General features: G+C 35.8%; 10 protein-coding genes and 1 pseudogene across 14 annotated transcripts in view; 5 read left to right on the top strand and 6 right to left on the bottom strand.

Moving 5' to 3' along the window:
• LOC142554202 (phytochromobilin:ferredoxin oxidoreductase, chloroplastic) overlaps nt 1-1,197 on the bottom strand; it is a 4,558-nt gene extending 3,361 nt beyond the window's left edge. The window contains exons 1-2 of one of the 3 annotated variants that reach the window (XM_075664881.1): nt 1,137-1,197; nt 1-48 (exon numbers count right to left, since the gene is read on the bottom strand). The exon at nt 1-48 is cut by the window's left edge and continues 144 nt beyond it. In XM_075664881.1, the coding sequence (XP_075520996.1) occupies nt 1-18 (18 nt within the window). In that variant the 5' untranslated portion in view covers nt 19-48; nt 1,137-1,197. Of the gene's footprint in view, nt 158-381; nt 469-1,136 lie in introns of those variants that run through there. The other 2 variants (XM_075664879.1, XM_075664880.1) reach the window with 2 other exon arrangements.
• A 2,788-nt stretch (nt 1,198-3,985) lies between these two features.
• Nucleotides 3,986-6,148, bottom strand: LOC142554201 (serine/threonine-protein kinase-like protein At3g51990). Its single transcript, XM_075664878.1, has 6 exons — nt 5,838-6,148; nt 5,361-5,601; nt 5,142-5,282; nt 4,936-5,057; nt 4,729-4,840; nt 3,986-4,129 (listed from the first exon to the last, which is right to left on the bottom strand). The coding sequence occupies exons 4-6, from the start codon at nt 5,032-5,034 to the stop codon at nt 4,017-4,019; spliced, it is 324 nt and encodes a 107-aa protein (XP_075520993.1). The 5' UTR covers nt 5,035-5,057; nt 5,142-5,282; nt 5,361-5,601; nt 5,838-6,148; the 3' UTR covers nt 3,986-4,016.
• Nucleotides 6,149-12,993: 6,845 nt separating this feature from the next.
• Nucleotides 12,994-14,210, top strand: LOC142552562 (uncharacterized). Its single transcript, XM_075662244.1, has one exon. The coding sequence runs from the start codon at nt 13,245-13,247 to the stop codon at nt 14,199-14,201; it is 957 nt and encodes a 318-aa protein (XP_075518359.1). The 5' UTR covers nt 12,994-13,244; the 3' UTR covers nt 14,202-14,210.
• A 7,485-nt stretch (nt 14,211-21,695) lies between these two features.
• LOC142552561 (auxin transporter-like protein 5) lies at nt 21,696-25,212 on the bottom strand. The gene is made up of 8 exons (XM_075662243.1): nt 24,983-25,212; nt 24,714-24,892; nt 24,432-24,551; nt 24,171-24,354; nt 23,755-23,852; nt 22,897-23,104; nt 22,533-22,790; nt 21,696-22,182 (listed from the first exon to the last, which is right to left on the bottom strand). Exons 1-8 carry the CDS (start codon nt 25,139-25,141, stop codon nt 21,916-21,918), a joined length of 1,473 nt encoding a protein of 490 aa, XP_075518358.1. The 5' UTR covers nt 25,142-25,212; the 3' UTR covers nt 21,696-21,915.
• An 8,115-nt stretch (nt 25,213-33,327) lies between these two features.
• On the top strand, nt 33,328-35,530 carry LOC142554200 (thaumatin-like protein 1). Its single transcript, XM_075664877.1, has 3 exons — nt 33,328-33,836; nt 34,039-34,708; nt 34,991-35,530. The coding sequence occupies exons 1-3, from the start codon at nt 33,749-33,751 to the stop codon at nt 35,274-35,276; spliced, it is 1,044 nt and encodes a 347-aa protein (XP_075520992.1). The 5' UTR covers nt 33,328-33,748; the 3' UTR covers nt 35,277-35,530.
• LOC142554199 (endo-1,4-beta-xylanase 5-like) lies at nt 35,290-38,179 on the bottom strand (annotated as a pseudogene).
• Nucleotides 38,180-39,819: 1,640 nt separating this feature from the next.
• Nucleotides 39,820-43,017, bottom strand: LOC142554198 (serine/threonine-protein kinase-like protein ACR4). Its single transcript, XM_075664876.1, has one exon. The coding sequence runs from the start codon at nt 42,726-42,728 to the stop codon at nt 40,002-40,004; it is 2,727 nt and encodes a 908-aa protein (XP_075520991.1). The 5' UTR covers nt 42,729-43,017; the 3' UTR covers nt 39,820-40,001.
• A 1,449-nt stretch (nt 43,018-44,466) lies between these two features.
• LOC142554787 (uncharacterized) lies at nt 44,467-47,631 on the top strand. The gene is made up of 2 exons (XM_075665461.1): nt 44,467-45,835; nt 46,580-47,631. Exons 1-2 carry the CDS (start codon nt 44,467-44,469, stop codon nt 47,629-47,631), a joined length of 2,421 nt encoding a protein of 806 aa, XP_075521576.1.
• Nucleotides 47,632-51,153: 3,522 nt separating this feature from the next.
• On the top strand, nt 51,154-54,397 carry LOC142554197 (uncharacterized). The gene is made up of 3 exons (XM_075664875.1): nt 51,154-52,489; nt 53,182-53,527; nt 53,982-54,397. The coding sequence occupies exons 1-3, from the start codon at nt 51,273-51,275 to the stop codon at nt 54,246-54,248; spliced, it is 1,830 nt and encodes a 609-aa protein (XP_075520990.1). The 5' UTR covers nt 51,154-51,272; the 3' UTR covers nt 54,249-54,397.
• A 1,027-nt stretch (nt 54,398-55,424) lies between these two features.
• On the top strand, nt 55,425-58,894 carry LOC142554196 (rac-like GTP-binding protein ARAC3). Of its 3 annotated transcripts, none has more exons than XM_075664872.1 (8): nt 55,425-55,575; nt 55,722-55,969; nt 56,380-56,467; nt 56,546-56,655; nt 57,120-57,183; nt 58,123-58,187; nt 58,339-58,404; nt 58,509-58,894. In XM_075664872.1, exons 2-8 carry the CDS (start codon nt 55,871-55,873, stop codon nt 58,611-58,613), a joined length of 597 nt encoding a protein of 198 aa, XP_075520987.1. In that variant the 5' UTR covers nt 55,425-55,575; nt 55,722-55,870; the 3' UTR covers nt 58,614-58,894. The 3 variants fall into 3 exon arrangements, with proteins under 3 accessions (XP_075520987.1, XP_075520989.1, XP_075520986.1); XM_075664874.1 differs by having other exon boundaries at nt 55,460-55,575; nt 55,719-55,969; XM_075664871.1 differs by lacking the exon at nt 55,425-55,575 and having other exon boundaries at nt 55,675-55,969.
• Nucleotides 58,895-65,426: 6,532 nt separating this feature from the next.
• Nucleotides 65,427-66,999, bottom strand: LOC142554195 (heavy metal-associated isoprenylated plant protein 26-like). The gene is made up of 2 exons (XM_075664870.1): nt 66,777-66,999; nt 65,427-65,993 (listed from the first exon to the last, which is right to left on the bottom strand). The coding sequence occupies exons 1-2, from the start codon at nt 66,858-66,860 to the stop codon at nt 65,610-65,612; spliced, it is 468 nt and encodes a 155-aa protein (XP_075520985.1). The 5' UTR covers nt 66,861-66,999; the 3' UTR covers nt 65,427-65,609.
• Between the last annotated feature and the right edge of the window lie 2,897 nt (nt 67,000-69,896).

The following is a 69,896-nucleotide window of genomic DNA, read 5'->3' as shown; positions in this document are numbered from 1 at the left end:
ACAACTGAAACTTGCCATTTTTTTGCGGTTTTTAGGGTTGATACCGCCCTTAAAAAAGAAGAAAGAATCAGGCGCTCAAGTGTGTGCGGCTGGAAAACGGGGATCGCTTGCTTTTCTGAAAAACACAATTCTTGGTTCCGGTTTGGAATCACGGCCCCTCGTCAATATATACACCCAAGTTAACCGATCATTTTTTAAAAACATTCCAGCTCACACATTTTATTAAAATCAAAATTGTAATGTTGAAATATGTGTTTTATCTTCCAAAAAAAATGAGGACAAAAACAAAACACGAAGCCATGATTACCAAAATTGTTCTAGCTCCATATACTTCAAAGAACCGTTATTTTTAAATTAAAAAAAAAAAAAAAGTCAGAAAACCTTTCCTCGACGATTCTCATTCGAAAAACGTTGTCACCGAACTTGATCCTTTACAACTTCAAACTTTGTACGTAGCCACCCGTGACAAAAAAATGGCTGATGCATGGGGGAACAAAAATTTAGACATTTATCGCTAACCCGAAATAGAATATCATATCATATTTATTATATTTGTGGAGAAACAACTTTATCAATTAAGACAAAACAGCAGGAATTAATTTGATAAAAAAAAAATATACTAATTTTACCTAATTATTTGTTACTTAACAACAGAGATAAGTGTGGAAAGGGAGAGTTTAAATTGACTAACAGAATGCTCAGCCACCCTCCTACTGCTTCAAACCACCGCAATCTCTGTCAAACCCTTAATTTAATAAATACAACATTATGCACTACAAAAAAAATTAGGTTTTTTCCGATTGCAAAGACAACCATTCTATCCTACAAAAGAATAAACAACACGTATATTTTATTGAATATTTTATACAATTATTAAATTGGTTATCATTTAATCATTTGTTAAAAAAATTAATAAATGCAATAAAACAAATTAAACTATATATCATAATCTACAAATTTGAAATATTTTCCAATTAAAAAAATTAATACATGCAATAAAATAAATTAAACTATATATCATAATCTACAAATCTGAAATATTTTCAACACTTAATTAATTGATTTGCGATATAAAAAATAGTAATCTGAACAAGATATATGATAAGATTCAAAATATGAAATCTCAAGTTTGATACCTCAAAAACGGGAAGATGGGTCGTCGGAGAAGACACAAACACGGCAAGATAGAAGCGTGACAAGAAATCGTAGCGAAAAAATGAGCAAGAAGTCGTGGATTATAAAGGCATGTAGCGACGGTTTCTGACATAACCGTCGCTAATAGCGACAGATAATAAATACCGGCGCTATTTAGCGACAGTTATGTTGCGACCGTTTTTTAAACCGCCGCCGATCTAATTCGCGACGTTATTCAGTTATTAGTAATTTTAGCATGTTATTCAGTTATTAGTATTTTTATTAACCTAATTAACTCCCCTAATTATATCCCTAATCAATACACACACCTACACGTTTCTACCCCCACTCCACCTCACACCACACACTTTGCATTCTCTTTTCTTTTGAAAAGAAGTAGGGTTCTTAGAGTGCTCCAGCAGCCACCTTTTCCCCATCAAATCATTTCACCAACCACACGTTGATTTTAGCAGCAAAATCGTGTCTCAAGTCGCCCGGATCGCTTCCCGCACCGCGTAGCTTCGTTATTCGCCGTATCGTGAGTTTTAAAGATCAAAGACATGTATATTCTTTTGTTTTCGTATCGATCTTGTCATAGTAATTATTTTGATATATATTATATGAAAAACATGTGCATGTTATGCAAATGTTTGAGCAAAAATGTTTGAAACGATTTTGAATCAAAATTTTGGATCTCAAAAACCGAGTCTGCTGTCTTTTCGAATACTGTGAATTTTCGGTCAATTTATGGAAAAATTTTCAAAATATAAAACGTAGAACTTTTCAATATCTTCGATTTGACAGTAAATTCGTAATTTTCTGATAAGAAATGATGAAGATATGATTTTTATCTTAAAACCGCACAAGCTGTAAAATTTCTATGTCACAAAATACGCCACCATCTCTCAAGTGAGAGATCGAATTCTACAAGATTCGTTGATGTGTCGTAACGATATTGTGTTGTTTACACAAAGTAAAGTGAATGTAAACAACTATTCTTTATTTCTACATCATATTTGAATTATTCTTTATTTCCATATTTTCTACGCCAGGTTGAAGAAGAATTTGGATTTTACCCTCCGGTAGGTGACCCTTAACATATATAAAATACTGAAAGAGCAGTAATACGGTCATATATTAACCATATTAAATTTAAAAAGACATAAAACACCACCGATAAATCAACTAGACAGAGAAGAACCTCAACAACACCGTACCATTAAAAATAAAATCCAAGACACGCCAGAACTATAATATAGACTTCCAAAATGACCTAATAGACACGGATCCATCATCCACAAGATGCAAGAACATATAACACCCACACTCGGCTTCCCCCACACACAGCCTCTCCAGAATGCTGAGTACCTGTTAAAATCCACACATGAAAAGTAAAAGGCCTCACAGAGGGTCAGCATATATCCGGTATGAAGTAACCTTAACAAAATGGATAAATATTATAAATGACGTCATCTTCATTTTTTAAACATAAAACACAACCTTCATTAGCAAATCAACAAGGTTTGTGAAAAAATAGGAACCAATAAACTATAACAGAAGCAGCAAAGAAAGAAGACAGGATGCAAAGCCGTAGTGACCACTCCTCCATTAATCAACTATCGTGTACAAGATGCCTAGCCAAGTTAGGATTTTCGAACTGTGATTGTCAGCCAATATCTCCCTGAACACCACCTCGATCGAGAGAAGGAATAATGTAAAAGGCCATCAAGGACCAAGTCTCTACGTATTTCAACTCATGCTTCGATGCAACGATTATAAAAGAAAGTGCTAACAAAATGTTCTATTGAAGACGCAGCGAGATGCAGCAACCAATTTCACAAAGTCAGTCACATACAAGACACCAAACAACGCAATCACGGACTGTAACGAATGCCACGACAACTCACTATGAAAATGAAATAAACAAAAAAATGACTGGTCAAATCGTTTTAGGACTAAAAGTTTCATGCCTCGGAAGTCGGACCAATGAAAGAAATGTTGGAAACCTTGTCATCTTTCTTTATCTCTAATTTATTGTGTTGGACATGAGTATATTCACCTTTTGCAACCATACGAATCAAACAAAGCCTTATCAAAAATAATTAATAATAAAACTTCGCAGGAATACAAACGGGTCCATGCAAGGTCTTTGCATGGGTCCTTTCTTAATCTAAAATCCAAAAATAATAAAAACAAGTGTCCATGATCGAGCCCGTTTAGCTCAACGAAAGTTTCGGCAATTTCACAGTCCTATCCTGATTTAAAAATATTTGTCCTACTAACTTGACAACCTATGGGCTCTTAACAAATGTGAAGATATGGACATACAAGGGTCCTGGGTCACCATTCTTTAATTTTTTGATATTTTTTACTTTACAATCCATTTCAAAAGATATCCAAAAAGAGTTTAAACACGATATTTTAAACAAGGACTTCGGGGCTTTACATAAGTTAAGATTTAAGGCATGTAAAATTCTATATCAACTTAGAATAACCATTTTCGTATCCCCAGAATAAGATATAAACAGATTTAGACGATAAAATAATCATTTATAGAAGATTTTGAAAAGGCATCGAACAACCGCAGCTAAAAAGGAAGAACAGCATAAAAAGGGGATACTATGGGCACCTGCAATGCATGCTTACCTCAGGAAAACATACTGATATGATGAACCAGAGATCTTCTGCCATTATTTTGCTGGGCACCGCAGCTTCAAGTCTTTTAACACCCTAATGATGCACTGTGTAGTTGGTTGCTCATCCGAATTGACTCCCAAACAATCTACAGCCAACTTAGTGAATTCCATTGCAGTGTCCTCCTCAACACAAAAAGAGTCATCCATGGCTGATGTTTTGGGATCGCTAAGGTTGCAGTTAAAAAATTATTCTTCCATCAATGTGGACATCTTAAACACAGGGTACTTGTTTTTGTTGATGAGCTCCAGAAGTAGAATACCATAAGCAAAAATATCATGCTTCATCGACCAAGGAGGGCCTACAACAATGCCAAATATATTGCAATTGAAACTTTGGTGGATTAACATGGAAACAACATAAATGTTCATAAACTATCATTTCAATACTTTAAAAAGTTATGATAATTGTGGACAAATGGAACACGGGTCACAAAGATTAACATGATTTTCCTTGTCAAGAATTATTCCACTTCAGTGTGTGGAGGAAATGACGATTACTCTAGTAGTCATAAAAAATAAATCAGGAGGAAAAATGCTTCATGCTCAACCTCATCATATTCTCTTACATGCTTTAGTGTCGAGGTCAACTATAATTATGGATCAAAAGCCAGCCAAGAACTCAAGGTTAAAAAATAGAAGACGACGTTTGTGAGTTCAGAATTTGGAATATAACAAACAAAATGTTAGAGCTGACAACAAGGACGAGTGTTCAAAAACACATAACACAACAGGCCACGAGTTTCAACTACCTATGTTTCTTTATAAGGCTTGGCCATATGTTTCTAAGACTCGACCATTTACATTCTAAAATTTATTGGACATGCAAGGAATATCAACAGAAGATAATCAGCTAGATTCATATATACAGCAAGCAAAGAACACAAAAATAGATGCATACCATACAGATGTTTGCAATGAAAATAGTAAAGCTTCCCAACATGCTGTTCAAATTCCTCCCGGTCTTCGCAATATGAGAGTAACCTAAAGTCAAACACCACCGGACATATCTCCTACAAAAAGACAAAAACGACCAGGATCATAACAAGACTGACCGGTGTACAAGAGCATTCGTAGAGGAAAAAAGAAATGATAAAAGTAATACAACCTTATCCACCATGATATATTTAGAATTGACACCACCATGGACAAGTCCCTTGTCATGAAATGCTCCCAACATTCTTGCGATATCAGTTGCCACCTTCATTCTATCATCCCAACTAAAGGTATCTAGTAGAAAGCCATGAGGAAACGTGTTATCATAAAAAAAATGAACAGATACAGACAAATAGGAATTAGGATTAGCTGGCAGACCAATAGGAATAATATTTTCCAGAAGCTCATCGTGTCTATCCTCATATATGACAGCCAAACGTCTTGCACAATGAATCCGATCAACTTCACTACATTCCGATGCGATCTGATCTCATGATCCCTCGATAGGTTGAGTTCATCCTGTGAAGAGAAGCAATAGTCAGATATCAAAGACAAAGTTGAAAAAAGGTATCATATAGGAAGCCGACAATGTCATACATGGATTCGATGTGTATGATGCAAGACTTGATAATCGCAAAGGATGGGGTAAAAATATTCCCATGTTTTGACAAGCACGTCCAGAGATCCCGATTCTGTCTGGATGGTCCCTCGGTGCAAGGTTCCAAACATGGTATAGCATATACGAGTGTACCGGAAATGACCAGTCATCTGCATTAACTCATCGAAGCTGTAATGTTTGTCCCCACCATCCAGATCCCGAGGTTGAACGATTGGATAACTACATTTATGCTCAAAATCAGTTATAAATAGCGGAAGAAAATTAATATTAATTAGCAGTAAAAGTAGAGGTTATAGCAATGAGCAAACATTCTTTTTTAAGCAAAAAAAAGCAAGCAAAGTGATGGATCTCACTGGTTTCAGACCTGAAAACTCCATATCCATAAAAACAATTATGCGGTAGTTGTACACAGACACAGGCAAGAGAAAGGATCGATGGGCATCGACAAGTCTAACCTTTGGTTTTCGTATGAATCGTACTTCTAATGGAACACCCTGTAAACAATACTGGAGTCACAAAAAGGCGGTCGACATCGGATCATATCTTTCTGATAGCAATAGCGCTCCCAATCAGCGGAATACAAGTTCTTCATAAACGACAACTCATCTTCATCCTCCTCGCTTTCGGTCTTGACCATCAGTGAATCGCTACTATCAAACATCCCGCCGTAGCCTCCGGCCTTGAATGGGTCTGAGTCGGGATTTGAATGAGCGGGCGAAGATTGCATTTCCCCTTCTCGTTTCGAACCCTAAACTGAACAACGATGTGCATGTGAAATATCTTCAGTAAAAAATAGTTTTTTATACATTTTCAAATTATTTTTTAATAATTTATTTATTTTTAAACCACCATTTCTTAACTTCCTAGACACCTATTCCAACTGATTTTTTTATATGAAGATTTTATTTGCGCTTTCTAAAATATTATTATTAAATATATTTTACTAAATAGGAAAGATTATCTTTGTAGGGTAAATTAGAGATAAATCATCAAATCCAAACATAAATTTACCCCTAACTCTCTATATAAAAAAAAAAAACTGTTTAAACTCCTTAAAACAATAAAAATGACAAAAATACACTTTTTTAATAAATTGATGAATTGATTTACATGAGACCATAAATGGTATCAAGGTAAAATTATTTCAAACATGCAAAAATTATTATTATTATAGTGTAATTAAATGTTTGAGGATGAGAATTTTCTCAAATAATATGGATCTGAACCCAAGTTCGAGATTAATTATTTGCAGGACTTATTCCAATATTTTGGAATATTTGAAACAAGAAAATCTAACTAAGATTAGATATCAAGAGTAAGGTGGAACTTATCAAAATCCAAAGTTAAATTTATGATTCAGTCTAATAAGTTCCTGGAAATAGTACCGGATTCAGTTAAACTGTCTTTAAATCTTAGAGAAATCCAAACGATAGTAAAAATTGCGGTAATATGATGTATTATGTACCACGAAAAGTGGAAAAAAATCCTTAAAAAGAAATTCTTGTAACATTAAAGGATATTCAAACAAGAATCCAAACTCTAGAACAACAACCAAGTTCTAGTAAAACGACTTTGATAGGAAGGTTACCACCACTTTTGGTACTGAATCTTATTACATCACAAAGGGACAGGCCAAGGTGATGCCAAAACCTTTAACCGACGAAGAAAAAATTATCAATTTAACTAAAATATCTCATAAAAGAAATTAATCTCATGAAAACTTTAGAAAAAGATTGGTCTAGATGATCTCAAAGCGCCGCGATCGTCCCGGATCAACCCCGCATCTCTCCCCGCTTCGGTATAGTCGTTACGGTATTTCAAATTATCAAAGGCACGTATATTCTGTTATTTCTGCATCGATCTCGTCATATTATGTGTTGTGTTATTTTTATGCGTAAAAAAATTCATGTGTGACGTTCGTCGTTTGAGCGGAAAATGGTTTGGATTAGTTTTGAAATAATTTTTAGATCTGAAAACTCGTTTTTACTGTCTTTTTAAATATTGCGACTTTTCGGTCGTGATTCTGAGAAAAATTTCACCCCAAAAATTGTATAACTTTTTGATATCTTCGATTTGACAGTAAATTCGAAATATTTGGATAAAAATTGAGTGAGTTATGATGTTTTTCGTGGGACTGCTCAAACTGCGTTTTTCAGAAAATTATGTATTGATGTGTTCTTGAGATTTTATTGTTGCAGGCTTCGTTGGGGATCGACGGGTGATCGTTGCTGCGTCTAGGTATTCTTAGTATGATGTTGAGATGTTATTTGATATGTCGTTTAGTGTCGATAGGCACTCGAATGCATTAGAAGTCGTAGGAAACGAGTTGGTGTCAATTGCCACGTTTTTGAATTGTATGTGTCGTAGGGTGGACGTCGTTGCTTTGGGTGTTTGTGCGAATTTGGTTCGATGTTATGGCATGCTAAGATGGGTCTCGGGGTGCCGGTTCATGGTCCGTACAATCGAGTCTAGAATGATAAGCATCGTATGTATTAAATTTTCGTGAGTTTCCGATTTGCGCAGGTACACGAACCCTCTCATGGACCCTTACACGGGGTCCGTGCCTTTATATCCTTTGAAGTGTATTTTTACCGAGCCTACACGGACCTCTACACGGACCCATGCACGGGGTCCGTGCCTTTCCCCTTCTGCACGACAAACTTTATCGAGTCTACACGGACCCGGAGCCGGACCTGGGCACGGGGTCCGTGTCCCTTCCTTTTGTTGGTACTTTCTTTGCGCACACACACGGACCCATACACGGACCCAGACCCGGGGTCCGTGTACTTCATGTTTTGGGAAAACTTAATTGATTGCTTTGGGATTTCATGTGATGGTTTAGTACATTGATTTAAATGAGGTCAATTCCTGAGTGTTTTAGTACGTCTTAAGTTATCTATGGAGTTTGGTGGTGAGCATGTGTACCTACGTCTAAGCAATGCAAGTTAAGTATTTTAAATTCATGATAGTATGTGCAGCAACGTCCCCAATCGTAGTCCAACGAATCCCTCAACGCCAAGTAAGCATGTTTGACGTGCAAGAAAATATTTTAAGTTTTTGAGGTATGCTAAATGTCTTGTGACCAAATTATGTTTAGGATTGAAAAGCGTTAAATTATGAACGGGGACCAATCCGCCCGTTAAATTATGAACGGGTTTAGATCGAGATTGGAAAGCGTTAAATCATGAACGTGGACCAATCAGCCCGTTAAATTATGAACGGGGATCTCATGTATGTGGCAGTGGATACGCCCCTGTCATCCCAGTACTGTGGTTTAGTCTGATCAGGCGATTACGTTATGTGTCACTTGCTTTGAAACATATCTCTACGCAAAATGATGAAGTTATGTATGTTTAAGTATGTTCAAGTATGCAAGCATGTTTAAGAAAAGTTTATGTCGATGGCACGTCTTAGTATGTATGTACGTATGTTCAAGTTTCTATTATGCAAGTTCAAGTTTAAAGTATGTATGTCCTATTTTAAAGTTGCATGTGATCTTATTATGTAGTACTTGTTACTTCCATTTTATACGTGTTGAGTCTTTAGACTCACTAGACGTGATCGATGCAGGTGAGGAGGTTTATGAGGAGACAGGAGGTGGGGACCAAGGAGCAGGCTTGGATTGAGCGGGAGGCTAAACCCGAGGACCGTCATGTTTTTAAGTCTTTATGAAAATGTTCAAATACTTTCGTCAAACTCTATTTTTAGATCTTTGTTGAGACGTACAGTTTATTTTATCGAATTTTGAATGCTCACGTTTTAATTCTAGAAAATTTTTAATTCTTCCGCAAAATTATAGTAGTAAAAAGTACGGTACGTTATATTTGGCAACTCAAGTAACTAGTTGGGTGATCGATAGTGGAGCAAGAGTCCACGTCACATCTCGAAGAGAATGCTTTTCATCCTACACACAAGGGGACTTTGGTGTGGTGAGAATGGGGAATAACGACTTATCCAGAGTCGTGGGAAAGGGAGATGTGAGCTTGACTACCGTGGATGGCTCTACACTGATTCTGAAAAACTTCAGGCATGTGCCAGATATGCGCTTGAGCGTGATATCGGTCTAAAGACTCGATGAAGAAGGTTTATGCACAACCTTCCAAATGGAATATGTAATATTTGAAAAGGATCACTTGTGGTGCCAAAAGGATTAAAGATGTCAAAGCTGTATGTAGTTCAGGAAAACCATTTTGAAGGTGTGAACTACGCAGGGGAAGAAAACTCAACAGAGTTGTGGCATCGACGTATTGGTCACATAAGTGAAAAGAATCTTACACGCCTTGTGAGCAAGCAAGTTTTGCCCGGTATAAAGCAGGTTCATATGAAACAATGCACAAACTGCTTAGTCGAAAAACAAAACAGGGTATCATTCAAAAGTTCACCTCATAGCAGAGCAGATAAAATACTAGATATGGTGCACTCAGATCTATGTGGTCCGATGCCATTGTCACTCGGAGGAGCGAGGTACTGGTTAACTTTTATCGATGATCATTCTCGGAAAGTTTGGCTGTGGACACTCAAAACCAAGGACAAAGTTACGGAAACATTCAACAATTTTCTAAACTTGGTTGAACGGCAAACAAGCATAAAACTCAAATGTATTCGAATAGATAATGGAGGAGAATACATTGATAGTGGGAGTGTAGTGACATTCTTAGTACTTTATGTTGATGATATCTTGCTCATTGGGAATGATGTAAGATTACTGCAATCAACTAAAGTATGATTAGCAAGTAAATTCTCCATGAAAGGCATGAGTGAAGTATCCTATGTATTGTGAATACAAATATATAGAGATAGATCAAAGAGGATGCTGAGGCTCACCCAAGCAACTTATATTGATATCATTCTGAAGAGATTCTCTATGGAAGAGCCCAAGAGATGATACTTACCAATGTGTCACGGTGTTGCTCTATCTAAAGCATTGTGCCCCAAGATTGATGACGAGATAGAGATGATGACACGTATTACATATGTGTCATCCATTGGTAGTATCATGTATGGTATGATATCAATACTGCCCTGATGTTGCTTACGCTCTGAGTGTAACAAGCAGATATCAGGTGAACCCTGGTCCAATGCATTGGAAAGCTGTGAAAGATATTCTTAAGTACCTAAGGAGGACTAAGAACTTGTTCATGGTCTATGAGGATGGAGAATTAAAATTGGAAGGCTACACTGATTCTAGCTTCCAAAGCGACGTAGTGGATTCGAAATCGACCTCTGGTTTTGTATTCGTGCTCAATAGTGTGGTTGTCTCTTGGAAGAGTTCCAAACAAGACACTATTGCGGATTACACCACTGAAGTTGAATATATTGTTGCATCTGCTACAGCCAAAAAGGCAGTTTGAATGAAAAATTCCGTCTAAGAGTTGGGCGTTATTTCAAATGGAGTTGATCCAGTCCCAATGTGTTGCGACAACACTGGTGTCATTGCACAAGCAAATAAATCAAGGTCTCATCAGCTATCCAAACATATACTGAGGAAATTCCACGTCATCATGGAGATTTTGGGACTATGGGATATTTCAGTCGAGAGAGTCGCCTCTGCAAATAATGTTGCTGATCCACTTAATTACAAATCCCTTGCCAAGACCATTGTTTGAAAAGTATCGCGAGACAATGAGATTAAATTTTATGGGTAGTTGGCTCTAGGGCAAGTGGGAGATTGTTAGAGTAGATGTCCTGCAAGCCAACAGTTGGATAAAGAATTTATTGACTCAATTAATAAATCATATTTATTTCAATATAATTTAACTTTTTATGTTTTCATTTTACTTTATATGTATATTCATGCAATCAGAATAGATAAAGTCCTTGATTATGATGTAATACAAATGAATCGTAATTCGATCTTGAAACTCATGTGTAAACGATGTATTTTCTAAATTCGTTCATAGTCGATTCAGCCACCTAAAATAGAGATAAAGGCCGCTTGAACTTGAGACTAGAATCTGTGATGTTTTGTAACGTGTTTCATGGTAAGCGCATAGAGATTTCCAATCATACAGATTGGTAATCATACGATGATTATACTGAACAACCCTTCCTCGGACTTTCCGATTGGTTATCATTCATCGAGAGGAAAAGTCTGTGGTTGTGATTGTACATGATTAGTTCTTTCGACCCGGGACAACACTGAGGGTCTACATACTAGGATTGTGCTTTGACTCGTTTACCAACTCCGCGAGGGTCACAATGTGGCGAGATTGGGTGCAATTGCGACTGTGTGTAGGAGCCAGTGCATTGTAGTCGAAGATTCACTGCTCACCTACGGGCGTGGATATCCTATGTCATCTAATAAAATAGCAGTGCATGAAATCTATGGTCAGAGTGTGAGATGTACATTAAAAAAAGAGTTCTCTAGTTGTATATGCAATGACAGTATGAATATTTCATGATTGTATCACATAGATATCGAATTTAATATGCAACCCTCAATGAACCAATGGTTGCTGATTCGATCGGGATATAAGAGATGAAAGGACCGTACTGTACGTTAATCATAATCGACTGGTTCTTGCAGATATTATCAGTGATACCTAGGGAATCATGGGGCGATGCTACTAGATGCTCTTACCATGATTCGATGGGTTTAATCAGAAAATGATTTCTGACATTCTCATGATCAAATGTTGGTGCATGAAATGAGGCAAATTATGGTAAACCCGGATAAAGGAAAATATCCTGAATCACAATGAGTAGTTAACTCATGGCTAGCTGTGGATTATTTGTTCCCGTTGAGAGAACAAATTAAAGGAGTTGAATTTATATAAAATTATGATATAATAAATTCAATGAGTTAAATTTATGATGACTAAATTTTGCGAAAATAAATTCAAGGAGTTGAATTTATGATATAGTAAATTCAAGAAATTGAATTTATAAAATATGAGGATTTAAATTATTAAAATCAAAAGTTAGGTTTATTAAATATTAAATTAAATATAATGGGAAGTATATTTAATTAGCTTGTAGGAGTACATATCCAACATACTAAATAATTAAAGTTCTTCATGAATTTAGTATAATTAATTAAACTAGTTGGACTAGTCCAATTAATTAACAAAGTCCATTAAATTTAATTAAATAACCTAAATCCAAAATTATGGAAACTAGGTTAAGAGATTTGTATTAAGGTAATAAGATCATAACCCTAGCCTCCAAGCCACAAGAATTTTTGAAAAACTCTCCCTTTTTTTCTCTCAATTTTCGGCCACCTTGAATAATTGTTTCAGGTTTTGAGCCACCTCTCAATTTTGCTTTCCTACTCAAATATCTTCTATACTTTCTAGTGCAAGTAAAAGAAGAACAAATATTCTAGTCGTGCGCCGGATTAGGAGATCGAAAAAAGGAGATTTGAAGAACGTACGTAGGAAATTACAACAAGAGCTACATCCGCTAATACCGGAGTAGTTGGTGCCGAGTGAAAAATTTCACTAAATATATATTACTAAACATCCTATGTGTGTTTATTCAATTTAAACGATACGAGTGTCCAAATATTTTGATTGTCAAAATAAAATTTTAAAACTTCTGTTGCGATTTGGACACGAGAAAACGATAATTCAACATATAGATGTGGGAGGAAAAAAATTATTTTATTTAAAAAATTAAAGTTTAGCAGTTTTTCATATTCACACACTGGCGTACACGTCTGTCTAGTTGATATCAAAAATAAGCAAGTTGTTTAAAACATCCAACCCATGATAACGAAGCAAATATAGAAACACTTGATTTGATGAAAATAACAATCAACTTAATAAAAGAAACGTACAAGGCCTAATATTCTACTTGAATAAGCAAAATTCAGATAAACATTAATTTTTCAAACCAAAAGAATATTCCAAGAAGAAGAGAATATGGGAGCTGAGATTTCCAAGCAAATCAAGCGGAGAAAAGCTGTCGCCGGAGAGAAGAAAATCTTGTCTGACATGTTACATGGCCAAGGATCGGAATTTCCGGGTTCCGATTACGTTCCGTCGGACCGTGCAAACTGGATGTCTCTTTTCAACCCGGATGAAATCGAGATCAACCAGATTGTATGGCCCGGAACCCACAATTCAGCCACCAACGATATCGGGATTCCTCTTGTCACACGACCCTTGGCACAATGTCAGTCTCTCTCAGTCTACCAGCAGCTGAGAATCGGCACTCGGGTACTCGATATTCGGGTACAAGAAGAACGCCTGGTGTGCCATGGAATCCTTGTGTCTTACAGCGTTGATGTCGTTTTCAATGATGTTAAGAAGTTTCTAAACGAGACGTGTTCCGAGATCATCATCCTGGAAATCCGAACCGAATACGGACACAAAGACCCGCCGGATTTCGATATATATTTGGAAGAACACCTCGGAGAGTTCTTGATCCCTCAAGACGATCAGGTTTTTAGCAAAACGATATCCCAGTTGATGCCGGGACGGGTCATTTGCGTGTGGAAGCCGAGGGAACCATCGGAACCGAAGGCCGGCTCCCAGTTATGGGGTTCGGGTTACTTGACCGATAACTGGACCGATACCGATCTGCCGTGGACGAAATTTGAGAGCAACATCAAGTATTTGAAAATGCAGGAGCCGGTGGTGGAGAGGCGACACTTTTATCGAGTCGAGAACACAGCTACGCCACAGGCCGATAATCCGATTATGTGCGTGAAGCCGGTGACAGATCGGATCCACCCGTATTCAAGGTTGTTTATATCTCAGTGTTTCGTGCGAGGGTTAGGCGAGAGGCTGCAGGTCTTCTCGACTGATTTTATTGATGAGGATTTTGTTGATGCATGTGTGGGGCTTACGAGTGCAAGGCTTCAAGGAAAAGCTTGATTTATCAAACTAATCGTGTTTATTGATTTATGTCTATCGTATTAAATTTCTATTTTTTTGGAAATTTATGATGTCCAAAATTTTATATTAAATATGAATTTTATTCGTGATGGATTTGGATTTGATGAAATTAAAGATTTCACGCGACTTCTATTTCGGATAAAAATCCAAGTTTAACACGACGGTGAATTAATTTTGAGATCAAAAAACCGCAAAGTTATCCAATACAACTCGTCTAAGTTTCGTGACAACAAATATTTCTCGTCAAAAAGTACTATTTTTATCTTCGGTACTTTGAAAATTATGAAATTTTTTCCCCTGAATTAACTGAAATAAAACGTGAATCTTCTTGAATTGAACTCGTTTAGCTAGTTGACTATTGAGTTCAGTGGGTCATGAATGAAATAACTTTTGGTAGTTCATATTTGTATGTTGAGAAAAATTTCCTAGTGTTGTATTTCTTGAAACTTTTGAGTTGGTCCAACTTTATTACCAAGTCCAAGTACAAAAAAATATTTTTCTCAGTTTGAAAATAATAATACCGTACCAAGTTGTGGCATTTGACAAAAATAACTTAACCACTGATTAAGAAATTATATTTTTTTTAACATAACTTTCATTAATTATCTTGATCTGAAATTTCTTGTAACCAAGAAGGAAACCAACCAACATAAAGCCAAAGAATACTAGTACTAGACATAGCGAATTTAGTTAAAGCATTGTTAGCATTGCATCGCATATGTTGTACACCTAAGAAATCATTGACCGGAAGAATGTTTTGAATTTTGGTGATCGATGAACACTCTTGGCCCCAAAAATACTCATGATTTATAGCTTTAACTGGGTCCAACGAGTTCCATAAGATCCAAATATTTGAAATATTATTTTGTTTGTAGAATTACAGACCAAGTCATATATAGCACGGAGTTGACCTCTAAGAATAATACCAAAGTGGGTGGGTCATCCGTCCATTTATGCCACGTAACCTGGAGGTTCAAATATTTGAGTCAACCTCTAAAGACACCTATATTGGTGTTCAAACCAATGTGATGTTAATACTAATGTAGGTGGATGACCCTCCCACTTGCGACACGTAATGCGTGAGTTCAAACTTCTTATTTTATTATTATTTAGTTAAAGGCTGACGCGTGCTTTTGTGTGAACCCGAATTTCCAGCAATAGCTAACATTTTGCAGCTAGTAATATTCAGCAGCAATGCAAAAATTTCAACAGCTAACAATTCCAGCAGCAGAAGAATTCAGTAGCGCGAGATTCTAGCAGACAGCTACTGATTCCGCGTATGACTTGTAACTGAAGCATTTAACATGGAATAAAGGGTGTTAATTGCAAATAATGGTAGATTATGGCCATTAATTGGGAGGCTAACAGTCAGAATTTTACTTATAAATAACACTCTCAAATATCTGAATTGGTGTTACACAAATCTTGAGTTATCACTTGAAATTCGAGCTAAGAGAGTTCCTTTTTCGAGTAGAAAAATCCAGTAGCGAGAGCAAGCAGATTCAAGACTTCAACGGAAACTTTCTAGTAAATTACGGTAAGTGGGCTTGTGTATAAATATCTTGAAACCAGTTTGATAATTTCTGTTTTGAAGCAAAGTATATGTGTGACGTCTGCTAATTTTAAAAGTGCGGAAATATTTTTTTTTTTTAAATCATACGTAAACATAAACGTATAAAATTCTTAAAATCGTCAACATATGAAAATATCCATCTCCTCTCAATCTCATAAATCGTAATGCGGAAAACATATGGTCCTCGGGTCGTGTCACCCCACCAAGTCTGCCTACTCAGAGTTCGGCACCTCCAGTCTCCTCACCATTTAGATCACCTGCATCACACACGCCTGTACCAGGAATAACAAGTACATATACATAGCACGCATCAGTGAAAAATATCATACTCAACATATCTTTCATGAACTTAAAAGCATAACGTAAACGTGTTGTGTAAAATCATAATGCCAACATACCTTTCATGAACTTTAAAACATGAACATAAACATGTCGTATAAAATCATGTCGTGTCAAATCATGTCATCTCATATCATAATATACGTGTCAAAACATGTCATCTCATGTTATCATATACGTAAACGTGTCGTATCCTTTCAAAACATGATAATAATCATAGCATGTATCATCGTATCAACATATACGTGTTAAAATCTTAATTTGAATTCCGTTCATTAGCTGTGACTTTCGTATCATCATGTCAGTCGATGGATCCATCTACGTGCAACAACAGTACTGGGCGGCGGGGACACCAGCGACACTCTCACCCGTCAACTGGGCCTTGGCCTATCATATCATCATATCATGTCAATGGAAATATGATCGTCGGGCTCCCTCTGGGGCCTTCTCCCGTAAACGGACTCCCTCTGGGGCCTTTTCCCTCACGATATCTCCAATCATATCATCATGTCATCGTGTCATCGTATTAGTCACAACTAAATCACTTCCTTCAAAACGTGTCATCATATTCATCACTTAATAAAATAATGCATATACGTAATTTTTCCTTTAAACCAAGCATGCCACCGTATTTATTATAATTGCGTAAAAATCGTAAACATGATGCATAAACATTTAAAACATGATAAAATGTGCTCAGGGCGCTGCCAGGACCAAAATCTCACCCCGGGTGCAAAATGACATTTTTGCCCCTGGAAACCCAAATATTACCATTTTACCCCTGGACGTAAAATTTCACTTCTTTGACATTTTCTTAATTCCATTGACTCTAACATGTCCCAAATAATTATTTAAGCCTAAAAGAACTTTATCATATTTTTATTTGGCTTAAATCTATGACTTTTAGATTAATCTTTAAATATAACATATTAAGACGTTTTAATCCCGAATTAAACCAAACCTTAGCATAAAATTCCCAAATTAAAAACTTAGACTTCTAATAATTATTTGAGCTTAAATATAATTTTCCATAATTTTATTAAGCTTAAATCTAGGCATTTCAATTAATTCATTAAATAACATTTCGTGCGGCGATTCCCGGATAATTTCAAAACTCATTATTTTGACCCGAAGCTTACCAAACTCATAAAAATATCCCAAAACATATTTAAAAGCATCCCTAGATGTAAACTTGGCCTATTTTACAACTTATCCAATTCGTTTTAAAACTTGGGTCGGGGTCTCGGTTTTAACCCGAATCGAACCGAAACTTAACCAAATTTCTCCCAACTTTTTACCATACCTAGTAAACACTTAAAAAGGCCCTAAAACCATCAAGACTCGGCCCATAAACCTTTCTGAATGGGCCTCAAAGCTGCTGGACAGATTCAGCTATTCTTATCTCTAACCTTTTCTTGCACCACTCGAATTCTAGCACCCTAGGCTCGCACCAGCTCACAACAGTCACGAGCCCAGCCATCTAAGAGCTAGACTATACTTTAGTGAACACACTAGAACCACAGATCTAGCCCCAGGCCCATCGTGAGGCACCCACACACACTTGATGCTCACTCAACACACACGCGGCCAACATCAAACTCTCGACACCAAGTGGTTCCGAGGGCAAGACCAGCAGGTGGTGGACCTTCCCTAGCCTCGGTTGGACCCTCTTAGATCGAACCTCGGCATCGTTCAGTCCCTGCATAACCGATCCCGCCCTCATCCTCCACAAAACCACTCGAACAACCTAGCCTCTCGCATGACCCCAGCGATTCATCACTAAGAGCCGAGCCCTCCCTATATTCCCATCATCGTACCACCTTAATCACAGCATGAACGCCCCTTGACCACCAAAAACGCAGCCCTTGCACAACAATGAAATAAAACGTGAGAGGTGCAAGGATTTAAGCATAATTAAAGTCAACCGAACCATAAACTGAAAAGTTTGCATGGATCGAAACTAAACACACGAAACACCCAAAAAAACATATATATGACGTGAATGATGCAGAAACGGAAGTACATGGCGTGCCTGTTGATCGTTTATGCGAGAAGGTTGAAGAGAAGAGCAACGGAGAGACGTCGGTTGAATGAATCTACATGAATGATTGGAAATCAAGAAAACCAGCTGTATTTCAAGAGGCAAATGCAGCTGAACCCATCCAAATAATGAAAGGGTAAGGGGCTGTCGGATGGTGAGAAAAGTAATAGATGTAGGGAAGGTTTATGTTTAATTTAATGGTAGTTTAGGTTAATTAAATTGTACACTAATGGACTTCAATTAAAATAAAAAGGGTGTTAAGCCCAATAAGCTTAAAAGTAGGTCCATTAAATCCAAACCCACTCCGGAAAAATATTTCGTGTTGAAAAGGTTTTGAAAACATTAGCCGAACCCTCAAAAATTTTCCCAGATTCGCTAAAATTTGCGTACCGTTAAAAATTAAAATCTTGCGGTTAAAAATACCCAATAAATCACAATTCTTGAAAAATACCTTTAAAACATCTTATATTAATTAATAAAAATTAATCTTGTAATAAAAAATAATTTTCTTGAAAATTCTCCGGTCTCCGTTCCTCGTTCGAGCGCGAAATGAAACTTAAAAATCATAGTGCATGAACTTTTAAAATTTTATGAATTAAATCATATCATGCAATAATAATGCATAAAATTCATAAAAATAACTAAACACAATTTAATAAAATAAAAATACATTTTATGCTTTTAAAAGAATTTAATAAAATACCAAAGAATTTAATAATTTGCATGCATGTGGTTTACGTGGACTTTTCGATTTCCGGGACGTTACAATATATATTTTTGATTTCTAATATCTGATTTTTGAAACACTAAAACCTAGTGAACTAATGGTAGGAATATATATTCTGAAACATTCCGGATTACTGAATTCTGATTACTGATTACTGGCATCACCCCCTTAGAGTAGAGAACATATAGGGAACTGATATCATTTTAGCCATGAAATTCACAAAAGTGCTCAGTGCTTGCTTGCTAAATTTTGAGTTCTGATTTCTGTTCTGAAACCTGTTATTCCTGAATACCGATTCATGTTTTGAAAGTAAGAGTTTCTGTATATTATTTGTAATAATGTTTCTGTTGAAAATGGTTTTGAAAACTGAGAGTTACTTCCCGCGCCCGCTTATTGAGTGGCGACCATATCACTTACCCAACAAACTCATCTCAGATAAGAACAAGGAAAAATGTTAGAATAAGAAGAGCAGAATCAGTTCTGGTGCTGATGAAGAAGACTGTTGTCTCTCAGTTCTAATTTATGTTTTTCCGCTGCATCTGTTAAGACTTGTTATGTCTGATTTTTACATTTCCGCTGTAAAATATTAGTTATTTGAGTTTGTATCAGAGAATGAAATATTTAATATTATGAATAAAAAGACTGGTTTCTGAATTTTGTACTTCTAAGGCTTGTAGTTTTCGAATGTAAATTTGAGAGCAACGTCGGTGTCGACCAATCATGTCCCTGGGGCATGACATTGAAGTGGTATCAGAGCCGATCACCAGCAGGGAACATCGAGAAATAAGTGCTATGCGTGGCAAAGTGCTATGTGCATGAGAGCCACCTCTTGAACCTGTGGGGCAAAGGGGTACATGACGGAAGCCACCTCTTGAACATGTAGGAGCCACCTCTATATTCTTGGCGCTGGTGGATCGAGTGGTCAGGCCGCAACGAGGACGTCGCATTATGAAGGAGGGATGATTGTGATATTCCTAGCCTCATATCTTAAAAATTAAATGATACTCAAGGAAAATTTAGGGTCCGATTCCAGCAAGTGTCACTAGTCCAGACGCAGGGTTTGAAATTATCCTGAGCCTGAAATCACAAATAAGATCGTTAGAAGGGGGCCAGGAGGGTGTCCTGGCGTAGCCCCTCCAACGCTCAAGTCATGTAGAATTCTGATTAGTGTCTAATAGATTAAGGCCGGGAATTGTTCAAATATTACGCTATCATGTTCTCTTTCAAATTTCACCCCATATAGCCCAAGTAATGACACAAAACAACCCCAATTCATCAACAGAGAATGTATTTGAAATGTAAAGTATATGTCGAGGAATTATTGATCCTTAGCATTACACAATAAAAAGGAGTAAAGATAAGATTTTCTTTTCTTCAATCAGTAGCAAAAGCATGGAAAAAGCTTGTGTTTCTGTCACCATGACTAAGCCAGTTAGATCTTGCTCTTTGTTTCCAATGGATTTCTTCCTGATTTGATAATCGTTCAATCATATATAGTTTTCAGTTCTTTAATACTTTGTAAATTGTCTCCAATAAATTGGAAGTTCATAAACTTTGAATTCAAAGTTCGTCGAGATTCATCAATTTTCTTTTTCCAGTTTTAAAATATCCCGACAGTCCAAATATTAATCTGCCCTTGATAGGATTGTAACTTTACGAAAATATCTAAAGAATTGTCCTGAAAGAGCCAACATCGTGGAAAAACTGAATGAAAATCCTCGTCAATAAACCATTTATGTTCGAAATAAAACCACATGTTATCCAATTGATTTAAATCATTATTTGAAATCCTTCCATTTTAATTCAATCAATCCACGTGCATCCTTGTCAATACAACTCGTCTAAGGTTCGTGACAACAAATATTTCTCGTCAAAAAATACTATTTTTATCTTCAGTACTTTTAAAATTATGAAATTTTTGCCCTTAATTAATTGAAATAAAACGTGAATCTTCTTGAATATTTGAAATACAAATATGTTTTGTAATGTTCTCCTCTTTTATATAATTTGTTTATCTTGTTACCATATATGTTTATCTCATATACCGATAACTAATAAATCTTTTAATCTAGTAAAAGCTTTCATATTATTTAAATTTACTTGTTTGCATATTTTAATCAAAAAATAATACTTTTATATAATCTCTATTATTGAAATTTTAATTTCACTAATTAGATAAATGAAAGATAAAATATTATTGAATTGAATTTCTATGTTCATTCACCATTGTATGTTGATTTAGTCGATCATTTCGTACGCAAATGGACTATATTGTGCCCTCTCTCTTTCGAGGTCCTGTATTGAGGAAGACTAGCCATACATGTCCGTGCAAATTAATCTATTCGTAAATTAAATTTTCAAATTTTTTTGTTTGAAATGTTCTAATATATCCAATCCACGGGTCCAAATGACAGTATCCAAATTAGACAAAAATTTGTGTGAGACAGTCTCACGGGTCATATTTTGTGAGACGGATCTCTTATTTGGGTCGTCCATGAATTAGTATTAATTTTTATGCTAAAAGTATTACTTTTTATTATGAATATCGGTTATTTGGGTCATCCATGAAAAAGTATTACTTTTTATGCTAAGAGTATTATTTTTTATTGTGAATATCGATAGGGTTGACTCGTCTCACAGATAAAGATTCGTGAGACCGTTTCACAAGATACTTATTTCCCCAAATTAATATTATTTCGAGTTTCGAAACTACTTTATATATAGACGTGAGAATTTGATTTAAATTAATATAAATATATATAACAAATGTAAGCACCATCCAATATACAAGAATAAAATTTTGTAATTGCTCCCACGATTTTTTCCTTTTGTTTTATAAACGAAAAGCACGTCACAAAAACTAATACTTGCTAGAATTACACACTGAATAGAATTTGTTCCACATCGCACTAAAATCAACTAACATCGAAGAACTCTAATCTACGTTGCGCCAAACGAGTCCTCCAACATTTGCTTGTGAATCATAGCAAAGAAATGCAACATCCCTTTCGGCTTAAAGGGGAGGAAGATGGGTGATGTTGGCCGGCGGAGGTGGAAGAGGAGCGGTGGCGTTGGCCGGGTGTGGCGGCAAGTGATGAGGTTGACATTGGTAGCACTTTGTGAAGAGCCCAAAGGTGTCGATTTGATGAATAAAATTTGTCATGCTAGCCCATCCTCCGAACCCAAAACCAACTATTAAAACCCATATGACCACAAATATATTGATAATGTATGTCCCAACCCATCTTCCAAAGTACTTTGGAGGCTGCTCCACTGCATTCTGCACCAAAAGAAGAATTGTATTTTCAATACTTTTTAAGTATTTAATTCTGATTTTCTTTTATATCTGATATAAATTGAGGAAAATGGTATTTTGGACTACCAAAACTATATGTGTGGGGGTGTGACTGAATAATTTCAAGATTTTGAGTTTCCCCACACCTGTCACTTTCTATTTTTAGTAACCCTTCAGTATTTCTTTGGAAATGATCCCCAACTGAATATGTAAAGAATTTGTGATACAAAACCATTTTTTTTAAAATAAAATGACTTCACATATGTAAAGAATTAGGGAAACAAAAACCATATTTTGTCAATAAATTTATGACTACTACAGATTATGCTGCTTACCTCTCGGGCAGCAGATGATCTGAAGGTGAAAATGTGAGCCAAAGCCGGGATGACATAGACGGTGAAGCTGACAAGAAGCGACCCGACGGTGGAGTTGATGGGCCCGAAAAACGGGAAGATGATGGCCAAGAACCATATCGGCACCACCACGGGCAATCTCGAGGCAGCCCTCTTGCACAAGCTCTTGCATTCATGCAGGCCGATCGCCTTCTCCCACACGAAATACAATGGCGTACATGCGAACCCGAACGTTATAAACTGCATTCATCGACATTGATACAACCATAGCAAAACATTACTATTTAGTTTACCATAAAAAGTTGTCGAGACTCAATTTATATGTTAAAAATTATAAATAAATAACCTGATGGATGAGCATCAAAATGACGGCCATGTCCCTGAAAGGAGACTTTGGGAGAAGGGCAAATGCATTGGAGTGATTGAGAAGCAAATCTCCGAAAGCCCAGTACACTGCCGAGGCCGAGGGGAGTGTCAGGGTCAGCACATATACGGTGGCTATCAAATATATGGCCTTGAATTTTTGTGGCTTCCACATTGCATGCATTATCTCTCTGCAACATCAAATACGTACCCCCACAATGTTGAAACTACTAATTCACCAGCAAGATTCATAAACATGTCGTTTGTGGGTGTTAATTCGACTAAACGTTCGAGCTCGAATCGCATTATTAACGGTTTGATGGTTGATTTCGGACTAATTTTTTTTTTATAAAAAAAGTAAGCTTATTTATATTTTTATTATAATTGAGAATTGAAAGATCAGACAGGAGCCCCCAGCAGTTAAGTTTCATCTCAGCATGAAACGAAAGCTGCATAAAGTGAATGGAGAAAGAGGTCTAACTTTTTTACAACAGATGGCCAAAAAAAGCGTAGTCCGAGAAAGTGCGACTTTTTAGTTTTTACCCCCCTAAGCACGCCTAACATTTATACAGCTGGAAAAATTATTGAATTCTCAGAGTAAAAGTAAAAGGACGATCGACTACTCAATCTGTTTGAGGAAATTATGAAAAAGGATTGGTCAGATTCTCTTCATTTTTCCTGAGGTAAGTCGAGTTATTCAAAAATATTAATAATATCTTCATATATTTAATTAACCTAGGCCAGAAAGAGACCTTATAACTACGACTTGCATAGAAAAACGTGAGAAAAATAAATAAATAAATAAATAAATGAAAATAAAATAATAGTGAGGATGTCTTGCACAGTTACGGCATGTCCCCCAAATGTGTAGAGAATGTTGGTGGCCCCCGTGAAATATAGCACCAACTTGTTTGGACCCGAATGCTTCACACCCTCTACCTGTTTATCATTATATTATTATTATACTAAATAAATCCCTTCTATATATTAATATGTGTATTTGGCTACGAATCTTGGACAACTTTGGACATATATAATAGTTATTCGAATTAGTAATTAAATTGGGCAAATATATATATAGTTCTAATGGCATGCATGTGAACTTGATTTGATTCGCAATGTAAAGTGACATGTAAACAACTAAGTTCTTGAATTTGGGCAATGGAGGTCCACACAGAGATAGATAAACACGATAAAAAAAATTGATTAGTTCTACGGAACACAACCTCGCAAACCACCGGTGGTATGTTTGTGTACCTGTCCATGGAGTAAGGATGCAATAGTGAGATACCACGCTGTATAAGTGGTCATCAGCAAGCCGAGAAAAGACCATATTCTATAATTGTGGAACGAAGGAATGAACACTGTGGTAGCACAACATGCCCCAAATATATACGTCCATGTTCTCTTGTCCAGATTGTCATTTATGTAATATATATTGCTGCATCAAATCAAATATTATGACATATATTGATATTATTTCTCTTTTTATATGATATATATTGTCAGCTTTGATACCTCGCGCAGGCTATAAGCTGAATCACGGATCCAAACAGAAGAAAAGTGCAGTTAAACGCCAAGCCCACGTTCCTCCAGTGTTTTCCGAGGAGCCCGTCAAGAACTTCAAACCACTGCACATTATTTTTATAATGGATTTGTTAGATTGGTTTGCACGAATAAACATAGAACCCCATGTGAGATTGCGAGAGGTGGATATGGAATTTTTGTCTTTGCTCGTGTTTTGATTCTGTGCTTTGGAGATATTAATAGGAAATGGACAGGATTTGATTCATTAATTTAACATGATTCCTGAAATCAACTTTCTCTCTTTCTTTCCTGGTTCTGTATTCCAGGTAGAGGATGCAGATCAAATAAGCCGTCCAGCTTCCCATCAGGCCGTAGAAAAGCTGAAACAGAATCCCTGAAAGCATTCCCAGTTGCGAGAATGAATATGGCAATGTAAGCAACACTTGAGCCACCTGGATCAAAATCATGAAACTGAGCTAAACGGTAATTGATTACAAAAAACTAAAAACGCATTTTATAAAATGAATTCAAGTGCAAAAAACCTGGTTGGAAGCACAGCTGAACCAGGCATCGTAAGCGGAGCCGCCATGCCAGAAGAGCTTGGAAACTTGAGACTTGATATCTCTTGGTTTCCCTTCGGTCTCCATTTCTACATAGTTTCCCACCATGACAGTCTCCACCACCTTATCGGAGGACGCCATTTTCACGCTTCACCGTGTGAATCTGTGTGTTTCTTGATTTCTCTGCAGCTGGAGACGAAGCTAAAAACACATACAACTCTTTTAACTGGGAGACATGTACGGTGAAGACGCGGGAATTTATATAGAATGTCGGGAGGGTATAAAGGACGTTTCGCAAAAGGTGATGTTGAAAAGAGCGACTTTGGGAAGAGCATAAATCCGCTTTTGTAGGGTTCAATGCGTTTTTGTGGCGATTAATTTGACGAATATAGATTCTTTTTCGTGCCTAGAATTGTTTTTTCCCTTTATTATTATCTAAATCTATAATGTCTTTATATAGCAAAAAAAATATTATTAAAATTAATTAATATATTGAGTTATTTAGTGGATAATTATTTAAGCGTGAGAGCCTGTGGGTTCTCTATTCCCAACACTAATATTTTTAAATTCTTTGCCTAATATAATTAACTACTCTAATTACTTGAGATTTTTAATTAGATTACATTTATTGATTTTAATTGAAAAAAGTAAATGCTTATGTTTATAAGGTTGGATTATCTAAAATGAATTATCATACATATAAATTTGATCCTCCAATTTTCTATTTATAATATATTTCATATGTTTTTTTGGAATTAACAAAACTCACAATAAGATATCCAAACATGGAATTAAGTGCATAGGATTTGAAGCCAAGAAATGTTTTGGAAGAAGGAAATTGTTGGAGGGGACAACGGCAATTAAACAAAGAAGAGTGGTAATGTGTGAAATTATGAAAAAGGAGACCGAATGATCACAGCCAAACGGGGCGTGTTTGCTTTACTATTACAAAATAATGTTTGCTTTTATCACATGGGGCAATTTTTGGAACCCTCAAACTATACATTTAGGCTAAAAATTCTTTCAATTTAGATAATAAGATTTAAAAAAAGCACATAAACTTCTTTCGATTTTTCGATCGTAAGTAAAAATTACGTACACACATATATAATACATACGGCATGCTTAAAAAAGAATCGAAATGATCAAATCGTACATCAATCCTTCGTAGAACAAAAGAGACATCGAGACGTAGATAATATTGTTTTATTAACGTTTTCAAGAAACTAAATAAACAAATTATTAAGTCCATTTTAATTTTAAAAAACCATTCTTCTATAAATCTATATTGATTGTATTATGCTCCATTTTTCAAGAAGTTTGTCCATCGTCTTGTCGTATTTTTTGATTAAAAAAAGTTAGATATCTTTGCAGTAAAAGTAAAATTAAATTTCCCTTTTGCTGTATTGCAGCATATTTCCTGACAATCATTTAGATTCCTATATTTTATCTTTCGTTTTTACCTTACAAGTACGACCCAAACGCAGCCTTATGGTCATATTTGTTTCTTTTTTTCATCATGTTTTGTACCACTTTTTTCTCTATGAGGTTATACATTATCAAAAAAATAATTATTTGCATGGGCGGCTAAAAATGATAACACATTACTTCATTTTGAGATTTTGGTTGTATAGATATATAAAATATACAATTTTGTTTTATCCCAAGTTTGAAAGTTCTAGATTATAAGCATGGAGAGATTTTCTTACAATTATCTTGTACTGATTTTTTTATTATCAAAGTTTGTATGTTTACAATATTGTGTTCCCTATCTCATATTGGTGATATCCCAAGAATCGACCCATCAAAATCATGTTCAAACTCTCGACTCATCCCTAACACAGGTAGAGGGCTCATGACAGGCTCAGGTATTCTCTTATAAATATCAGGTTTGAGCGTACGATTCATTCATTCATTATATTATTTTTCAGCATCATCCTTTGCTGTTTTCCACTTATATCCTCAGTTTCTGACTTGAATGTCGTAAGGGCTACGTCGGGACACCCTTCCTGACCTCCATCTAACAGTCTTATTCGTGATTTTAGGCTCAGTACAATCTCGTAACATGCGTCTGGACTAGTGACACTTGCTGGAATCATACCTTAAATTTCCCGTGAGTATCACTGGTGATACCCCAGGAATAGACACATCAAGATCAGGCCCAAACTCCGGCCCATCCCTAACACAGGTAGAGGGCTCATTACAGGCACATGTATTCTCTTAAAAATATCAGATGTGAGAGTACGGTTCATTCATTCATTATATCATTTTTCAGCAGCACCCTTAGCTGCTCTCCACTTATATCCTCAGTCTCTGACTTGAGTGTCAGAGAGGCTACATCGGGACACCCTCCTGGCCCCCTTCTAACGGTCTTATTCGTGATTTCGGGCTCAGGACAATCTCGAAACCTGCGTCTGGACTAGTGACACTTGCTGAAATCAGACCCTAAATTTTCCGTGAGTATGACAGATATTCCAAGAATTTGAACACATCACCTCATCTACAATCTATTCTTCTTCCATCAAGATAATGAAATGAGACGAGTTTGATCTCGAACTCGAATGATGATAATAATAGTGACGGTGATAGTTATAAAACAAATAAAATTTATAATAACTGAAAAGGGAGCAAAATTCAGGCGTCAAAAGAGTGTTTGTTTGGGGGCAACACAACATATTGATGAATTGTGATGCGCTCGTAGCCAATGGACCACAAACATTCCCTGATAAATTTGTCCCCCTCTGACCGAACCCATGGCTGGCTCGGTGGGGGTAAATAAGTCAATTCTCATATCTCAAAGTGTCAATGTCAAATTTTGAGTTATTATTACTATTATTTGATTAAAAATAACATCTCGATTACTCAAATTGCACATTTTGATTTTTAGGGTTTTATCATAACTTGTGATCAACAATTTAATTTAACACGGATTTTGCATCAAAGTAATGCAAAAATAATCTCCTAAATATGTATAACGTGATATCTATTTTAAATTTACTCGACGTTTTTAGGTCATCTAAACTTTTATGTTTTTCGTTTTGGTTTTGTTATTGGTTAACTTACAATTTTAATCCACTAATTTTTTTTTCAAGTTTAATCTTTTTGTCCTAAAGTGTTGATATGACATCAAACACGTCAGCAATTTTTGCATCCATGTCAGTAATTTTTGTGTTGCGTCTAGGGGTGTTCAAACTTCGGATAAAACCGAAAATCCAAACCGAAAACTGAATCGAACCAAAAACCGAATTTTATAATTCTGATATAAATGTTAAAATTGAAATTTATTTGGTTCGATTTTGGATTATATATGTCAAAACCAAACCAACGAAAAAACTAAAATTTCATTAAATTAATAATTTTATTTTTATCGTATATTTTTTGAGATTATATGAGTGAATGATGAATTATTTTAAATAATATTTAGTTGAATGTTGTTTATGTAATTCATTTAAACTTTAAATTTAAATGTTATACTAAGAGATCATGTAAAAAGATAACATATTATATTTTACAATATATTTATCTTATTAATTTAAATAATTGTATCAAAACTGAAATAACCGACCGAAATAACCTAACCATTGCGGTAGAAAACCGAACCGAACGGAATAAAAATGTTCGGATATCGGATTATATATTTGTAAAACCGAAAAACGAAAAAACCATAAAAAAAACCGAAAATCGAACCGAACTGAATCGAACCGACCGATGAATACCCTAGTTGCGTCATCATTCTCCAGTTCTATATCAGTATTTTTGTAAAAAAAATAACTAAAATTGAAAAAATATAAATTTGTGGACTAAGATGGTGAAATTTCCTAACTACCCTTTCAATTAGATGCTAGATTGCTATACCCAAGGATACTTGGCAATAACTCAATTGACTAGACTTCAATTGCAGACGTCATTTTGACGCTGAACACCAAAAATAGCACTCGTTAGGAGATTTTTAAGAAAGCAAAAAATATTAAAGAGTTTCAACTTCTAAAAATCCTCGATCAAATCAGTCTTTAAAAGATTGGAATATCTCATTTTATGTTGTTTGAAATTAGATTTCACTTTACAAGCTAATATTTTTTACTAAAATATAAATTTCGAACTTATCATATTATATTAACTACGTTGTACGTAAATGTCCTACTCAAACATAGATAATGTCATTAAACTATAGATAAAAATCACTGTGAGACACGTCAATCTTTTAAGACGGATATAAAATCTGATCAAACTCATAAAAAATATTAATTTTATATCAAAATTATTATTTTTCACTGACCATCTCACAAAAGAGATGATCTAAAGTATAAAAATGATGCAAATCAATATAAAATGTTGCAAATAATTTGAGTGCTTAGTCAATGTTTCACTTGATTTCACAATAAAATATTAATAAATTAATGAGGTGTAAATTAATTATAGAATATTGCAATTCCTGTGGTATTTAATTATGTGTTAATCATAGAAAGTACATCGTTATTCTCGATTCAAAGTCTGAAATATTTCTGATCTTATAATTGTTTTATAACATTAATATATTTTATAATAAAGTGTGCGGGAAATATTTTCACTTTTACTTAATTCTTCTGAAAAGGCTGTGGTTTCAAAAGTGCAAACTAATAATTGCCTGAGAGATCATATTTCTAGGCGAAAATTGCTTAATGTCAAAGTATTACAGTAATAATTAAATTAAATTAAATTAAATTAAATTTAATTGTAATAATCTTCTCGTCTAACTTTAAAAAATGTTCGAGTTCATGTACTAACATTCAAAAAAAAAAATGTATGAATTTTCAAGAGTTTGAATATATATGTTGAGTGCAATAATTGTCTCTGTTGAGAGAGAGAGAGCGATCGAAGCGTGACGTTCTGGCTGCTGTTAGTTTAAAATATTTAAGTTGCACCATTAACACTAATTATAATTTTGGTAAAACAGTAAGTGTTCAGTCCTACAGTTGGTGTTAGAGTCAAATGTCACAAATTTTGATTCTCATTTATTGTAAGAAGCGTAATTATTGTGAGAAATATTTGTGAGGTGTAATAATTGTCTCTGTTCCGAGAGCGATCAAACCGTAATGTTTTTGCTATTTTTTGTTAAATATTTGAGTTGAACCGTTAGCGTTAGCTATATCTTTTGACAAAACTGCAAGTGGTCGATCCTACAGTATCTTCTAACAATTAAAAAAAATAAGATTTGAAAATTCATCAAAAAATTTAATAAACTTCCGTGAGTTGTGAGTATATGAATAGAAGTACTAAAATTACGGAAGATTATGAAAAAAATGAAAATAAAACTAATGGAGGTTATGGTGATGTGTGAGTGTATGTTATGAGAGGTTAGAATTTAAAATTAAAAATTATAAAATAATCTATTATTATATTTATCTATGATTTTTTTTTCTTGAAAGTTAATTTCGACCATAATATATTTTATCTACTAATGTCTTTGTAGACTTAAAAGGTCCAATTAATTTGAACACGAAACTAAGACCCAAATAGCTGATTGGGTCAGTCTACCAAAGCCCAAGCATAACTATATATGGCCTGATCTAAGGTGAAGTCAAAGCTCAATAACAAAACTAGTAATTCTTGATTCTTAAAAAATGGACATGGTATTTTGGTAAATAAATAAAAATAAATGATGAGCACTCCAACCCAAAATATTTTAGTGAGTATGTCTATTGTGAGACGATTTCAAGACTCTTTATCTGTGAGACGGGTCAACCCTATCGATATTCACAATAAAAGTAATACTTTTAGCATAAAAAGTAATATTTTTTCATGTATGACTCAAATAAGAGATCCGTCTCACAAAATACGATCCATGAGATCGTCTCGCATAAGTTTTTGTTTTTCTTGAATAGTGCTTTGAAGTTCGAACTTAAAAAAAAAAACTTTGAAAATTTGGATGCGATATTTATATGTTGTAAGATTTAACTTTCCATATTGTTTTTTTATATAGAAATAAAACTGTGTGATTTTATAAAACCAAAAAAGTAAATCTATTTTAAGAAAAATACATTTGATAGTATGAAGTTGTCAAAGGCATATAAAATTATAATGAAAATCTAAGAGGCCAATAAATTTTGTAAACATATAAACCATAGTTTCATACATTTTAGGAAAAAATTTATTTTTGAACGTATAATTAATTTTTCATTGTTTTTAATATAATATTTTTTTATCTTAACTTGTCAATGTTTTGTAAGAAACTTAAGACCAAAATATATTTACCAAAGCTAATATCATTTCACACCATTATGATTTCACCTCCGATTCTTACTAAATCGAAGAATTTGTATATTAATTTTCGAAAACAACGATAATTTCGAGTATTTATTTCAATTTTATTTCACCATTCAACCCTTGATGAAATTGAATCATCTAAAGATATCGGGTTTTGCAATGTTCGAGAATAGACCGTTCAATTTTACGATTGGAAAAGTGGTGAACTTTGTGTCAACCATGGGATAAATTTTGTGTAAAAAAAAAAAAAAACCCATAATCCCTTTTGTCTAAAAAGTTACTACAAATTGCACTATTTTTTTTTCTAAATTTACCTTTACGCATAAAAATATTGGCCTCGACTTTCTTTAGCAGCATAATCACATAATTATTTAATCCAATATTTGTATAAAATATCCGATGTTTGATTATGTAACAATAATTGAGATGGGAATGAGTAGATTTTTTGGAGTGGATCTAATTCAGAAGCAAATATAAATAAGCACTAGAATGCATGATAAAAAAGTTTTTAAACGACGAAGAAAATTATTTGAGTTATTATAGTGAATATATTTGATTAATATCAAAAGTGCACAAGTTAAATTCTTGAAAAATAATCATTTAAAAACTCGAAATGAATTATAGCATAAAATTTTAATTTACTTGGTAAAAACCAAGATTTCGTTTTATATACACGATGTAAAAAAAAAAAAACATATACAAGTAATTCGTAAAAGTTGTTTTAACAAGCAGACAAGTAGATATATATCTTGAAAAGTTGAAGATATTTTATAGCATGAATCGTTCAAAATACAAAGCAATGTTCTAACTTATTAAGATTTCTTTTGAGTTCTTGCTTCGTCATTTACTTTCTTAGCATTGGATCTTGATTTACTTAGAGTATATAATATGTGATGAGACAAATCTCCGATTCGAACGACTAATCGTCTCTTAATCTGGACAATATAGTGATCATCTGTGACTCATTGTATAATCGATGACTCTCGAAAAACACAAAAGAGATATTATAAATAGGACCCATACATACAAATATGGCACATGATATCTGACATATTCCATTAAATTCTCCATTCTCTTTATTTATTATTGTAACGAAACATTTTATATATAATAATTCTCTCTATCGACCTCTTTCGTTATGTGTCATTGGAGGCAATATCATTTTCATGGGGTCTACTTGAGGCCGATCTTCTTTTTCGAATAATAAATTTCAGATTGGAAACGTTTTACTATATTATTTGATTATTATATAACATTATACATAATTATAATCTTAATAATTAAATTGACAATATTGAGCATTATTTGGATTATTGAAACCAAGATTATATTTTTTTTTTCTCGTCCTGTTCCAATATCATAATCATACAATCTCACCTTCTAAAATACTAGCTTCTAATTCTTCTTAGTAGGCACAACCATTACTATTAGAGAGTATTTTGCAAAAGATTATATTTTTAGAGAACTTATCAATAACTTTATGGATGAAGAAAAAAATTAAAGTAGAATGTTTGGTAAATAAATATTATAATACTAGCTTCTTCTCTTCTTCTTTTTTTTTTTTGAGTAAAATAACCTTATTAAAGTATTTTCAAAATATAAAGTTTGATAAAAATATAATTTAGTGGACTAAAATAGGTAAAAATTCGTGTGATATGGTCTCACAGGTCGTATTTTATGATAAAGATCTCTTATTTGAGTCATCCATAAAAAAATATTACTTTTTATACTATGAATATTACTTTTTATTGTAAATATCAGTAGAGTTGACCCGTTTCACAGATAAAGATTCGTGAGACCGTCTCACGAGAGATCTACTCTTTGAGAAATTAGATGTCTGTTTTTTAAAAACTTTTAAATAACATAATTTTTATTATACTCTTGACAAATTACTTACACAAATTTAAATACACATTAAACTTACACAAAATATAACTATCAAGTATCAAGCAAGAAAAACAGATTTTTAGTTTTAATTTTTTATTATTTATATAAATATTTATCAATAAATAATAAACATGTATGTACTACGCGTGACACCAAAGGATTAAAGAAAAAATAAAAAACACAACGGATCGAAAGATTCTTTAGCGTGAAATTTGGACGGTGTGTGCGGTCACAGCTGCTTACCATAGTACAGTTCCGCCACCAGCTTGGCTGACCACAATCACCACCTCCTCTCTCTAGGGTTCTTCAGAAAAAAGCAAATTGTGACGTTAAATTTGTCAGTGGTAATGGAGTTTCTTAATTGGACCCAAAAACAAAAATAATAATATCAATAATCACATTTGTTGGGGTAATTCTCCATTTCTTTGCTCTTGGAGCTGATACGATTACACAAACAGGCACCAGGCAATACAAAATAACATTGTTTTCTTCAGTTTTGTATTATTGTTTTTGAATAAAAACAAACACTTTGCCCCAAATAATTCCTTTCTCCCCTCCATCCTCAGCACACCTCCATCACTCGGGGGAGTAAAAACAAAGGGAAGAAAACATCAAGAAATGGAAAGCAACGACAGTCCTGTGGATTTTTCCTTGTTAAAGTTGTATTCGACTTTCATCCTCAGCATCTTTCTTCTTTTTTCTTCAGGTTGTCATTTTTTTCCACTTTATTGTTGTTTAACTAGAGGTTTTTTACGAGGTTTTTGCGTCAAATGTGTGATCTTTAAGCTAGTTGTTGCCTGTTTGGTGGCATTTTTGAGTAAAAGTCTGATCTTGATTCTGGGTTTTTGGATGATTTTCGTTTCTTGAACGGGGTTGTGAGATTTTTGTTGTTTTTCTTTGTTTAACAGGAGTACGTGGAACTACATTCACGTTTGTGAACAAATGCGAGGTTACAGTGTGGCCTGGTATACTAGCAAACGCCGGCGGTCCTAAACTTGATAGCACAGGGTTTCAGCTCCCCCCAGACTCCTCCCGCACATTGATTTCCCCCGCCGGCTGGTCTGGCCGGTTCTGGGGACGAACAGAGTGCGAATTCTCCGATTCCGGAACAGGATCTTGCAAGACCGGCGACTGCGGGTCCGGTCAGCCAGAATGCCGCGGGTCCGGGGCTGCACCGCCCGTCACATTGGCAGAGTTCACCCTCGGAACCGGCGGTCTAGACTTCTACGACGTAAGTCTAGTCGACGGCTACAATTTGCCTATGATAGTTGAAGCCACCGGCGGTTCGGGCATGTGCGCTTCCACCGGCTGCGTGACAGATCTTAACCGAGTCTGCCCGTCGGAGCTACGAGTTGGAAATGGGGCAGCTTGTAGGAGCGCGTGTGAGGCTTTCGGGAGCCCTAAGTACTGTTGCAGCGCCGAGTTTAACTCGCCCTCGTCGTGCAAGCCGACGGTTTACTCACAGATGTTTAAGTCTGCTTGTCCCAGATCCTATAGCTATGCTTATGATGATCCCACGAGCACTTTCACTTGCACTGGTGCTGATTATACTGTGACATTTTGCCCCTCCACGTCAAGGTATAAGAAGATGCTTATTATTTCATAATTATTACACGATTTTCTCTTTGATGGGTTTTATGCTTGCTTTTTTTTTGTTTTTCCTTTCCTTGAACTCCCAACTTTTGTTGCATTATTAGTGTAAGATTCTGTTAATGATCATCCATTCATCTTTTTGATTTTGGTTGCACACTGTAGATTAAGTTAATCAATTTACTACAATTCCTTTTGAACCCGACTAACTTTTCTTTCATTAAAAGTCCTTACTGTATTTATGAAATGCCCTTTTGTTATCTTTTACAGTCAGAAATCTTCCAAAGATCCAACTCCAACAACGTCAACCACTACACCAGCAACTGAGAATGGCGATGGATCTCTACAGGGTTCGGATAAAGGGTACGGAATCAGTGTGACCGGAATGGATCCAGGCTCTGATCCGATATCCGCATCCGAGTCTACTCCGGACGAGGGATCATGGTTGGCTGGTTTAGCCATGGGGGTTTCATCTGGGGTCGTCCATTCTCCATCAACTTTGCATTCTGGTGCTATCTTTATTTTCTTTTCATTGGTTTCCTTTTTTTGTTTGTAGTGCCCCCTTTTACTTTTTCTAGGCTTGGCTCCTCCTAATGCAGATTTCATTGAGCACAAGGCTGTCTTGGAAAGATCGAGGGTTTGACTTGTTAGTGGAAAAGAACTGATCGATCCATATTTTAATTCGTTTCATTCTTGGGAAGTGTTCTAGCTAGAATTTCATTTTGTTGGTCTTGATTTATGTAAATTAATGCTGTATTTTAGTTTTTCGTCATAGTTTATTAGTTTATTTTGTCCGAAGTTCTTTTGTCATTTGTCCAATTAGTTTGCGCAGAGCAAGAAAGAAACATGGAAGGGGGTAAGTGTCTTCATAATTTAAAATGTAACTTTCTAAAACTGTAAAATGTGAATTTACATTAGCCCTTCACCCAATTTGAGTCACAATTGAATGTTAAAATGCTTGGTCTCTTTCCCTCGTGAGAGTGAAAAAGTTGAATTCACTGTTGCATTTCCTAACTTAGCTGTGACTTTGTATTCACCTAAGAATCCAAAGAAACTGTAGGAGCCGTACTCATCTGTTTCTCCGTCCGCTGCCCCTGTTTGCCACTCTCTCAGAAGCCTGTCTACTGTGTCACCTGCCGGAAGATTGTTAAATTCATCGTCTGTTAGGCACATTTGGTAGCAGCCATTCTTGCGCAGAGCTGTCCACAAAATGATCCCATGATTCCCAGAATCCCATCTACAGCAGGATGGGAAAAACCTTCTCTCAGGACTTCTTCTAGATGCATAGCCTGACAAGATAAGTGATGAACTGATTATAAAACGAAAGAGTGATTCAGTCATTATTTTGCGTACACGTAGGATGGAAAAATATTCAGATGCATAAAACAAATATGGTCTAGGTACCTGTGTTTCTTTACTGAATTGTTTGCTGATATCTACTTCTGTCAACCATATAGAAATCCCAAGAATGGCCAATTTATCGATTATGCCCCTCATGATTGGTGTGTTAGGCACATCAAAATGTCCCTGGAGTCCTATGCCATCCATCTACACACCCGCTCGTTGCAGCTCTCTCATTCTTGATATGTATGTGTCGACAGTTGAGTTAATGTCGCTACAAGTTTCAACAATGGTAAACTCATTCATAAACAGAGGGTTGCTAAAGGATCTGCCTGATGGGCTATGTCGAAAAATTGAAGTGTGGCATTTGGACCCAGCCTGTCCTCGTAGAAATCGAAATGGAGCATCTCATTGTTGACATCCCAGTGGATGAATTCCTCTTTGTATTTCTTCATCAGGCTTTGGATTCTTGATTGGACAGCTGATTCCAGGTTGTGGTCCGTCAGGTTTCGAACCCATCCAGGAATAAACTTTGGGTCCTCCCAGAAAATGTTGTGGCCTCTGACGATTATCTGGTTTGATCTGATGAATTCTAGCTTCTGGACTGGGATGGTGTAATTCTCCTGCACTGGATTGGGTTCAATAGCATTCCATTTCAGCTCGTTTTCGAATACTGCTGCATTGAATCTCTCTACAAACCATTTCTGAAACCGTAAAATTCAGAAGCACATAACCAGAAGTAAAGCATCACATTTGTTTTTGGCAGATTAATTAAACATGATATTGCGAATTTGCGATGAAGGTCTTTGCTATGGCAGATCCAAATGGGAAATCATTTGAGATTTGTTCGATTCTTACTGCTGCGCTTTGCAATTTTTTCCCATGTTTATCTGATACATGGATTGTTACGACACGTTTCCTTGCCTGGACCGGATCACAACAGTTTTTTAGAAGCCTGGAATTTGAACATTTTTACCTTGTGAAATCTATCTACCTTGTTTACCTTGTTGATCTTTGTTTCTTGATTTAATCTCCATTCCTCGTCAGTGAAAGGCTGCAAAGAAACACTCTCAGTTTCTATTCTGACATTTTTGCCATCTAAATTCTGGTGTATTGAGATGAAAAACCGAAATCACTCAACATCGAAAATTCAATCACGTTCTATATAGACACCATATTTACCTGGAGATACAGCTTAGGCATTTTAAACGGAGATGTCGTTACAAAGCCCCCTTTCAAAAAAGACCAACAACCTGCCTTTGCAGTAACGGTGCCTATGCAGTTCAGCGTCCTTTCTTCCGTCACAAGGATTGCCTTTATCATAGATGAGTCGGCATATAGTATCCTGATCCAAACTGTTGTGCATGAAACATTTCAAAATTACGGGGATTCTTTCTACTTTATTGCTTGAATTAGCATCTCAAACAGTAAAAAGGAGCAGGAATTTAACTGGAAAAACAAAATTTGGTGCCTTGAGTGAGGTTCTGCAGCAAAAATACCAGTGCATTAACCCGATGGCTATCGCCCAGAATTGCCTTTTCTATAGCCAGTTCTTGATCCTTGAGCATCCCTCCGTTGTAAATTGGCTCTTCAACTTCGAATTTACACTGCATATAAACACAGTTGTAATCTTTTTCACTTCAAATTTTCTCCATATTCGAATCTTGATACTAAATAAAAGCAAACAAACATGTAGAATAAAAAGTTCCAAGATTGGATCTTTCGAATGTTGTCGTTCCACACACTTGGAAATTATTCTGCCACAATCCAGCACTTACCTCGGTGTAAGCAGAAGAATCATACAGTGGCCCATCGGCAATAAAAGTAAAAATTCTTTATTAACATAAGAGAGAGAGAGAGAGAGAGAGAGAGAACACTAAGCTGAAGCCGGGGCTGAGTTCATGCAGAGGAGCAAAAACAGAGGAATGAAGAGCAGGAATTCTTTCATTTTCTTTGATATCTTCAAATTACAGTAAGGGTTGGAAAATTGTAAATTTTTTTTTAGTTTTTCAGACAATGTGCAGAGGAAGAAGTATTCAGAAAGTGGTGGTGGCATCACAGGCTAAACAGTGTGGTTTTGAGGTGAACCGTCTATGAATATATTCACATGCAACAAAAGAACAACTCCCCATCCCTTGTTTGTACACACACAACTTGTAGAAATAGATAGGACCTGTCAGTATACACATATTCAGTAATTATTGTGTTAACAACATAACATTTATATATAGCATGAACTTAAATTATTTTGTTGATTCAGGTATAATAGCTAGGAAAATCTAGAAAAGGAAAACGCTCGAGATATTTTTTTATTCGAATTCAACTGTGTTTATCAATCGAAACTACGTACATATTTGTCGGACGAAATTATAATTGATGAAATACGCAAAATATTTCTCAAAACACAAGTAGAATTTCATAAGTAAAATTTATTATAAAAATTAAAAATTACCGAAACCGAAATGATGCGAGCTCAAAGACCTGTAAAATATAACTTGCCCGTAAATTTGTTCGTTGTTCTGTTTCCACCCAAGAGCTATATTTGTCATCCAAATCCGATATCACCAAAAATCCTCCAAAATTGACTGACTTGTCTTATTTGGCTTTTAGGATGATCTCAACGCCCAAAAAGACTTAATCTACCACATCAGACACATATCATGAGATCATTGATTGGGTGTTGTGCTTGTACAATCCTCCCCCTTGAGCTAACTTTTGGGGTTGAGTTAGTTTCAAGTTTCAATCTTTAACACCAGGTCTCTCCTTTTGTTCTCCAAGTTGGCTAAGTGATGTGATTGAACTAAATGTCCAACACGCAAAAAGAGTGAAATGTGACTCCTACAGCTTCAAGTAAATGGTGTCTTTCCCCTGACAAACGAAGGAAAGGGAAGAAACATCAACGACAAAACACAAGACATTATATTCCACATTAGTAACAAATAAAGATATTATTAAAAAAAATGCATACGTAAAACTTTTCTATATTCAGCATCTTGAATCCAAAAATTTTCAATCTCAAAGGGCACTGTTAATAATGGTAAATCTCATAGTATAATACGAAATTCATACAGAACCGTTTCGTTTTCCTCCGTTCGCTGTATTAATCGTAGCAGTGAGGACTGAGGAGAGTGGACTATAAATAACATGGAAGTGGTGGAACTATCAATGTCTTCGGTTTTAAGCATATAGATATGAAGTACATTTCAATAATTCAAAGATTGAAATTATAGAGCAACCTCGTTCTAAATTCTGTCTGAATTTGCCACTTTGCTTCTCTATTCCGGTTTTGTTTGTTGGATAGTGGTATCATTCAATTACGCATTTGATTAACCTGAGTTAATTTATATTTAATTGTTACTAGTTTGAATCTTTGTATCTTGGTAAACATAGATTAGCAAAGCACCCATATGAAAGGATAAATTAGTTTTAAAGAAATATATCCCAAGAAAACGTTAGGCCAAAGGGACCAATTAAGATATTTACATCAGTGTCACACTCTACAGGCTGTCCAAAAGTTGATGTCTTTTAGTCACTGAGTACCTGAACTATTCTTCTAATTGGCGTCAATCTTGGCACCGATGATGCTTTGTGAAATACATAAAAACCACCAACAGAAAAGGGCCAATAATGAATGGATTTTGTTGTAAAACATGTGGAATGCAGAAGCTGGAGGCCCTGTTCATCCAAATTGTTAAGGGTAAAGTGAGTTCTTTTTACAGAAAATCTTTAGTGTGTTCATGAAATAATATATCATGGCAATGTTTTGTTTTTCAAATTAGTTTGATTTCCATATGCTAGGTAAAATATTGATTTAAAGATATGAAGTACAAGAAAAACCCAAGAAATATCTATATCCATTAGAGGGTATTTCTTCTACATTCTGTACATTTCTCTCGTTGATTGATTGTAATTTAACAAAGCTAAAGACTGAAATTTTTTGCTAGAAGTTGTGCTGCAAGTACAAATGTTCTTGAGGAGAAGCTGGCCCGATCTCTTCCACAAGACTTCTCAATCCATCCACAACACCGGTGCTATTGCACGCGTTTCTTGCTTCCTGCAGGTTCTTTCCATCAAGATCTGAGTCAGAAACAGAAGATTTCCTCCTTTGAGAAGAAGCAACGCTAGGAAAAGTGATCCATGACGGGGCTCGAAACTCGATTCTTTGATCCTCTGTGTCGGCTCCATCTGTTTCTGAGGTTGACCGGTTCCCGGATCTTTGAGAAGACTTATTATGCATTCTGCTGCTTCCTAAAACCACCTCGGTTGGCAAGATAGGCTGCTCATTACACGGGCTGCCCATTAGCAGAGCCAGGGCACGCTCCAAACCAGTCGTCACTTTATCCATTGATGGCCTCTCTTTTCCTCTCATTCGCACACATTTGCTAGCGACAATCGCTATACGTTTCAGAGCTTCAAGTTCCACTGGAGGTTTCAAAACTGGATCCAAAACGCTTTCTATTTCACCTGCTTTGATCAGAGGGACAGCCCATTCAACTATGTTTCCTTCTTCATACTGCAAGTCGATGGCTTTTCGACCACTGAGGATTTCCAACAGTAGAACACCGAAGCTATAAACATCAGACTTGGTCGTGAGGTAGTGAAGTCTATAGTACTCAGGATCTAGATAACCGAGCGTTCCTGCTGGCAATTCGGCCAAAGGGGAGCTACTATTGGTAGGCCCTAATAGTGACAGACCAAAGTCTGAGACACGGGCATTGTGCTCTTCATCAATGAGAATATTTGATGATTTTATGTCCCTGTGGATTACCGGGGGACAAGCATAACCATGTAGATATTCAATCCCACGAGCCGCTTGGACAGCAATAGTCACTCTTCTCACCCAATCTAGTTGCTCTTTTAGCTCTTGATTTTTACCATGGAGATGTTGATGCAAGGAACCATTCGCCATAAACTCGTAAACCAAAAGCCTCTCTCCTCCATCTTCACAATAGCCGAGCAAATTCAGTAAATGGGCATGATTTAGCCTTGAAAGCAAGTCAAGTTCTGTATGGAACTCTTTCGAGTTCTTCATATCAGGAGATACAATAGCCCTTTTGACTGCAACAACTGTACCATCCTTCAAAACCCCTTTGAACACGCACGAAAAACTACCCTTACCGACCAAAGCTTCTTCCTTAAAACTATCCGCAGCTTTCTCAAGCTCTTCGTAAGTAAACTTCTGAGCTCTCCTAATCTTTAGCTCATCTAATTCAGGCCTAATTTTCCCATTATCCTTATGAAAAGAACCTTTCCCACTAGTTTTCTTGGACTTAACAGAGCACCTACAGTTTCTTAACTTGTATCTAATATAAAGAACTGAAGTCAGAGATACAGCACATACCAAGAACACAGCAAACAATATCTCAGCAAAAATTATGGGCAACTGCATCGACCACAACTTTTCATTCCTTCCTCCAGACTTAACAGCAGTTGAGCAGTTGGAATGGCACTCATATGAGCCGCAACTTGAACAATTATAACCACATTGCCTATCTGATGTCAAACTGCACTCAGAAATCTGATACATTTCATTGGGACAGCCACTGCTACAAGGCAAACAAATGTGGGATCCGGAAGACTTGCAAGGGGAACTCGCATTGTTGAACTCGTAAAAACCCTTCGAACAAGGCGCAGGCTTGCAGACACCGGGCGAAACAGCCAATGGCAGGGCTGAAGGAAAACCTTCACCCCAACAAACAGGCAAGAGAGAAGACTCAGCCAGAACTCCACAAGTGAAGTAATCCCCAGCTGCAATCTCATAAAGTTTAACACCATTAGGCGGCGGCGTGCTTCTTTCGACGCTATAACCCCAACAAACGACTCCTCTATCATTACTTCTTATCCCACAAGCATGAAACCTTCCCCCAACTACAGAAAGCATAGAATCCTCAGGAGACAAATCCACATTCAGCTGCCCAGAATTTATCACAGAACCAACAGAAATTTCTTCTTCGAGATCCAAGCTCCTACCCCAACAAATCACTCTCGAATTCACCCCTTCCAAAATTCCACAAACGTGAAACCCCCCAGCTGCAATCTTCCAGAACTTCAACTCCCTGGGAATCAACGAAATCACTTTACTTCCAGTCTCATCACCCCAGCAAAAGACGCTCCTATTCTGAGCAAACAAACCACAATTAAACTCCGAGCCTGCAGAAATAGACTGGATCTGCCCATCAATGTCGTAACTTTTGGTCATATTGTAACCCCAACAATCAATTAACGAAGAGTTTCTCAACTTTCCCCCCAAGGGTTTTTTCAAACCGCACAAGTGATGATCCCCAGCACTAATTTCCAAGTACTCTGAATTCTTGACCATTGGTTGAGGGACCCCCATTGGAATAAACGGCGTACTCCCCCAGCAAAAGGGTTGATTCGAATCCATCTCAAGACCGCAAACAAATCCATTTCCAGCTGTCAAACCAAGAAAAGCCGAATGATTCGGAGTAGCACGAACTATAGCCGAGTTGGAGCCATAGCAACTAGCTGAGTGGGAACCATCATACTTTATCCCACAGAAAACAGGTCCATTTTCGCCATAAGAAATGGCGATGGACGACATTGATCCCAAGCTCGAAACTTTGCCACATAAACAGGAAAAAAACATCAGGAAAACCAAGTTCTGATCACGAAAAAGCACGGAATTTCCACCCCACCGGAACTTCATTTCTACTCAGGATGAGAATCTGAACCCAGTTGGAAAATTCAGCAGGAAAGCTGGATAAAGGGGGTAAAAGATAGCGTGCGTGGCGGAGGTGGTGGCTGTGGAAGTTAGCTGAAGCGTTCCAGGAGAGGAGAGAAAGAGAGGGAACGCGAGCAGGTGGAGCATTTAATATTGATCTGACGGTATATATTTGTCGAGCGTTGAATCGAACGGTCTTCATTTGCTTTAAAATAATAAAGTTATGTCCAGATAGCGCTGGACGTCACGCTCACATTAAATGCTTCGTTTTTATGATTTAATACTTTTGAACTTACTAAATAAATGGTTTATTTAATTAACTCTTAATCATTGATAATGATACTTTATTTAATAGATTAGTAAATTTAAAAAAATACTTAATTTTTTTATTAAATATTAGTAAAATTAAATACTAAATTGTTTTTTTTTAAAATATAGTTAAGTGAAATTGGTAACCCCAACCATGTGTTGATAAATTAGATGAAATATTTATTTATATACAATAATAAAATACCATATGATATAAGAAATAAATCAATGAAATAATACACTCTATTTTGTACTATATTTCATATTATATAGAAATATATTATAGTAATTTCAATTATGTTAAAGCCTTATTCCACGATAAAATTAAGAATCATTTTTCTTACTATATATATATATATATTTAAATCCTTTATTAAACACTACATGGTATTATCAGAAGTGTGGGAATAGTCATGGTAATGGATATCAACTATTTATGTCTTAAAAGGAAATTACCACAATTAGTTATTTTAAAAAAAAATTATTTTAAATTTTTTTTAAAAAAAAGTTGGAATACGACACCGTTTTATGATTTATTTGTCCTAAATAGAGCAAAATTATTACCTGCGAATCCAATTCAACTGTTTCTCCAAAAATGCTTACATTGTTACCCCTTTTCACGTCATGTCATTTTCTTTGAAATATTTTCTTGTCATTTTTGGTAGTAAATAAATAAATTAGAATATATATTAACATCTAATAGTGATTTTTCTCTCTAAAGAAAAGAAGGAAAGAAGGTTACTTTGCTTTGCTTGATGTCGATGAGTTGGATCTCGTACGTCTAGTATAGTGGAATTCACCTATTTTTGTTGACACCTAGACTCGATTTTCTCTTTCAAAGAACTTCGTAGCTTGTTAGGCCATCGGTAGAAGACTATACCTTCGTGCTTTTTGTTTTTGTTTCAGGACGAATCTAAGGCTAGGGTGTCTTTCTAATCTAATGGAGACAATCGCCAAGGAGGATTTGAGTCAATCGGATATTAACTTCTTTTTTTCTTTTCTTTTTACAGTGATGCAATTTTTTTTGTTTGCATTGAATAAAATTATATATATAAATATATATTTGTTGAGTTAAATGTGCATGAGTGAGAGTAGTATTGACATGAGTGATCATCTGATAAGCTCTCGTGTGTCAAGCTGTTGATATTTATTAAAGGAATGATTTGGATGCAATAATATCACGGATCTCATTCTTGTATTTATGTAAATAAATCATGTTAGAATCAATTTTCTCTTATGCAAATCAATTAGGATTAATAGCATAAATTCTTTGTAATAGTTATATATATATTCTTGTAACTCTCGGTAGATATACATATTTCTCTTCACAACCTAAGATTTTATCTCCTATCCCTTTTTATTTTCTTTCATGGTATCAGAGCATTATTGGTTCTAAGAAATTATTCTCGCTGCAATGGGAGATGAAGGCAAGAAATCGGAGATCGGAACAAACCAATCTGATCCACTAATCTTACAACAATCCGATCATCCCGGTTTGGTTCTTTTCTCCAAATTATTCGATGGGAGCAACTACGGGCAGTGGAGTCGTGCAATGCGCATAGCCTTGAGTGCTAAAAACAAAATCGGAATCATCAATGGGACAATCAAAGCACCGGAGGCTGAAGACGACAAGTTTCCGGCATTTGAACATTGCAATCATATGGTATTATCGTGGATCCTCAATGCCGTTCATCCCGATATTGCCGAAAGCATCATTTATGCTGAATCTGCACTTGATGTTTGGAATGATTTATATGACAGATTCTCACAAGGAAATGATGCTCGTGTCTTTGAGATTCGCCGCGAGATAGTGGAACACCGACAAGGACACCAATCTATATCAATTTACTACACCAAACTGAAGGCTCTATGGGATGAGTTGGGCTCCTATCATGATCCAATTGCTTGCCACTGCGGAGGTGTCAAAGGAATTCTCGAAAGAGAAGAGAAAGAAAAAGTCATGCAATTTCTCATGGGATTAAATGATTCTTTTTCCACCGTCTGTGATTCAATACTTTTGATGAATCCTCTACCTGAGACCCCCAAAGTTCATGCTCTTATATTGCAGCACGAGAGACAAAACGAAATTGCTGCCAATCGAGATACTACTGGATATAATGCAAATTTTGCTCAACAAAAGATGCAAATTCAGGGTCGGCAAGTAAAAGAAACTGAGTCTTATCGATCGACTGCTAGCGACAAACTACTGAAATGCTCTCATTGTGAATTAGACGGGCATACTGTTGATCGATGTTTTTATATTCATGGGTTTCCACCTGGACACCGATATCATGGCAAAAATGTCAAACCAAAGGGAAAGAAAAACATTAAGCCCCCATCCATTTCCAACGTGGAAACCAAACAATTCACTGCTAAGGAATATGATCAAATTATGATGCTCCTTCACAAAGAAAATGGTAACAACGAACCCCCTATTAATACTTCAGGTAACAACTCCATTTCCAGTCATAATGTGTGGATTCTAGACAGCGGTGCCTCCGATCATGTATCAAAAAATCGGCCTAGTGGAAATGAATCGGCCGCTAAATATCCCACTGTGCAACTACCAAATGGAGGATATGCACAAATCAAATCTGTTGGAACCATGAATTTATGCAATGATATGAGTGTTGATGATGTGCTTTATGTCCCGAATTTCAAAGTTAACTTACTTTCCATTAGCAAACTCACACGAGCCTTAAATTGTAGTGTGACATTTTATCCTCATTTTTGCGTGTTGCAGGATTCAACTACGAAGAATATGATTGGGCTGGGCAGGCAGAGTAATGGGCTCTATTATCTTATCCAAAATCGGAGTCCACACTTGTCAAACACAGTCCATTACGTACCTGACCTCTGGCATAGGAGACTTGGGCACCCTTCCACCACTCCACTACAGTTATTATCTCAAACTATTCCAGAAATTTCTTTTGATTTCAATAATATTTGTGATGTTTGTCATCTAGCAAAACAATCACGTCTACCATTTTCAACTAGTAATATTTCTAGCCATGAGCCTTTTGATTTGATACATTGCGACATTTGTGGGCCACATAAGATTTATTCTTATTCTGAAGCACGTTATTTTTTAACTATTGTGGATTACTTTTCTCGATACACTTGGGTTCATCTCATGCGTCATAAATCTGAAACCCAATCCCTCATTAAAAATTTCTTTACTTGGGTCAAAACTCAATACAATCGTTCGATTAAAAACATAAGGTCTGACAATGGACTAGAATTCCTATCCTTAGCACCATTTTTCAATGAGTGTGGCACAAACTTTCATCAATCTTGTATCTACACACCCCAACAAAACGGGGTAGTGGAACGCAAGCATCGTCATTTTTTAAATGTTGCTCGTGCTTTACGCTTTCAAGCAAATCTTCCTTTAAAATTTTGGGGGAAACATGTGAAGACGGCTTGCTATCTCATTAATCGTTTGCCTACACCACTTTTATCCAACAAAACACCCAATGAGCGATTACACAAAAAGATTCCCCTTTACTCACACTTGCGTACATAAGGCTACCTATGTTTTGCCACAAATATCCATCCTACTCACAAATTTGCTGCCCAATCACAACGATGTGTTTTTCTTGGGTACCCATCAGGGCAAAAAAGATATCTTGTTTATGATTTCACAGAAAGAAAATTACTCACCTCACGAGATGTTGTTTTTCATGAAAATATTTTCCCATACTCCACCATGCATAATAATGATCAAGACAACACACTAGTTTTGCCCAAACCAATAGAAATAGATGAAGAGGTCATCTCCACTACTTCACGCACAAAAAACAACTGGATTGCTCCCAATATCCCCACTAATTTTGAACCACAATCAACCGCAACAAATCATTTTGAACCACCTGATCAACCAGATCTTGAAGCAACATCTGTAGTGACCAAAACTCGAACAATCCCTGAGACAACACTTCGACAATCCACTCGTCAAAGACGTGTACCATCTCACCTCCAAGATTATCATGTCAACCATACTCTTCCTGCTATAGACTCATCTCTTCCAGTTGGATCTGGCACCAAACATCCAATATCCAGGTATGTGTCCTACTCCAATATTTCTCGGGCTCATCGTTCCTTTATCCATGTTGTTTCACGTGTGTTAGAACCAGAAACATATGAGCAAGCATGCAAGGATCCAAAATGGATTGAGGCGATGAAGGCTGAACTTTCAGCACTAGAAGCAAACAAGACTTGGTCTCTCGTCCCTCTTCCCTCGATGTGTCGTCCCATTGGATGTAAATGGATGTTCAAGATCAAATTTAACTCTAATGGGACTATCGAGCGATACAAAGCCCGCCTTGTTGCCAAAGGATTCACCCAACGAGAAGGCATTGATTATCATGAGACCTTTGCCCCCGTCGCAAATCTCACCACATTTCGTTGTCTTCTTGCTCTTGCCTCTATTCATGGTTGGGAACTTTACCAAATGGATGTTCAAAATGCCTTTTTACATGGAAATCTCACCGAGGAAGTATATATGCACCCTCCTCCAGGTTTTCTTCGACAGGGGGAGTCACTTGTTGTCGACTTCATAAATCTTTATATGGATTAAAACAAGCCTCCCGATCATGGTTTCATAAGTTTCTGTCTGCCATCACAAATTTTGGCTTCCAACAATTGCATGCTGATCATTCTCTTTTCACCAAGGTGTGTGGAAACTCATTTACAGCCATTTTATTATATGTTGATGATATGATCATAACAAGGAATAGTCTAGAGAGCATAAACAATGTGAAAGTTTTCCTTGCATCGTGTTTCAAGCTTAAAGACCTTGGATTGCTAAAATATTTTATCGGGGTTGAAATAGCTCATTCTAAGATGGGAATTTCGATCAATCAATGCAAGTACACTTTAGATATTCTTCAAGAAGCAGGGTTACTTGGTACAAAACCAGCAAAATTTCCTATGGAACAATCCTTGAAACTCACATTTACCGAGGGCGATATACTCAAAAACCCGACGCATTATCGACGACTAGTTGGGAAATTGATCTACTTAACAATCACAAGGCCAGAAATTTCTTTTGCAGTTAATACACTTAGCCAATTTATGCAACAGACTAGGCGGCCTCATCTTGATGCAGTTCATCGTTTACTCCGATTCTTGAAGAATTCACCTGGACAAGGACTATTATTTCCTTCTAAAAATGATTTGAATTTGGTTGGTTTTTGTGATGCGGATTGGGCTGGAGATATCACTACACGTCGATCAGTGACTGGATATTGTGTCTTTCTTGGAAAAGCTCATATTTCTTGGAAAAGCAAAAAGCAAGCAACCGTATCTAGATACTCAGCCGAAGCAGAGTATAGATCTATGGCATCAACTGCTTGTGAAATAACTTGGCTAAAGCACTTATTACGGGATTTGCATATTGCTCATCCCCAACCAGTGACGCTATACTGCGACAATCAAGCAGCCATGCACATTGCTGCTAATCCAGTTTTTCACGAACGAACAAAACACATCGAGGTTGACTGTCACATCATTCGTGAACGTATCAACACAGGAGAGATCAAAACAGCCTACATTTCAAGTGACCATCAGGTTGCAGATATATTTACCAAAGTGCTGGGCCAGACCTCGTTTCACACTCTTGTTCACAAGTTGGGAGTTCTTGACATTCACGCTCCAACTTGAGGGGGAGTATTAAAGGACTGATTTGGATGCAATAATATCCCGGATCTCATTCTTGTATTTATGTAAATAAATCATGTTAGAATCAATTTTCTCTTATGCAAATCAATTAGGATTAATAGCATAAATTCTTTGTAATAGTTATATATATATTCTTGTAACTCTCGGTAGATATACATATTTCTCTTCACAACCTAAGATTTTATTTCCTATCCCTTTTTATTTTCTTTCAATATTGTTTTGCTTGATATGATTGACTATGTTGGTCATGAAAGAATGACGTCAAATCTTAAACAAAACTGAATTTTTCTACGCGAGAAAGGTGTGTGGGTATTATAAATTCAACCAAGATTTGCCAAGATGTTCAAATCAATAGTTGATCTAATAATGTAAGCCAAATCTTAGGCAATTCAGGTGACAGAACAGAAGGATAACAACCTTCTACATAAGTCGACTCTGTGCACTTTTTCAATCATGAACTAAAACTAGATTGATCAAAATTATTTTTTAGTTCATGAACTTTAAATCTGAACCAATATATTTTAAAATCAGCAAATACATTTATTAAACAGAACTGAATTTATATAATCTAAATTGTTTGATTTACACAAATAAATGAAATCCTTAATTTTTTTAATTTAAATAAAAAAATGCAGTATTTCTTTATTTATTTTAAAATTATAAGGCACATTACTTTTCATAGATTGGTGTGAGGGCTCGGTTTCACATGGATTTTAGGACGACTTAGGCTGTTAATTTGTGATTAAAGTAAAGGCCAAGTACAACAAAATGTTTGCTCTTTCCAAGATTAAATCAATCTCCCACATGGCCACAATATAAATTAATGACTGAGTATATTTTTAAAAATAAAATTTTAAAAAAAATGTTTGTCGATTCGAAGACATAAGATTTTCACTTATCCTAAGTTGTCTGGAATTGAATAATGAGTTCATGGAAGAGCAAACTTCCATTTCACTGTTAAGAAATTAGTTGTAGTTTGACTAAAATATCACCAAATCTCCACATTATAACATCACAATCTATGACAAAATTAATGATTTCACATGGGAATAATAATATACTTTGATTTAATGTGATGAGTTGCGTTATAATCACAAATTATTTATTTAAATTCCTTGTTTGTCACATGCTATGTTAATTTATAATTTTCATTTGTACGTATAAAATGATAAACTATAACTCGGGATAAAATATAGTAAGCACAAACCCAAAATAGATTGAAATCTCTAGTACAAAATGAGATGACATGCAATATAATGGGTAGGAATTGCGTCCAGATATGATGAGCAAAGATTTTGAAAAACATATTGATGCTCACTAGAAGTATAAGATTCGATTCTAATAGGTGAGACTAGTCCGAATTCAGACCTCGGATCTACTCTGAACTTGAAATCACAAAGGATACCGTTAGAAGGGGGCCGGGAGAATGTCCAGACGTAGCCTCTCCGACGCTCAAGTCAGATAATGAGAACGAAAATGAGAGAGCAGCTAATGATACTGCTGAAAGTCAATATAGTGAATGAATATTTAGACTCTCAAATCTAATATTTATAGGAGAGTACTTGAGATCCATAATGGACCATCTACTTTGGTTAGAAATGAGCCGAAGGTCCAAAGTCCGATTTGAATCTAATCTCAGGCCTGATGTTGATGGATCCATTCATAAGTTATCAAAGCTAGAGTAGAAAATAAATACGTTCCATTTCCATTTATTTATACCAATAAATAATGAATCCAAAAAAATATTATTATTGGAGAAGGGATTTTTTAAAAAAAAAAAAGAAAAGAAGAGAGAGATGGGTCGTTTGTTTTACTAATGGGCTGAGACTATGGAGGAGAATCCCTTTGATTTTCCCACATCCAAATTCAATGTCGCATGAATGTGCGCCCAAACAAAATAGCCCATTTCCCTTTCCTCTTTATTAATTATAATTTTAATTAACCTGAAAATTAAATATCTCCTCCACTTCGAATTTAAATTGAAATTTATAAAAAGCACAAATTTGATAAATATATTTTGATACTACTTGATACAATTAACTCTCATATTTTTTTTTTAAATCACTTTATGTCATTGAAAGGAAAGAAAATGCGATTTAATTCAAGCTAAATATCTGGAATAAAATATTCTGCTCCATTTTATGTTATAGATATGCGTAATTAAAATATGAATTTTAGTTGATGAACATGCAATAAAGGAGGAATAATAGATTAAATTCTTGTAATCCAAACTTTTTTTGGTTGATAAATTCTTGTAATCCATTTTTTTTTTTTTTGAGAATCAAAACTAATTATTTCAATCAATGGACTTATGAATCCGATTATGTTGTACGGAAATTCACAAATCTTGGTTTCTAAAGAAATTGATTTCTGGCATAACAAGTTTTAATAAAAAAATTCAAAGTTTTATTTGCAAAACTTTGTAAACTAATCTCCAACTTGTGCCACAGATTCTCTTAAACCGACCAAAGCAATCAGTCAAAACTCCCATCACCTTCTCCAGCGAACGTGCCACTTCCACCGCCGCTACGCCGCAGAATGGACGGCGGAGAGGACCCGAGCAAGCTGGCTTCCAACCCCCAGGAACCCACCACCACCCAGCCACTCCTTTCCCACCAATTTCCTTCACCCTCCGCCGCTTCGATTTCTGAAACTGAAGAAGACCAAGCTCAGTACCTTCAGATCTCTTACAATTATGGGCCTCGCCCTTTTAAAGATTTGTCCTTCCTTATTCTCTTTTGTGTTCTTGTACTCTTCACTTTTGGCTTCGGGATTTTCGCAACTGTTAACAGAAACCCCCACCGCTATCAAGTTTCCTCGTTTGTCTACAACACCACCTTATCTTCTTGCACTATTCAGTATTATGGCTCTCCCTTTTCTTTGAATTCTTCGGAGTGGAATCTTTTCAGTTCAGCTTTTCGTGACAACCCCACTTCTTTGAATGCCTCAAAATCGAATCTTTCTGAGAGCGTGCCTGGAAATCCCCCTGCTTTTTACAACTCCGCCTCTTCAAGTCCCCAAGAATCGAGTCTATTTTATAGTCTGATGCATTATTTATCTCTTTGTAGCAATCCCACATCTTTGAACTCCTTGGGATCAAGCGTTTTGAATAGCTTGATATGGACTCTTGTAATCACCCTAATTTTGAGCTTGCCCTTTGTGTTGTTAGTGCTTTCGTTGCTTAAACGCTACACAAAACAGATAGTGTATGCTTCGCTTCCATTTTTTGTGATAGTCCCAATTTTCATCAATGTTTCTTGGTTTGTTGCTTGCACTGTGAGCTCCAGATGTAGCGATGCTTTTCCCTTGTCTTATCGAATTTTAGTCCTCATTTTTGTGTTCTTGATAATTGGGGTAATCGTGTGGATATTCATAGTAAACTGGCATAGAGTGGAGTTAACCGTGAGTATCATCGGCGTGGCTGCTAATGCATTGTCAAGTAACTTGGGGTTGTTTGGAGTTCTTCCATCTCTTACTTTGGGTTTATTTGTGTACTATGTGCCCATAGTTTTTTTCTTGATATACTCGAGCAGTAATGGAAAAATTGTGCCTCAAAAAGAGAATGGGGAATACTATTGTGTTTGGAAACAGGATAGATGGGTGCCCGCCTATTATACGTTGGCGATCTTTACTATGCTCTGGTCTGCCACAGCAATGGTGGAAGCTCAGGTATATGTGATAAGTGGAACTATAGCTCAGTGGTACTTCTCAAAGGATGAGTTGCGGCCAAAGCGTGCAATAAGAAGTTCGTTGAGGTGTTTTCTTTTGCTACTTACTCTCAATTCAGTGAAATGTGCTCTACAAATTTATGCATTATGGTGTGCTATGCTTGGTTGATTGTCCTGCCTTTTTCTTGCTATGAACTAAAAGCAACGGCCAACAATCATGCTGCCTATTGGTTATTTTCCTTTATTCTTTCAAGTTACTGTTTTTTTGGGAGGGGTATAAATACATAGTTAATGTGACTGCATATAAGATCTGATTTAGTGGTCTTGGTGATGGTTTATAGAGCAGAAACTTGGGAGGCTGGTTTAACTTGTTGCCTCAAGCTTATTCTTGATGAACTTATTAGAAAAGAGATTAGCATTCAAAGGCGGTATGATAGATATCGTTGCTACTTGTGCAAATAAGGCTGTGTTAAACATATCACAAGCGGCAAGTACCTTATTTATATCTCTTAATTGTGGTAAGCACGATCCTGTTATCCAAGCTCCACTGATGAACTAAACAGAAGAGTAAGTTTGAGGATGTTACTATCTTCCTCATCCTTACAAATCAAGGCTGTGCTAGGATTTGATGCATAGACATACCTGGATTCAAAACCTCTCGATAAATTGAAGCCAAATATCCCGAATGTTGTGCACTGAAATAAATTCGTTTCTTTTTCGTAAACACAATTGCAGCGCCTGTTGTCTTTGTGTCGTGACTCTTCTTTATTACATTGCAGAAATGCATTTGGCCACTCCTCCGGCACAATATGTTTCTCAGGATTAATTTTCGGCGCAGTTCGTGTTGTGCGCTCTATGGTTGATAATGCTAGGCAAGAGGAGACATCAGGAATTGTAAATGTCATTCTACGGTGCTGTGTCAGTGCCCTAATGTCAGCAATTGATTTTCTGAACAAATTCACAATAAACTTTGCAGCCATAACTGGCGAAGCATATTGCAAAGCCGCAAGAATGACTTACGAACTTCTCAAACGCAACCTTCTTTCTGCAGTATTTGTTGAGACCGTTTCTACTCGAATACTGGCTGGCATTATCCTAGTTCTATCTGCAATCTACACAGTAGTGGTTAGTGTAAACTATTGACATCTATCTACACTGAGTTGAGCGCATTTGGACGAGAAGAAAAATGCTCTCTTTAATTTGTTTTTAATGTTTTTTTATGAGGTTTTTTGTTGTTTTTTTATAGAAAGGAGTTTTAAAAAACCAAAATCAAGAAATCTGGTCGGGCAGCACTTCTTTTTCCATTTCAATTTTTTGTAAAAACTGTTTTTATCATTACAGTCAAATACGAAAATGTTTTTACTTTTCAGAGAAATAACTTTTCAAGCTAAATGTTTTTGTATCAAACTCGCCCTTGCTCAATATGGACAGGTGCTTTTAGTTGGCTACGACTTGCGAGCTTTGTTCATGGATGGAGACGAGAAATATATATTCTCTGATTCGAAATTTTTTACCCTCCATGTTTTACACTATATATGTCTCCAGGTTGATCCTAATCAATTGGTGTCGGAATTTTCAGGTTTGTGTGATATTGAAAGCTGGAATTCATCTTGGGGACGATGCCTACTTTGTTGCTGTTATGGCCTGGATACTGTTGATCGTGATTCTTGGCTACTTCGTGCACGTTCTGGACAATGTTATCGATACAGTGTATGTTTGCTATGCTATTGACCGGGACCGAGGGGAGGTCTCGAAACAGGACGTCCACGATGTTTATGTTCATCTACCCATCAGTAGAAGTCATAGACCAGCAGGTTTTCCTGGAAGAGCTCCTCTCGGAGTCTAAAATTTTCCTCATGAATTAGTTTGTCGTGTTGTATTGACTGTAATTGTTTTTTGGAGGTGCATTTTTCTTGCTGCAAATTGTTGATGATCTGAGGTTTTATCTTGTACCCGGATTTGTTCAATAAAAAGTTATTTTGCAGATTTGCAATAGTTGGTTGTCATTGATTTAACATATATAGATATGACACTGAAATCATATATTTGAGGTTTTTATCCAACCAATCCAGACGAATTGTTTCTTGAGTTACTGTACGGTTTAAATAAAACTAGAGTTGCATCATTGTGATTATTTACAGCTTTTGCAAGAAAGATGGGGGAATTTAGTTTTCTTGGTACCGATATTTCCATTACTATATAACGTGAGAAGAAAGAGTAGATAAATAAGCAAGATATGCTTGCATTTGGATGTTATGTTATCCTCAAATGTAGATAGATACTGAGCAAGAACAAGGAAATAGCTCAACACTGCTCTTCTTGCACATGGAGTGTGTGTTTTTTTTTTTTTGGGATGCCATTGTCGTCAATTAATAATATCTTGACCTTAATTTCAATACTAATTGTATAAACAAGTATATGTTAGTTAGAATACCTAAACTTGGGATGATATGGTCAAAATCATATTCTTCACTCCAACTTTATGATTTTAGAGATCCTAAAGTAGGGTTTTTATTATATGTCTCAAAATCGATCGATTTTAATTTCTCAGGTGGTATTTTCGATGGTTTTATTGTTTCTACAAAAAACATCTAAAATCCATAATTTAGGAGACTTGTTAGTTCATTTTAAACAAAAGATAATGCTTTCCGACCCCAACAATATGAATATGAATAATAATAATAAGTTATTAAGGATGTTCGAGTTGATGTAAGTATGTTAATGATGAAGAGTTTGATTATTCATACCAATATTTTTTCGGTCAAATCTATCACACTAGTGGAAATTTTTTGCCAAACTGACTAATGTAATTTGTAGTCTATTGAATTAACACAATGGTTTATCCAAAAAAATTAATTAGAATCTAATAATTATTGAAATTAAATGGATTGTGAAGAAATGACGAAAGAAAAGATTTTTAAAAAATAAATTAAAAAAATATATATATTTTATATGTTGATATTTATTTATTTGACAAAAAATTATACTATTTATACGTGTATGGAATCAAATGATTTGGTTCCACGTGTCATTAGTTGCAGCTAGCTTTTAGCTGGCGAAACCCCAACCTTTTCTCTACCTACTATTTCTTTCTCACTCGCTCCCCCTTCCATATCAACGAGGAATATCTCCCTCTTTTCTGAATTTCAACGATTCTCCCTCTTCTCTACCGTGTGGGTGTTTTTTCTTGGGATGTGAATTTGACTGTATATTTATCGAAGCTTATTATGCATTCTATATTCTTTCTTTTTTTGGGTTTAAACTTTGAAATCACGGTTACTTTTGCTTAATTTTGAAGATTTACTGTTTTTTCCAGCAGTTAATCGTGGAAGTTGAAGTGGGTGTGTCGGTGGGAACTACTTAAAGTTGCGGGGGATTGCGGGTTTGATCTGTGTGTGGTGGAGAATTCGGAGAGATATAGGCTGAGTTGGATAGTTTGCGGGCGGGAGAGGAGCCGCCGGCGTGGAGATGAGTGCGTCGAGGTTTATAAAGTGTGTAACTGTCGGAGATGGTGCCGTGGGTAAAACTTGCCTGCTCATTTCTTACACCAGCAACACCTTTCCCTCTGTAAGTTACTGTCTATTGGAGTTAATTCTTTCTTTTTCCTCTGTCGTCATTTTTTGTTGTTTTGTTTTTGGTTCATCGTAGGAATGGAATGGAATGGAAATTTGGGATTTTTTGGGTGTTTTTATGGAGTTCTTTGGATATTATTGGGTTTGTTTGTCTAATTGACTAAATATTGAAATTCTTGAATTTTCCTGTTTCTTATTTCAAGATATCGCTATGTGAGATGGGTGGAGGTGTTTGCGAATATCATGGAACTAGTAGATTACGTAATTTTTCTGATTTGATGAGATTCTTGGTTATGCCTGTGGAGAGGACGTCTTTTTCTGGATTTTTTTTACTTTCTTGTGGAATTAAGTGTTTCCATTGTAACCTTTTCTTTGTTTTGATCTCTTTTATTGTTAAATAAACAGGACTACGTCCCAACTGTGTTTGACAATTTTAGTGCCAATGTTGTGGTGGATGGAAACACTGTTAATTTAGGATTGTGGGATACTGCAGGTGCACTAGTTCTTCATGTTTTTTTGTTTATTTATGAATCAAAAGAGAACAGTGAGTCATTTTAAATTTGTTGTGCAGGCCAGGAGGATTACAATAGATTAAGACCATTGAGTTACCGTGGAGCTGATGTCTTTATTCTTTCATTTTCCCTTATTAGCAAGGCCAGCTTCGAGAATATCTCCAAGAAGGCGAGGCTTCATTTTCTGTACTGGATTAGATATGGCCTTTCTATTTTTTCTTTGACACAAGAACATAGCTACCCACACAAATGGGATTTGAACCAAAGCCTGTTGGCTCTTGGGCCTCACCCTTGCCACCAGGCCAAGGGATACTTACGACCCTTTCTATTGCTCTTCTCCCCTTTCCTTTCTTTTAGTTGCTTCGACAATTCATTCAAAGAAAAATGGAAGATGAGAAATTTGAGAATGTTTTCGTTGAATTTAACTTCAACTAAGATAGTCAGTGCAGTACACTTTCACGCTTGCCCCGACCTGGATATCCCACTTCAATGGGCCTTCCCTTCAATCAAATAGAGCCCCACATTTTTAGAATTTTAGTTCTTATGAAAATGCTTCCCGTGGAATATTAAGGCTGATGAGGTTTAGAACTATCCAATTTCCGATTGTTCTGATGTGTTTTAATTTCTGTACAGTGGGTACCTGAATTGAGGCATTATGCACCTGGAGTTCCAATAATTCTTGTTGGAACAAAGCTTGGTCAGGATTCCCTTCGCTCTCTCTTTTGATGCATTAAATTATTTGACTTAATTTGTTGGATAATCTTCCTCATAATTCATAAATTTCTCCTTGAAAACATTTGAGAGATCACATTGATGTTATTATCTGAAAATGGGACATTCTCATGCCGCATTTTATGTGACTCACACTTACCTCACTATCATGCTTGTGTCCTGTTGTGTTGGGTATCAGATTTGTGCTATTGTACTACATGCTCCTGGTTTTAAAACAATAATCTCATATTGGTAAAAAGTGATATTGAAAGCTTATGCATACTCTCTCATCCTTGGAATTTGGAGAACAAATTGCATTAATAGCTAAACATAGAAGAAGAAGCTTTTGTCTGTTTAATATCATAAATGGATGTTTCCACTGCTAATACCAAACTTAACTCCAACAACGTATATGTTAATGAGAAATATCAATAGCAAAAGTGACGTCTGATGTGAAATAAATTTTTGAACAACAAAAATTACAGAAAACGAGACCTTAACTCTTTCTGGTAATCATTTGGCTACATTTATGTATTTACTAATATCTAGATTCTGTGCTCATGGTGGTATTTGCTTCCTAACATAAAATCGTGTAATGTATCTAGGCTTTGTTGCCACATGGAATTCGTGGAAGTGCTTCTTCCATAATTGGGTGCATTATAAATGTTTTCAATATTCCCTTAATCCTCTTTGTTTACATCATCCTTTTTCTTCCCATAACTTTGTTAATCTGATTCCTAGGTAAACTATCGGTGTCACAATTTTATTAGTTTCGTAAGTTATCTGGAGTAAGGTGCCATTTGTACATTTCCCATGGATATTGCACCTAATCATGTCAGTTTAATTTAATATTTCTTTTATCCTCTTGTTAATGATGTATAATTTTGGTCCCTTGGTGCAAATTACTATTTTCATTTCCTTCCAGATCTTCGTGAGGACAAGCAATTCTTCCTAGACCACCCAGGAGCAGTTCCCATCATGAATGCACAGGTAAATTAGTATCACGATTAACACGACCTCTTTTCCATTGTTTAAATATGGTCTGCCAAACTCAAATCAAGACCATCTTTGGCTCTTGATCATCTTTTTGAGGATGAGTTGTTTACCTTCCTAGAGAAACTTATTTTTTGTTCTTCTGAAGGGAGAGGAGCTGAAGAAGTTGATTGGAGCAACTGCTTATATAGAATGTAGTGCTAAAACACAACAGGTGATAACATTTTACTTCGAAAAAATCCCTTAGTACGCACCGTGGAATTTTTTTATCTCCTATCTCTGCATGTATTTTCCATAATCTCCTACCAACTATTGCAGAATGTGAAGGCAGTGTTTGATGCAGCAATAAAAGTTGTCCTGCAGCCACCAAAGCAAAAAAAGAAAAAGAAGAAGGGGGATCATAAAGCTTGCAATATATTGTGATTACTCGAAACAAATGACAAAGCGGGAAGAGACAATTTGTAAGTTACAATGGGTTCGTACTTTCCTCAAGGAAGCAATAGCCTTTGTGTTGTAATCTCCACTTACTGTACTAGATAAATTCGTCGAAGCATTGATCGAATGGCTGTTACTCGTATATATGTTATGGATTTTAAGCCTAGGCTATATGATTTGTGTTTGTATAGTGTAAAAGAGCTTGTGTATTTCTAATGTCATCTCTTTCTCAACATGGATGGTGGTATTCTATGAAACCTAGTTTGGTGTTGAAAGCAGGGAGGGAAGGTGGTGATATCCAGATTGATAGGCAAGTTGAATATGTTTAATTGGTTCTTTTATTGTTTCAGCTGTCATCATTCTGATATTTTGCTCAGTATGTGCACATTCTATTTTATTCTCCCATATCAATTTATCCTTTTAATCACATCACAATTAAATCGACTCATTCTCTAATCACGACGTCTTTTTGGAGTATGAGACGGTCCCTTCAAGTTATATCAAAATTTCTTGCCACCATCCGGCTTTGATAACTATAGAACAATATTATAAATCAAGAAGCTAATTTTATTCCATGCAGAATTTTACGCACAGATTCTTACATATTGGACCTTTGATGTTAGAAAATGAAACGACTTGGAATGATTCCAAGAACTACTCCAAATCCATATACCATGAGAACAATTTGCCACTTAAATCCATCCAAAATGCTACCATCTTCAGCACCTTGTTGTGGCAACATTGAAACTGCTGGTGGTCTTTCTTCATCATCTTTGCATTTCTTAGTCATTGGAAATCTGCATAAACCCATGTTTCCTATGTATGAGCTGTTGTCAAATGTAAAAAATCGGCCAGCAGATTGGGGTTATCGGCTCAACAAGATGATTATGCGACAGATTCAACCACTCCAGAAATCTTAACCTCGTCAACTGCTGGAGAATTTCCCTTGCCAATTGGTTTGAAGAGCAATCCAAGGATTCTAGTACAGTTATGTATGCTATGCAATCAGTGATATGACCCGTGAGGCTGTTACGGGACAAACTCGAATACCTCAATGAGTTGAGTATTCCTATTGCATGTGAAATATTTCCATGAAACATGTTGTTTGACAAATCAATGGTCGTAACTGTTTCCAAAATTTTCTGATACTGAAGCTCCAAACCCTTCACATTTAACGTTATTGACTCCATGTAAGGGTAACGTAACCTTGAGTTCCTTGTTTCAGTTCCATTTTCCTTGACATCAATCATGAAAGTCTTGAAATATCGATTTGGCAAAGCTCCAATGAATTGGTTGTCAGAGATGTCAAAGATTTGCAACATAGAATACTTAAAGCAGGCATGTTACCATTGAATCTATTAGATCCCAACACCAGAACCTGAAGCTGTCGGCACTTGGCCAAGGATTGAGGCAATGTTCCTTCCAATTCGTTGCTATTCAAGGATAGAGATATCAGAGCACTTCCATTTCCTATGCACTGTGGAACTTTTGCTTCCAATCTGTTATTTGATAGATGGACAATCCAAAGGGCACATATATCGCAAATGGATGATGGAATCTCTCCCGAAAAATTACTAGTTAAAAAAAAAAAATCTAAAAATTAAATGAAAGACGACCTTTGAATGCAATGCAACATTTTTTGATAAAAGGAATTAAACCACTAATCTCTAACGTAAACCAGATGTTTAATGACACGATTTCTAGCGTAGAAGGAACTTCACCTGTCCAAGAATAGACAAGTCAACAGAGGACGTCGACTTGAACAATTTTTGAAACACTCCCAACAATAACCCATGAAAACTGTTTCCTAAAAGAGAGAGAATCCACAGCATAATCCTGGTGGGAATTTCCCCGTAAAGTGGTTCATTGAAAAATCAACGACGACCAATTCAGGAATATTTTCCCAAAAATTATAGGGAATTACTCCTCAAAATCCGTTGTCAGAACGAATGACTGAGATTAGAGATGGACTCAGGCATGAGGCAACTGCCTGGTCAATTCGTTTGCATGGAGATAAAAAAATCAGAGTGATGTTAAATTCCCCGATGCAGGAGGAAAAGAGTTGCATTACAATTGTTGCAGAAAGGTTTTGGATAAAGATGTTATTGAGATTTGTGATTGTTGGTGGCATTGCACCTGAGAATAGATTATTTGGAAGGTCTACCTCTGACAAATTTTGGAGGTTTCCAATCTCCAGTGGACAGTTATTTTTCAGACGGAGGAACTCTAACTTGGTTAGTAAGCAGATGAAACCACCCCCATGAAGCGATTGCTTTCAAGATCCAAGAATTTTAGTTGGGTCCATTTGCTTAAAAATTGAGAGATCTCGCTAGAGAGATTGTTATTACATAGCTCCAAACTTGATAATTTGGTCAGGTTTGACAAGGATAGCGGCAAAGGTCCTGTAAGTGAATTCGAGCCTAAGTACAACTCGGTAAGATTAGTGCCCAGGAGGAATTGTTGAATTGAGTTGATTCCTCTGTAGATCCAGAAGTTTAAGATTCCTGATTGGCCTAAAGAAGACGGAATATTTCTTTCAAAATGAGTTGTGCTTCAGATCAAGTTGTTCGACATTGGTATCAGGCCTGTTGAATCACGTATTGTGCCGTAGAATAGGTTGCTTCCTAACCAAAGATCTTTCAACTTTGACGTGTAGCTAAGATTTTCCGACAGAGGGCCTTTGAATGAGTTGCCGCTCATAGTGTAACAAGTTTTTGAATACTACTGATTCGGGAATTCTGCCTCTTAAGATTGTTAAATGACAAATCAAGAAAAGTAAGATTCTGACACCTGGTTATAAAATGTGGCAATTCCAAATGAGTTCATTGCCAAAAAGTCGAGGTGTGTCAAGAAAGGGAGGCTCCGGATTCTAGACCATTCAGTTGTCTCCAAGCAATTTAAACCAAAATCCAAGTGTCTCACCTTTTGAAGATTGCCAATTCGATATGGAGCTTCACCATTGAGATTGTTGCTGCGGAAATTAATGTACCGAATCTCTATCCAATTCCCAACCTCGGGTGGAATGATGCCTTCCAACAAATTTATGCTGAGGTCCAAGAAAATGATCCCGGATAGATTTCCAACACGTTGAAATTTATGCTGGGGTCCAAGAAAATGATCCCGGATAGATTTCCAACACCAGACGGTATCAACCTACTGAATTTGTTTCCGCTTATATTGAAACTGGTGAGATTTGGAACGAACCGAAATCGAGCCCATCAAATTCTGCCGGAAAGATCTGAATGTGATAAATCTATATCGGAAAGGGATCCCCCCGTCATTGCAGGCAATCCCCGTCCAATTACAATGGCTGCTGTCGTTATCAAGGGACCATGAATTGGTAACAGGAGATGCTGACATGGTTCTCTTCCACTTAACAATTGCTTCAGCTTCCGTTTTTGCGGAAAATCCTGTTGTCGATGAAAGTAAAGAGACAAGAAGAAGACTAAACAATAGGATGGAAGATTTTTGGGATGTTCTCACGGCTATTTTTCGTGCAGTTATACTTCAGATTTCCAATTGCTGCTTTCTTTGTAGTAGGCAAGAACCAATTAAGAACGAGCGAGTGGGATACAGATTCGTCAAAGACTTTGAATCTTTGGTGGATCATGGTATCCTATAGATATTTGGAATAATAAAACTATTGGTGGTTGATATTAGGCTTTGTGTTTATTGTATGAGTAGGTCTCTTGTGAGACAGTCTTACGAATCTTTATCTATGAGACGTGTAACCTTACCGATATTCACGATAAAAAGTAATACTCATAGCATAAAAAGTAATATTTTTTTTATGGATGACCTAAATAAAAAATCCATCTCACAAAATACGACCCGTTCTCACACAAGTTTTTGCCTATTGTATATATTAATTTCAGTAAGCGATTTAAATAAAATTTCAGGTTGTGTAAATGATGTGTTTTGACTTAATTTGACAACTAAGTATGCTTGTAAATGGAAATGATTTGTAAAATCATTGTTAAGTGTTAGCTAATGTCATGATAGTCGGTCAATTGTCTATATAAGAAGGAAATGAGTTACTGAATTGGTGATACAAAAATATGCTAATTAGTTAATTTTAATTTTAACCTTGTTTTGGTTGTCAAATGTATACACACACAAGAACAGTCCCGATTTATTATTGATAGTTCAAGGTTTAAATAATTGGTGTTTTGTGTTCGAAGAGGTTAGGTCCAATTTTAAGTTTGAAATATTATCTTAAAACTTAATGATAGAATCTTAACACTATGAAGCTTGGCTAGAATGATTTGGTCATTGGCTTTCCAATATTTGCGATAGCATATTATATTATGAAGATTTAAATAGTATGATATAGTTGTGCATGAACTTTATATACCGAACAATGACTTGTGATTATTTTCTAATTTAAATAACTTTGGTTTATAGATTTTGATATTGTTCAAGATTTCTGATTTAGCATTCACGATTTATCTAAAGATTTGAGGTTTGTATATTCTTATTTCGAAATTATTTCTCAAAAGCTTCACAATAATGAATTTGAATGCATATTGTTCTTGTTGGTGCTTCACTGTTTCCTTATCTGTTGGAATTCTGTATTTGGTTGTGTTCTGGTGATATTTTGAATGATATGTGTGTCATGTGAGTCACCTCTTGGTTCATGGGGGTCAAAGTGTGGCATGTGAGGAAGCATGTAAGCCACCTCTTATTTCCCTATGATCAAAGTGCTGCATGACGGGATACCATTGTGGATGGTGTTCTGTTTTGTCTGTCATGTGAGCCACCTCTTGGTTCCTGTGTATCAAATGTTGCATGTGAGCAACCTCTTGTTTCCCTCTGATCAAAGTGGTGCATGATAGCAATTCTGATCTGGATTATGTTATTATGTTCTTCTTGCTTTTTGTCATCCTTTCAGCTTGTGTATTTATTATTTATTGTTGTGAAAGCTTTTGTTGTTATCCTTGAGATCGAATTAGTGGTTGGATACATGAGTGTACTGATTAATTTTGGTTTAAGGTAATAATCTTGATGAGCAAGACGAATATGTAGAATATATAGAAGATACCACTGAGGATGATGATGACATGAAATATATTTCGTAGAGTTTGGAAACTTGAGTTCTTTCATTTGAATTTTTTTAGGATTAATTGATTATTTCATATTTTGGCTAGTCTTTTGGGAGACTAATTTTTTACTCATCAATCAGATTGACGGATTGACTCAGTTTTTCTTTCCAATAAATAAATCATGGTTCTTTAAAAACTTTAGGCGTACATCGTCAATTTTCGATACTACTTCGGCACTTTCTAGCACCACATTATTATTTTGATGTCACATTAACGCTATGACAAAATAGAACTAAAGACCAAAAGGAAAAAAATAAAGTTACGGAACTAAACATAAATTTGACAAACTAGCGAACCAAAACATAAACATGCCAATTTAAAAGACTAATTAACTATTTTTTTTCTATTTTAATTAGTAAACAATGTTTCTATTTTGAGTTGCGTGGTTTTTTTAGTTAACTGAATTCATAAATTAACATTTTTTTTAGGAAAAGCCATACTTTGAAGTAAATATATCATATATTTGACTATTTTAATTTGGCAAAAATTTATGTGGGACGGTCTCACGGGTCGTATTTTGTGAGACGGTTCCCTTCCATGAAAACGTATTACTTTTTATACTAAGAGTATTACTTTTTATTGTGAATATCGGTAGGGTTGACCCGTCTCATAGATAAAGATTCATGAGACCGTCTCACAAGAGACCTACTCTTTTAATTTTGTGTGAAAAATAATAATAGGAATTTCTTTAGAAAATGATGAAAATTAAATTCAAATGTCATATAACCAAAAGATTTGAAAATGAGAATAAAATATAATTTTTGTTTATGAGAATAATTAAAAATCCCAAGCACAAACCAAGGGTTTGGTAAAGAACTAAAAATATCTCAGATATTGGATGTATAGAAATGGCACATAACCACCAGGCATATCCTTTAATTATCTAAAATCCTATTTTGGCTAGATGCAAACGAATCGAATCAATCCACCAGATTCTCGAATTAGCTCAAAAATTAATTGATTTACAATTGAATTTGTCATGTTTGATTTTTTTTTTTTTTTGGTCAAAATAAAATCGAAATTATTTTATTCAATTGTTCACGGCTTGCGAAATTATATATTTTTATTAGGGTGAGTTTTCTTGAAAAAAAATTATTTGAATTGGACGTGGAGCAATAACGGAAAATGACAACATTTCTACTTTTATTGATAGAACCACGGATAATGTGATAAATTTCAATTTTACCTATTTCATAAATAAAAATTATTGAAAAGATACCTCAAGTGTAATATTGTAATTTTGGATTCGTGATTGATAAATAATTAGTACGAAGATAAATAATTAGACAAAAACTTATGTTGACGATCTCACAGATCGTATTTTATGGCACATATATCTTATTTAGGTAATCCATGAAAAAATATTACTTTTTTATGCTAAGAGTAATATTTTTTATTGTGAATATCGGTAGGATTGATCCGTCTCACAGATAAAGATTCGTTAAACCGTCTCACAAAAAACCTCATGTAAATAATTAAGCAAAAGCTTGTATGAGACAGTCTCACAAATCGTATTTTGTGAGACAAATCTCTTATTTGAGTCATGCATGAAAAAGTACTACTTTTTATGCTAAAAATATTACTTTTTATTGTGAATATCGGTAGAATTGACCCGTCTCAGAGATAAAAATTCGTGTGACTGTCCCATGAAAAGACATGTTCGAATAATTATTGCAAGTAATCATTTGATGAGATTGGGTAAAAATGAATTATTAATCAATATTACATTCGAACAGAAATTCAAATTTTAATATATTTTTTTTTATATCCAACCTGATTCGATAAAGGACACGTCTCTTTCACAATATAATCAAAACCACCGAAACATATAATCCTTAACAAACTTCATCGATCATATAATACATGACGATGTTTCCCAATCTCACATGACAACACACGCAGCCGGATTATCGTCGCTGAAAGCCGTGGTATACCGGACCTCGGTCGAGCTAGCACGCGCGAGATTCGACACTTGCGGATCATCCACGTTGCGAACATACCCAGGCGGGGCCTTCTTGTCATAGACACCGGGCGCATAAGGGTGCGCGACAACATCATACGGGACGTAAGGCCAGAGTTCGGCTTTCTTTCCCGTGCGATGAGCCACACGAGCGATGACTTTCTGGGGATCGACGTAGCCGACGACAGTGAGCTTGTGCTGCTTCGGCGAAATATCTATGGACGTCACCCCTTTCATCCCATCCACAGATTTTCGAACCCTCCTCTCGCATCCTTCGCAATCCATTTTTATCTTTATCTCGACGGTCTATTGATATTTACAAAATTTGTTAAATGTGAGTAATTATACATCATCATTCCTATAATCCTTACAGGATAATCAATTATTTGTCAAGAACGATCGCACGTCACAGTTTATCAAAAATAGGAAAAACAAATGAAGAGATCGATAAAGACTGATAACTACCAGAGACCACACTCATCATCAATAAATAATTTATAGCGACACATAACCCCCTTTTTATAATAAGATAAGAATATCAACTCATATTTACTGTCGTTATCCATCCAGACATTATCTTTTTAAAAAAATTTACGTCCTCTAATGTTATTATATTTCATACAAGCACACAGTACGTAGACATAAAAGACCCAAGATTTAACATGGCAAGTTTATTACCAAAGTAAGCAATTGTTATCCTTTAAATAATAAAAAAATTACAGCTGTAGCATGATGTGAGCTGTCAGGTTCCTAACAAAGCATTAAATAATATTATACTTTAGAGTAAAACTAGTGCCAGAGAAATTAATGCAAAACAAATCATTTTCTGTTCCTACAGATCAGAACTCTTCTCTACGTATACTCAAGAACAAAGAAAACGCCAGCAAATCATGATCAAGAGGGAGCCAAATCTGGAAAATACAGCAGAACCCCCCGAGATCTATATCCAGACAAGTCCAACGATTTTATATATCAAATCAGACACGATCTGATCTGATGTTTTTGTACTCGGAGGCCAAGTTGGCCATTCATATATAACATATGGCAAATGTATATAGGCTAAAACCCTGAAAGAAAAAGTGAGTCAACCTGAAGCTGTTTGCGTTTCTTGTGACGCTTGGAATGGCCGCTGGTGCAATCAAACATGTCCGAAATATGATCCAAAGCACCCATTTCTTCTTCTTTCTTCTTTCTTTCTTCTTTCTCAAGCAAAAAACTCACTACTTATATGTGTAAAGCAACAAGTTAAAAGATTAGATATATGTGTATTATATTCTTTGTTGAATACTTTGCTGTGGCTATTTTCCTTTTATTTTGGGCACCGAGGGGTTCTGTATTTATATAAGCGGGAACTTATTTGGGACACGTGGGAGACTGTTATTGGGTATATATCCGGATATGTCTGCACCGACCCGGAGAAGGAAGTGTGAAACGTGGAAGAGTGTTATTGGGTAGTTATCCGGATATGTCTGCACCGACCCGGAGAGAGGGAGGAAGGTGCTCGGTACCTCGGAGGTCGGATCCGGGTTGGGACCCACTCTTTTGAGAGTCGGCCCATCTACTTTTTTTGGGTTATCGCGAGCGTGTCGATGTGTGAGCAATTTGGGTGTGAACAGCGCGTGACGAGAATAAAAATCATTTGAATTTTCTTTTTTTTTTATTATTTATATTTATAATAATTTTATCTGTCTTCCCACATTTAATAGTCTCGTTGCCTGTCACTCTACAAATGGTGGGTCAACAGTTGGGACTGAAGCCCATTTTTTTGTTTTGTTTTACTTATATTTCCTTCCAACACATTGTATAAATTCTTATTTTTCTATGCAAACATCGGATCTAACGTAAAATTTCAACACATTGTATATTTGGAGGAGTAAAAATTATAATATAGATGATGGATCTAACATAAAATAATTTCAAATTTAAAAATAAAAATAATAAAAGTAAGATAAGTGTAATGCCCGGAAATTTAATCCTAGTAATCTGTAATTATTGATTTATAATTTGATATGATTATGAAAGGATTAACCGAGACACGATTTGAAGTAACGTGTGAAAATGTATGTGCGAGGACAGTATCATCGGCGCACATGCGCGACATGAGACGCGCACATGCGCGAATTGGACAGAAGGTCTCGCGCATATGCGCGACAGGAAGGCGCGCATATGCGCGAGCTGTGTGAAGGTTCGATCACAACTCCAGAGAGTCTCGCGCATATGCGCGGAAGGTGTCGCGCATATGCGCCGATTTAGGTCGCGCATATGCGCGAGACGTGTTGCGCGTAGAGTTCGCCATTTGCCTGATGCATGCATGATTGTATATATATATATATATATATACAAACGTTTAATCCTTCAAAAACGAAAAATTCGAAGGAAACTTTGGAGAAAATAGTCCGTGAATCTTAGGATCGCGATTGTGCAAAATCCGTCCGTCTGATTTTGAATCCGACTTCGGTGCCGAGTTCCTAGCAACGTAGGCTACAACTGGACGTAAGTTTTACTACGTTTTGATATGATTTGAAATTATGATGTTGTCAGAATTGAATGGAATTCATATATGATGTTCTTGACATGTTAGACATCATAGAATCGAAGTCAGATTAAGAAACGGACTGATTATGGAATTGTTATGATTTTCTGAAGTTAATTGACTGAGATATGATATCAGATTGTATTGGTATCGATTATTAGTTGAGGGAATTATTATCTGGTGATGTTATATTGACCGGGTTATCGGGATTGTGCGGTTATACCGTTGATTTTGAATTATTGATCAGATTGGTATCGATTTAAACGGTATATTGATATGATATCATTGATATTTCCATTGCCAGATCGAGGGATTGATAGAGTTTGAATTCCTGACCGAAACTACAAACGAAAGGTATAAGTCAATGTGGTATCGGGAGATCGACTTAAGTCGGTTTAGACTTGAGTTTCCCTAAATCACATACTTTACTTTATTGCATTAATATTTGCATTGATTTGATTGATGTGCTTGTTTTCTTGATTAATAGATAACAGGTATTAGACGAGTAATCTTGTGACAGAAGTGCCTGATAGTGGCGGGATCGCCACGGGCACATTGCACGATGTCACAAGATAGTGTATTGGCGATAGTGCCAAAGTCTGTCACCGGATGATTGGCTATCGATGTGGATAGAATTTGGGTTTCTTCTATTACTGTTGATCGATATTATATCGGTGTGGATAGCATTAGAGTTCCTTCTATTACTGGTGATCGATACCATATCGGTGTGGATAGAATCAGACCTTTTTCTATTTTTGGTGATCGATACCTTATCGACGTGGATAGAACTGGAGTCTTTTCTATTACTGTTGGTCGATATAGGAATGCCAACTTCTGGAAACCGGGATCCCTAGACTAGGATTGAGTCTAGTCTAAATTGTGTAGCTACGAGTATTGTCGACAGTTTGATATTAGTTATGTTTCAGATTTTGATACATATTGCTGTTACCTGTTACATGATTTATATTTGTTGATATGATTGCATGTTTCGTTGATTTATATTGGGATTATATTCTCACCGGAATTATCCGGCTCTTGTCTTGTCTGTATGTGTACATGACAACAGGTGGGACAGGTTCAGGGTCACGGAGATAAAGAGAGAGATCGTGATTAGAGTGGCGGCTCCGGACTTGGATTAGAGATAGAGTTGGGCACTTGATATTAGCTGTTGCACCTTAATTAAATAAATGTATGTGGTACAGAATTGGTACTTTTATATACTGAGATGTATATATGTTTTTATGTCACTACGTTCCGCATTATTTTAAAAAAAAAATTTAGACCCTGTTTATTATAATTGATTAATTAGTCCCAATGATGATTAAGAACATGATTAGCGTCCGAGTCCCCACAATAAGAGAATGTTAGATGTATCACCTCCCCTATATTAAGTTTTTCTGAGTTGTATATATGAAGTTGAACAATCTTTCAATTTGAAATAGTTTTTTTTGACGTAATTAGATCCAAATTTATAATCTTAACAACGAGTAAAAAGAATATGTTCAAATTAATATGGTAGCATTTGATTTGATCAATCATAGTAATAAATATGATAATTTGAAAATATGATTTACAAGATATGATTTATATATATGTATATGAATATATATATCTGTGTGTGTCAGTGTGTGTGGTTTAATCAATTATCATTTCTCCTACAAAAAATTTGTGGACCT

Source organism: Primulina tabacum, chromosome 8 (genome assembly GCF_025594145.1).
Source record: "Primulina tabacum isolate GXHZ01 chromosome 8, ASM2559414v2, whole genome shotgun sequence".
Classification (NCBI taxonomy): domain Eukaryota; kingdom Viridiplantae; phylum Streptophyta; class Magnoliopsida; order Lamiales; family Gesneriaceae; genus Primulina; species Primulina tabacum.
Note: the sequence above shows the minus strand (reverse complement) of the source record. Positions and strands in the feature narration are given on the sequence as shown.

Excerpts from the sequence above, each read along its gene's own strand:
- LOC142554201 (XM_075664878.1), bottom strand. The coding sequence starts at position 5,034 with ATGAAGGTGGCAACTGATATCGCAAGAATGTTGGGAGCATTTCATGAC. Across the intron at positions 4,841-4,935 it reads AATATATCATGGTGGATAAG|GAGATATGTCCGGTGGTGTT; the intron begins GTTGTATTACTT and ends GTCTTTTTGTAG. Across the intron at positions 4,130-4,728 it reads TCATTGCAAACATCTGTATG|GCCCTCCTTGGTCGATGAAG; the intron begins GTATGCATCTAT and ends GCATTGTTGTAG.
- LOC142552562 (XM_075662244.1), top strand. The coding sequence starts at position 13,245 with ATGGGAGCTGAGATTTCCAAGCAAATCAAGCGGAGAAAAGCTGTCGCC.
- LOC142552561 (XM_075662243.1), bottom strand. The coding sequence starts at position 25,141 with ATGGCGTCCTCCGATAAGGTGGTGGAGACTGTCATGGTGGGAAACTAT. Across the intron at positions 24,893-24,982 it reads TCAGCTGTGCTTCCAACCAG|GTGGCTCAAGTGTTGCTTAC; the intron begins GTTTTTTGCACT and ends ATTTTGATCCAG. Across the intron at positions 24,552-24,713 it reads GTTGATTTCAGGAATCATGT|TGTGCAGTGGTTTGAAGTTC; the intron begins TAAATTAATGAA and ends TTATAAAAATAA.
- LOC142554200 (XM_075664877.1), top strand. The coding sequence starts at position 33,749 with ATGGAAAGCAACGACAGTCCTGTGGATTTTTCCTTGTTAAAGTTGTAT. Across the intron at positions 33,837-34,038 it reads CTTTCTTCTTTTTTCTTCAG|GAGTACGTGGAACTACATTC; the intron begins GTTGTCATTTTT and ends TTTGTTTAACAG. Across the intron at positions 34,709-34,990 it reads TTTTGCCCCTCCACGTCAAG|TCAGAAATCTTCCAAAGATC; the intron begins GTATAAGAAGAT and ends TATCTTTTACAG.
- LOC142554198 (XM_075664876.1), bottom strand. The coding sequence starts at position 42,728 with ATGAAGTTCCGGTGGGGTGGAAATTCCGTGCTTTTTCGTGATCAGAAC.
- LOC142554787 (XM_075665461.1), top strand. The coding sequence starts at position 44,467 with ATGGGAGATGAAGGCAAGAAATCGGAGATCGGAACAAACCAATCTGAT. Across the intron at positions 45,836-46,579 it reads GATTGGGCTGGGCAGGCAGA|GCTACCTATGTTTTGCCACA; the intron begins GTAATGGGCTCT and ends TGCGTACATAAG.
- LOC142554197 (XM_075664875.1), top strand. The coding sequence starts at position 51,273 with ATGGACGGCGGAGAGGACCCGAGCAAGCTGGCTTCCAACCCCCAGGAA. Across the intron at positions 52,490-53,181 it reads GCAATAAGAAGTTCGTTGAG|AAATGCATTTGGCCACTCCT; the intron begins GTGTTTTCTTTT and ends ATTACATTGCAG. Across the intron at positions 53,528-53,981 it reads CTGCAATCTACACAGTAGTG|GTTTGTGTGATATTGAAAGC; the intron begins GTTAGTGTAAAC and ends CGGAATTTTCAG.
- LOC142554196 (XM_075664872.1), top strand. The coding sequence starts at position 55,871 with ATGAGTGCGTCGAGGTTTATAAAGTGTGTAACTGTCGGAGATGGTGCC. Across the intron at positions 57,184-58,122 it reads TCTTGTTGGAACAAAGCTTG|ATCTTCGTGAGGACAAGCAA; the intron begins GTCAGGATTCCC and ends ATTTCCTTCCAG. Across the intron at positions 58,188-58,338 it reads TTCCCATCATGAATGCACAG|GGAGAGGAGCTGAAGAAGTT; the intron begins GTAAATTAGTAT and ends GTTCTTCTGAAG.
- LOC142554195 (XM_075664870.1), bottom strand. The coding sequence starts at position 66,860 with ATGGGTGCTTTGGATCATATTTCGGACATGTTTGATTGCACCAGCGGC. Across the intron at positions 65,994-66,776 it reads AGAAACGCAAACAGCTTCAG|ACCGTCGAGATAAAGATAAA; the intron begins GTTGACTCACTT and ends AAATATCAATAG.